Below are 71,585 nucleotides of genomic sequence, written 5' to 3'. Positions count from 1 at the left end.
CCTAAAAATATCATCGCTAAAAAGCATAGCTTGCTATTTAAAACATTTATCTGGACTTGACCTGGTTTTATATTTCTTTCTCAATTCCCAAATTTTATCTAGATCAGCCTCTCCCGGATTATAAAATGATTGCACTTAAAATTTAGGTTATTACATTCTAACTATTGCTGCAGAGTGAGTCAGCACAACAGACACATTTCCACAAACACATAGTTGTCATGTAAGAGCATCTCTAGCAGAGCCCGTATAAAATGAAAATGAAAAAACGGAGTTCGGTCTCCCGAATTTATTTGTTTCGACGTTTTGAGTCGCGGCGCAGAATAGAAACCGAAAACACGAACTCAAAAACGGGAAATCAAAAGTCGCGGGAAATTTAGGTGCTATGATCCTTGTGAAACGAAAGGAATTCTTGCTCCCATCATGGTACATTGGAACAGAATTTACAATATCAATCAAAATACTTAACTAAACATAATCCGCCGCGCTAATTTGACCCTAAAAACTAAGAAATTAGCCCCGGGATTGTCACCGGGGCTTTGCTAGCGACGGAGGAGGTTTTTTTTTGGCTCGCTGGACGAGCGTGGCCACCTCGACCGACGCCGCTTCCGACGAGCTCCCGCAGGTGAGCGGCGGCCCGTCTTCCTCGTCGGTGCCGTTGCCGTCGCCGCTCGGCGGCAGAGCCGGCAGCGGCGGGCTGCACGCATCGGCTGGCGGCGCCTCGGCTTCCCCCTCGCCCGTCGCCGAGCGTGCAAGCCAGCGCGCGAACCTACGCGGCCACTTGCGGGCCGCCCGCCTGCAAGCTCCGTCGGAGCGCGACCGCCTAGCGGGGGCCGCGTCCGACCGGACACCCGGCGGACGCGGTGGCGACTTCCCGCCACCGATAGGCCCCCGCCCCTACCGACGCGTCTTAAGCGCCCCATTTGTGGTGGGAGGGGTGGTGGCGGCGGAGTGGAGAAGCCAACGACGGCAAACTAATTCGTCGCCGGAGGTGGAGCGGCGACGCGGCGGAGCGGCGGCAGGGGCAGGGGGAGTAGGGTTTTGAAACCCAACTCCCCTCTGCGGCCTGTATTTATACGGGTCGCCGCTCCAATTTCTAGGGCCCCCGAACTATTTATATGGGCCGGCCCACCGATTCGGGCTCTGTTCTACGCCACTTTTGGCCTGAACCCGTAATCCGCCGGAAAAATTCAGTTCCGGCGGGATTTACGGGCTCTGTTAGAGATGCTCTAACACCCAAAAAATAAACCCTTTATTTTAGTGGTGTTTTTGGCCACCGAAAAACTTTTTTCCCTCTCATCTTGAAATTTTACCAAATCTTGTATGCTTGGTTTTGCCTTTGATTCTCTCCTCTCTGATGATTCCCATATTTCCTTGAACCAACCACATCCTTCTTGCAGCCAAATTCCATGTGATCCATCTCCGAAACCCGATGCTCTTTTTATAGATCGGTAACCAGACACTTGCATTTGAAAAATGCATCAGGGAAGGTAACAAGAAGCATGCCATGGTGCGAGGGAGTGGAATCGGATCCTTCACTAAATGCGTCGTCAACACGGTGTGGTCGCACACGAATAAAAAACAGTTACTTGACTAGGCTCGGCAATTTGGCATATCACGAGTCCACGACGACTCATGACTCAAACATATGTGGGCGGGACAGAGTCGTCGCAAAATGAAAATCTGTGTAATCATGTGCTGGATTGCCGACTTGGTCAGTCAGCTCAAAGGACCCATTTGCACACACAACACAACTATAAAGGAGTGCATCAGCATTCGAGTGAATATCCCAAAGTATTCTTCCATTTCTCATCCCCTTCTCCAACATGATGGACATGCTCTTTTCCCTCGCTGGCTACCTCGTCCATATCCTGTGCATGCCGGCACTGTCATATCTGGTATTCCGAGGCGCCATGTCCGCCTTTTCGGTGCCAAAGAATCTCGATGGCTTTGTGGCCACTATCGCCATTTTCCTCACTTTGGCACTGAAGAATTTTCCGTTCATTGCTCTCATCTCTGAATTCCCCTCCACATTGCCTTCCAGCGTCTTTGAAATGATAGCCACGCTTGTTGGCCTCGCAAGCTACATAGTCTGCATGACGGGGCTGTCGTTTCTGGTGCTCATCGTAGCCATATGTGCTTGCGAGATAGCACTGTTGCCGCAATCCGAGGAGGAGTCACCCGATTGGATAGACATGATCGAAATTGGCGTCACCGTCGTTATGATGGATATTTTTATGAAACATTCCATCCACTCTATCATGATGTCCATGCTATTTTCCTTCTCCGGCTACCTCGTCTATTTCCTGTGCTTAACTGGGCTGCTGTTTCTGGTTTTCCGTGGTGCCAAGTCTGCCTTCCAGCTGGAGAAGGACAGCTGGACCGAGTTGTTTGTGGCCTTGATCACCATTTCTGTCCTCTTGCCGCTAAAGAATGTCCAGTGGCTTGCTCTCATCCCTGAATTCCCCTCCACCTTGCCCTCTAGCGTCCCTGAAATGATAGCAACAGTTGCTGGCCTCGCTAGCTACTTAGTCTGCATGACGGGACTGTCGTTTCTTGTGATCTTGATAGCCAGCTTGATTTTTGAGGTAGCACTATGGCCGCACCCAGAGAAGAAGACACCCGATTGGATGGACATGATCACCTTTGGTATCACCGTCGTGGTGATGGATATGTTCATGAAGCATTCCAGCCACTCCAACATGATGGCCATCCTTCTCTTTGCTGGCTACCTCGTCTATATCTTGTGCATTATGGGGTTGTCGTATCTCGTTTTTGGTATTCTGGTATTTGACGACACTATTGTCCCTGTTCTACCATCTCTGCTGCCAGTCCCGTTATACTACCAGAGGTCGGTACCCATGATAGTAGCCGGGGTCATTTTAGTGCTTAATGGCATGCACGATCTCGCGCCGGTCAAGAAACCTGCATTTATCTCTGAATCTCTCTCCATCTTGCCTTCCATTGTCTCGAGCAAGCTTCCTGGTTACCTCGTCTATATTTTGTGCATGGCGGCTCTGTCATTTTCTGTGCTCACCATAGCCGCTAGCACGATCTGCAAAATAAGGATTCGGTGGCCCATGGAGCGACCCGAGTTGGTGCTCACCACCATCATCGGCATAACCTTCATGCTGTTGAATATGATGTGGGGCACGCCGTTCGAGAAGCCTTCATGTGACTCTAGCATGAAAACTGCACTTGTTGGCCTTGCTGGGTACCTCATCTATATTATGTGCTCGATGGCGCTGTCAGATATGTTGTCCAAATCCATGATGGACGCGTTCGTCATCAGCCTCACCTTCGTGCTGTTGGATATGTTCAGTATCTCCCACATTTTCTACACACTTGTTGGCCTCGTTACAATGATCGGGACATCAGTTCTATCACTATTCTTTCTGGTGGCGGTGTCGTTTGTGGTGTCCATGGGCCTGCACACGTGGGTTGCAATGCTGCTTCCATCTGCCCTGAAAAATTACCGTGAGTTGATGTTCGTGAGCACCGTCGGTGTCAGCTACAAGGTGATGAAAATTATGTTGGACATACCGGCGATCGAGAAGATTTCTATTCTATCCAACATGAAAACTGCGCTCCTTGGCATCGCTGAATTGCGAAAGGATTACCACGTCGCCTACCTGGTGATTAGGTATCTCACGGCTCTAGCCCTCCCCTGCTTATTCATGGAGTCAAGATGCAAGACGTCAACGAGCAGGTTGCACGCCACGACGGCCATCATCATCGCCCTAGGCCTCGTATTGACAATGCCTCTGAGCCCGCCCAAGCCAATCAAGGATCTTGCCCTGCACGCCATGGTTTTGGATGACATCATTCAGCGAACGATTACGAGCTTCATCACCCACACAGTTCTGATCCTGGTCACTCTCGTAGGCGGCATGGTGTTCTATGTGCAGGATCAGTATCCTCTCTGGAAATTGGCTATGACTGCAAGATACCAAGAATTTAAGAAAGATGCTGGTCAAGAGGCCAAGAGTTTTGTCAATCACCTAGTGTACAAGTCTACATTGGGATGTTTCGGGAAAAAGAAAGTAAGTGCTTCTAAACGGGCGCATAGACGATGATGTGTGCGTGACATCGTGTACCTTTAGATGTGTGGGCATGCGTATATTTATTGTAACAAGACCCGGTGATGTATAAACCGTGGCCAATAGATCTTGCAATCTTGGGTTGTTGAGTATCTCAGCTTGTTATCAAGTTAACAAATATTTTCACGGTCATACTCGATGTAATTTCCTTGACCGGTGGCTGGTTAACCGGACAGGCGAGCACGAGAGAAATGGCATCTCTTCTACAACGCGTCTATGGTTTTTTACATGCTCCTTCAGAGAAGACGAGCTGTGTCATGGACTAATTAATTTGTAGGCCGCTAGTCAGTGCCAGGTGCAGTGCTCCCTCCTTGAGATCTCCTAACGAGGTGCGCAGGCACCAACTAAAATTGTCTATCCGGAACCAACTGCAGGCCAGGATCTGGTCAATGGTTCAGCTTCCGTGCAGGCGGTGTCTGCAATAGTCTAAACCTCTCCCCTTTGCGTTGATACTCTATCAAGAAGACAAAAAAAATGCAGGTACGGTAAGGCAAGGAATGGATGGCTCTGAGTAGAGAGTCCAACAATTTGTTCACTCTAGTTCGGAATCAGGCATAGAAAAAGATAAACATAGGAAAGGATTTTTGGCAGAAAAAGAAAGCTAAGAAAAGATATCATATGGTAAAGTGGTCCAAAGTTTGTAGATCAAAGGAAGAAAAAAAAAAGGAGGGTTGGGTATTAAAGATTTAAGAAAACAGAATATAAGTCTCCTGGTATAGTGATGGTGGAAACTTGAAACACAGAGAGGTTTATGGCAAAAAATTATAAAATCCAGATACCTTAGAAATTAAACTATAACTTCGGCCCTTCCTTGGTTTTCGGATTCTCCTTGTTGGAAATCGTTGCTTCTTGTCAGACACCCATATCTTGCTGGTAGGAAAGTTATTCTTAATCTTGGTGACATTGTGAGGTTTTGGAAGGACAGCCGTCAACACTGCTCCTAGGCCGCCACCCTCAAATTTTTTCGATAAGGGGCGCTTTATTACTCAAAAAAGTTTTAAGCATTACACTCAGCCTCTGCATAACTAAGATGCACACAGCCGTTCAGAAGTCTAGGATCCATCGATATGCAATAAAAAGGATAAAAACTAACCTCAAATAAAACCTACAAAAACACTGCCGCCACCACTGCTCCTTCACCGGCCGCAGCCCACGACAAAAACATGTTGCTGAACTAGTCTCGGCCGCCTACGTTCTACATGAGTAGTTTGCTTGCTATTTGTTTGCCGTCTCTGCCCTTTTGTCATGTCAACACATATATTTGGCTTTCGTAGCCATTTATTTGTTGTGCCATTGATGTCTTCTTTTTTTTTTTTGCTTGCCACCTGTGAGGGTGTGCTTACCAGATCTAAATACAACGTGCTATTGTTAGCTAATCAAATCATGGGCACATATTGAAAAGAATCCGGTGAAGCAAAATGCCCACACATCACGCAAGAAAGAAAAACAAGAAGAACCGGAAGCAGCGCAACAACGCGCAAGGTTCTTCTAGTCTATACATAATAATAAAGGAGCTAAGATTTCTGCCAAAAAATTTCATCAACGCTTTTTTGGGACCGTTTTGCCCTCCCACCAAATCGCATAATACGGAGAGATGCCACTTTCCGGTACAGGTATGTTTCGTTTTCTTCTCCGCACATGAAACAACCTATGTCGCCATCCTCACCGGACGTGTGGGGCTGCTACCTTTTCCCGGATGGATCACGACGCGTGGGCCGGCCCAATTGATTCCGCGCTGCCGGACGACCGAGTACACCTGGTATTTTCCTACGAGAGGACAACTTCTCCCATAAACAGCACGATTCAGTTGAATAGTACCACCTCGGTACCTCGCACCAAGTCTCACCGATTTATATACGCTCACAAAGTTGGGTTATCAGCAAGCTGCCTCCGGAATAAAGCAGCAGCAATGTTGATGCTTGGAAATCTAATAATGAAGGAGCGAATAAAAATGCCGACGTGTGCTGATGATGGGCAAGGATTGATCGAACGGGACCGTGTATCTGTTGGGATGTGCCTGCGTGCATGAATGAATGAAAGGAAAGAATTGATCAGTTGCCTGCCCGGCTGAGTCGGAAATTGCTCTGTATATGTTGGGTGGCGGCCACGACGGAAGCGTATAGTGGATTACTGAGTCTGACCCTCCGGCCATTCTCGAAAAAGGGGGACGATAACAATGGACCGGTGGCAGACAAGAAAAGTGCGTGATGGAAAAAAGGTCGCTCGTCTCACACTACAGGAATGGACGCATACGCCGACGGCCAGCTGCCCTCGGCGTAGCCACGTCTGGCCCTCGGCGTAGGCTACACCGACGGCAGCCCTCGGCGTATGGCGTCGGTGTATAGGTCCCTCGGCATAGACAATATTGCCGTCGGCGTAGCCCGGCCCTCGGCGTAGCACGCTACGCCGACGGCAAAACCGTCGGCATACAAATTTTAAAAATTTAAATTTTCTTTTTTCCAAAAAAAATTTGAAAAAAAAATTTGAAAAAAAAAATATTTTTTTTTATATGCCGAGGGCTTTGCCGTCGGCATAGAGTTTTAAATTTTTTCAAATTTTAATTTTTTTTCACCATTTTTTTTCTTTTTTTACTTGTTTATCTTTCACCCACTTTTAACTCTAAGTACACTTAATTCTAGGTCAAATTACAATCATGGTTAAACTTCCCGAGGGCTTTGCCGTCGGCATAGAGTTTTAAATTTTTTCAAATTTTAATTTTTTTTCACCATTTTTTTTCTTTTTTTACTTGTTTATCTTTCACCCACTTTTAACTCTAAGTACACTTAATTCTAGGTCAAATTACAATCATGGTTAAACTTCCCGGCCGGTCACCCATCCTCACACTACTCCAACCTCAGCACGCTTAACTTCTTGGTTCCATTCGGATGAGCTTCCCTTAAAGAATTGACACCTTACTGATAATAATAGCCTATCAACCCTATTAACCCTTGGACCGTGATGTCACAACTCTTTATTTTTGAATTCCAAACAATTACTTAAGTAAACAACAATGAATATATAAGTAACAATGAATAATAATATTGAATTCAAATAACAATAAAATGATTTTATTTTTTGGTTTTTCTATTTAATATGGAATAATTAATATCTTTAAATTGAAAAATCGAAATTCCACAAATAATATGTCTAAATCGATCAGAAAAATGAGAGGAATCTAAATATAACATCCATATCATCATTTGAACCTAAAAATTAGAGTAATCCAAATATGACGTCCAGCTTGCCATCTGGCCAAAACGCCCCCCTCGGGAGATGCGAAATGGCCGTACCGGACGCGCTGGTGCACCATTCGCCAACATGCTAAATAGAAAAAAAATGAGCACATCAAGTGATGTGTTATAGACCTAAAAACATTTTTCGCGGAATTTATTGAGCGACGGAAAGTGTACCCCTAGTTCAAATCCGGTCAGTTTCCAGCGGATTCGGCGGGACACCGCAGGAAGCCGCAGTGATTTCCAGATAGCTAGCACGCACATATGGCATGTGATATGTGGTGCGGATGCGGTGTCCTACTACTACGCGGAGGTCTCGCGCAATACAAAAATACGCCCCATGTAGATGCTTCACAAAAAAAACTCGTTTTGGCACCCCGAAAATGAAAAAACCATCGCCCATGGGTCGGATTGGAAATCCGCTCCCGGGGCCATGCCTTCCTTCCCAGGGACCACGCACGTGCCAAATATGGCCTCGTTCCGACAAACTATGCGGTGTCACAGGCCGTTTCCTACTCATTTGCCCTAAAAACCATAGAACTCCGGACGTGATAGCTCTGTTTGTGAAGGGTTTTCCAAAATAATAGCCGTATCCTAATTCTAATTTTTGGAGTGGTTACTAGGACACATAAAATGACGCCATGCGGCTCCAAGGGATTTTCTAACTTAGTTTAAATTGCCATCCGGCCAAAACGGGCCCTCACGGAGATGTGGTATGGCCGTACCGGGCGCGCTGGTGCACCCGTTCACCATCGCGCTAAACGGAAAAAATTTAGCACATAAAGTGATGTGTTGTAGACATAAAAACATTTTTCCCGGAATTTATTGAGCGAAGAAAAGTGTACCCCTAGTTAAAATCCGGTCAGTTTCCAGCGCATTTGGCGGGACACCGCAGGAAGCCGCTTGGATTCCCAGATAGCTGGCACGCACATATGGCATGTGATATGTGGTGTGAAGGCGGTGTCCTACCACTACACGGAGGTCTCGTGAAATACTAAAATGCGCCCATGTAGCTGCTTCAGAAAAAAAAAACCCGTTTTGGCACCTCGAAAATGAAAAAACCATCTCCCATGGGTCGGATTGGAAATCCGCTCCCGGGGCCTTGCTTCCCATCCTAGGTACCACACATGTGCCAAATATGGCCTCGGTCCGACAAACTATGCGGTGTCACAGGCCGTTTCCTACTCATGTGCCCTAAAAGACATAGAACTCCGGACGTGATAGCTCTGTTTGTGAAGGGTTTTCCAAAATAATTGTTGTATCCTAATTCTTATTTTTGGAGTGGTTACTAGGACACATAAAATGATGCCATGTGGCTCCAAGGGATTTTCTAACTTAGTTTAAATTACCATCCGGCCAAAACGGCTCCACGGAGATGCGGTATGGCCATACCTGGTGCGCTGGTGCACCCGTCCACCATCGCGCTAAATGGAAAAAATTTAGCACATAAATGGATGTGTCGTTGACCTAGAAACATTTTTCCTGGAATTTATTGTGCGACGGAAAGTGTACCCCTAGTTCAAATCCGGTCAGTTTCCAGCGGATTCGGCGGGACACCGCAGGAAGCCACAGGGATTCCCAGATAGCTAGCGCGCACATATGGCATGTCATATGTGGTGCGGAGTCGGTGTCCTACTACTACGCGAAGGTCTCGCAAAATACAAAAATACGCCCCATGTAGCCGCTTCACAAAAAAACCCGTTTTGGCACCCCAAAAATAAAAAAAACCATCGGCCATGGGTCGGATTGGAAATCCGCTTCCGGGGCCTTGCTTCCCATCCCAGGTACCACGCACGTGCCAAATATGGCCTCGTTCCGACAAACTATGCGGTGTCACGGACCGTTTCCTACTCATTTCCCCTAAAAGTCATAGAACTCCGGACTTGATAGCCCTGTTTGTGAAGGGTTTTCCAAAATAACTGCCGTATTCTAATTCCGTCTTTTGGAGTGGTTACTAGGACACATAAAATGATGTCATGCGGCTCCGCGGGATTTTCTGACTTTGTTTAAATTGCCATCTGGTCAAAACGGGAACCCGAGGACATATAAGAAAGTGTTTGAATTTTTACTATATTAACATGATATACATGATTCAAATATGCATGATTTTGACATAAACACATAGAGGATGTTTTTCTGAACATTTTGATACCTTATACGCATTTTTCTGACATCATATGAATTAGTTATGATTTTTACAAAATTAGACAAATTTGAAAAAAGTCTACGCCGAGGGTGGCCGTCGGCGTAGCCCTGTCTATGCCTAGGGCCAAACATATGCCGAGGGCGGCCCTCGGCGTAGACTTTGCTACACCGACGGCAATGATACGCCGAGGGTGAGACTCGCTGGCTGGCCGTGCCGGGCCATACGCCGACGGCCCCGACATTTGGCCGTCGGCGTATGCCACGGCCCTCGGCGTATGTCGCCATTCCTGTAGTGTCAATTCTCATTCTGAAGTGCAAATTGCAAAAATATGAGTCCCTTGAGAGGTCAAATGCATGGCCTGAAATATCGTTGGCATGTTTTTTTGTGATGAGATAAAAAAAATTCTTTACCGCTACAATGCACATGCATTTTACATAGTTGATAGTAATCTATACCTAACAATGAAGGAGTTAAGATTTCTGTCAAAAAAATTCATCAACAACTTTCTGTTTCTCCCCTCCCCGAGTGATTTCCAGGCTCCTTTTCTAGGCTCGAGCTGCGGTGCCTACCGCCCTTCGGCCGCGGGAGGAAATAGCGAGCAGCCACCCGCTGCCCTCCAGGCTCGAGCCCCGATTTGGTTATTCCGTGTGAGCTTGGTTCCGGCCAAATTCTCAAACACCGGCACGAAAGAAATCGTTGGGTGTGAGCTTGGTTCCGGCCACATTCACCAACACCGGCACTAAACAAAATTGTAGTTGAAATTGTCACTCCCAGTGCAACGCACGAGCACTTGTCCTAGTACAAGCTAATAGGTACTTCTACCGCAGTACGTGTATCGTGCCTAGCGAGAACAAATCCCCACAAAAAAAAACAAATAATCAAGATATGCTTGCAAGTTTAGCGGCCACCCCCATGCATCTTCTGTGTTGTACCACACCACGATTGTCATTGTCATCAGTAGCACAAAATCCATGTCTTTGACCTTAGATCAGCCGAACAGAAGAAGAAGACAAACTGCGTGACGTAGCATAGCAGGGAGCTGTGAAATCAACACGGTGACTTCGCTAGGCCTGACGGCGTGGATGTATAGGGATGCCAAGCTAACATCAAATTATGTAGTACTGTACTAGGATCTATAATGATTGCAGTGATCATACGAGGCCTGACGACCTCATCATGTCATTGTATCGATCCGACCACAGCTCCGTGCTGAACCCCTCCGCCATGGCGACGTTCTCGACGTAGCCCCTGGCGCACAGCTCGGCGCGGATCCGGGCCTGCCGGTACATCCACTCTATTTTTTTTTTTGAAAAGGGAAAAAACTCGGCTTCTGCATCGTGATGATGCACACAGCCTTTTATTAAGAAACCAGTAATCGTTGTTCAGTACTTATTACATCTCAAGAATCGCCTAAAGTCGATACAAAAATCAACCAGCGAAAAAAGGAAAACAGCAGGAGCCGACTATGCATCCTCTAGTCGACTAATATGCTGCTAGCCAATTCCGGCACAAGATATCCTAAGCGACCGTCCGGAGCCGTGTGCATCCGAAGCCATGACATCCCGTTGCTCCGGTGGTGAGAGGAGAGCCCAGAGTTGGATCCAATGCACCATGGAGAAGATAACCTGTAAAAAATTGAAATTTTTCTTGTTGTTAAAGATTATATCATTGCGGCATCTCCATATTGACCAACATAAGGCTGATACACCAATGCGTATTAAAACCTTGGATTGTTTGTCAACTCCTTTTAACCAATTTCCAAACATATTTGTAATATTGGTTGGTGGAGGGAGATTATGAGTAAAATTAACAGTTCGCCATATTAGTTTAGCAAATGGGCATGTTAGGAATAAGTGTTCTACCGTCTCTTGTTCTCCGCAAAAAACACATTTAGTACACCCAGTCCATTGTCTCTTTGCTAAATTATCTTTTGTCAATAGCACCTTATTACTCAGGAACCACATAAAAATTTTAATTTTTAGGGGGACTTTCATTTTCCAAAGATATTTCCGCAAGTATGTTGTATGATCATTCATAAGATCCTCATACATAAATTTAACTGTAAACAACCCATTAGTTGTTAGTTTCCACATAACAGTCCGGTTCATTATTTAAATTGACCATCATTAATCTTTGACATAAGTGTAGCCACGCCGTCCATTTATTACCAGATAGCACACGTCTGAAACCAATGTTTAGCGGTCCATTTAATCTTTGGTACATCCACTCCATGTAGAAGGCTTCATGTTTCATGCGGATGCAGGCCGCTAGCCGTTCCCGGTACGGCCGCAGCAACTCCGCCAAAGGGGACTTCTCCTCCTCTTCCTCCTCGTCCTCCTCATCCTCGTCATCTTCCTCCTCGTCGTCTTCAGCAATGTCAGCGACCACGACGGCGGAAGGCAGATCAAAGTTCACCGGCGTCTTCATGAGGTAGCACTTGACATCCTCGTCGGGCATACGGCCCCTCGCCGTCTCCTCCGTCCTCTCCATCTCCAACATTGCGATCTCGACGACGTATATATGTGGGGCAGGCAGGGGCGCATGGCTGCGGTGGACTCGATCTTCTCGCCCTATATACCCTGCCTGCCGCTAGCTTCAGGGTCGACCCAGGGTCGGGCCGAAATCCAACACAGGCCGAGTCACCTCTGCCTGTTCGAGCCCACTACTTAGCCCTCCTTCCGAGTTCAGATACATATCAGTGACACAATGATGACAGTAAATTGGATCAGTTTGCAGACATGCTTGGTTCAGACAAATAAATTGGACAGTATATTAATTAGAGCCCATAGCAAATTCATAACAAACAAAACAAAAGGTCCTCTGAATGGTACATCTAATATTCCAACAATTTAGAAGAAACCTTGGTAAAATGGTGCAAAACACACTCTAAAAAATTAAGAGTTTGAGTGTATATGAACATGATGAACAAAATAGTCCTACGCTAGGCTAGCACAACATAAATTAAGCAGTGCCTTACAGATAAAAATAGCCCCCCACTACTTCTATAGTTATACCTCAGGCTACCGAACTACGCTTCACACCCATCCTCCTAAACAGCCAAAAAAAATTAACTCCAGCTCCAAGCTACACCAAAGTAAGTAGAAAAGCCAATCTAATAATCAGCTATTGCAAAAAAAAGGAATGAATAGGCAGCCGCGTATCTTGAAGTTGAAAAGAAACTGCAAGCTCAATTCATTTGAATGCATAAATCACAAAGTATTGGCGGCGTTCTGATGTGCTGTAATTCATTACTCAAGTTCACGCCATGGTGTTCCAGCTCCATCAAAACCCCAGAACAATTTAGAACAATCAATGCCATGCATCCAGTCAATAGCCTGCAACAATCCTACTCCTATTATGTTTCACAAATCGATCTGTCATCTCTTGCTGTAACAGTCAGCTGCCTTCCGTGTCGCCCGCGACCAGTTAGTGAAGCAGAACTCGATTAGCTTAAATTCCATGGAACAATGTACAGAATCTACCGCTCCGTCTATATCAGTCTACGTTGGCGGAATCCTTTAGTGAAGTGAGGCTGCATCAGCTTGATATACAGACCATTCATCTGCACCAGTGAGTCGTGCGTCCCTTGCTCGACGATCTTGCCGCCGTTCAACACCACAATGTTGTCCACGTGCTTCATCATGGCTGCCCTATGCGCGATGAGGATCGTCGTCTTGTTCCCCATGATCAGCGTGTCAAGGGCCTCCTGCACCACCCTGCTCGACTCGGACTCGATGGCGGAGCTGGCCTCGTCGAGCAGCACGATGGGCGCGTTCTTCAGCACCACACGCGCGATGGCGATCCGCTGTTTCTGCCCGGGGGTCAGGTCCACGCCACGCATCCCCACATGCGTGTCGTAGCCATGAGGCAGGCTGCTTATGAAATGGTGAGCGTTTGCAATCCTGGCAGCCTCTTTCATCTCCGACTCTGTTGCATTGTGCCGTGCATATATAATGTTCTCTCTTATGGTTGTGGAGAATATAACAGGGTCCTGAGGAACCAGCCCCATATGGCTCCGCAGCCATCTCACATTGAACAACTTCAGATCACGCCCATCCAGCAGAACTTGACCAGCAGTGGGATCGTAGAATCTCTCGATCAGAGAAATTATCGTGCTCTTTCCTGACCCAGATACACCTACCACGGCAATAGTTTGTCCTCCGTTGACTTTAAGGCTGAAATTACTCAAAACCATCATCTCAGGGCGAGTAGGGTAGCAGAAATCAACACTCCTGAACTCAATGCTACCGTACACATTGGGGGGTTTGAGGCCACTGGCATCATCTGGATCAATCTTGGGGACACGATCAATGATTTCAAACACTGAAGTCAGGGATTTCCGACGCTTGAGAATATACGGCGCAAGGCCGAATGGCTCCACCAGTGCAAACGTCGCGAAAGAGAAGACTATGTACTCTTTGAGTGCTGTTACCAGGGTAAGATGTCCGTCCTGAACAGCAACGGCTGTATACCACAACAGAAGCGCGTTGCAGGCAAAGAGAAGGAACTGAGAGAAGCCAAAGGCAAAACCGATGCCCATCCCATGAACGAAGCTTTTTGTAAGGATACTTCCAAGCTGCAATCTGTAAAGCTCCATTATTTTGTTACCAGCGCAGAATGCCACCACGGTATAGATATTCCTGACTGCATCTTCAAGAACTAAAGAAGCTTTCCTGTGCATCTCCTGAATCCCTCTAGAAAAACCAGAAAGCCACATTTTCTGAAAAAAATGAAGAATCCAAGCATCAGCTCGGCAGCTGCATTGTACAGTTCAATAAGAGCACAGTGAAAACTTTCTCAAGGCCCGATCTCGAACGACAGCTAAATGAAGTAACACACTGTGGATTAAACCCTTGATGGCAATGGAACTAGAAGGTATACTGATGGGAAGTAACTTTAGTAAATGGTTATATGGATGGAAACATAGGAGTATAGGTGGACTAGTATAGCACCTTCAGGTTCACCTATGTGAAAGATTTTACATTGTTCCAGAAAATGTGGTTCATAGAATACCAAACTCCATAATGATATATTGTGCAAATCTGAGTCTGATTTTGATTATATCGTGTAAAAAACTATTTGCATTCCATCAAAACTTTGTTTTGATACTATAGCAATTGCCAAATGAAAGATGAGGGGGACATCTGCTAGTAACTAGATGATTCGACAGAGCTGAAGTTGTACAGGTAGCACAAAAACATGAAGCCTATAACACCAAAAAGTGCACTCACCATTCAACAGAGTTGCGTCTTGTTCGAAAATTTTACAGGTAGCACAAAACCATGAAGCCTATAACACCAAGAAATGCACTCATGATTCAACAGAGTTGCATCTTGTTCTAAAATTTTGGTTATGTTTTGCATGTTGTTGTTTTACCAAGCCAGGTATGATTGGAGATATAATAGAAGGTTGCTTTACTCGGAACACTGCTAGAGACACAGAGAGACCATCAGGCCACTATCACATATTGATAGGCGGTTGCCAGTTGGACACTGTTTGAACCTTACCAAGAAATACCTAAGTGAATCATTGTTAACAATGTAACATAACAACATGGCATTTAGTATAAAAGAGTATAAGTCATATCCATACATCCAGGATGGAGCTTCAAACAAATAATCTCACAATCTTAAGGAATCAGAACGATGAAATGTGGTGAGAGCTAACCTGTGCAACTGCAGAAATCACAAGAATAGGCAAAGTTGCCAGTGCAACTAGAGCAACACGCCATTCTAGCAGCATACCAAGAAGAAGTGCCACAAAAATAGCTGATGTATCTTGGATGAATATAGAAAGCCTGTTACTGAAAGCAGCACGGACAAATGTTGCATCATTTGCAAGTCGCATTGATAAAATGTCCGCACTATTTTCCTCATCATCAAACCATCCGACTTCATTGCGGAGAATTGCTGGAATGCAGTAAAGGGGTGGACACTAATCAATCGTTGGCAGTACAATGGCAGATTTTTATATTAACACTAAGCTATTATGTTAGAAAATTGTAGCATTATGTAATGCATTTGAGATGTGCTTCATGTAACTGTATGATCTTAGATCAAGAATATGCTACAAAAATGGAGGTTTTGCACACATGATGGACACCAAACCATCCGACTTCATTGCGCAGAATTGCTGGAATGCAGTAAAGGGGTGGACACTAATCAATCGTTGGCAGTACAATGGAAGATTTTTATTCTAACACTAAGCTATCATGTTAGAAAACTGTAGCATTATTTAATGAATTTGAGATGTGCTTCATGTAACTGTATGATATTAGATCAAGAATATGCTACAAAAATGGAGGTTTTGCACACATAATGGACACAAGAATGGAGCTCTCCATAGTATAGAATGTACCTGAGAACATCATCCTTCTTACACGCTCAGTCATTTTCTCTCCCATTATACCAAAGTAGAAGTGTTGCAAAAAGTTGGCCAGCACAGTAATTATACCCATGCCAACAATGAATAAGCAGTACTTGTTCACTTCATCATGCACATCGCGGACACCTATTCTGTAGTACGCCACCACTATTAAAGATATCGTATAAGCAAGAAGAGGATTAAACGAACCAAAGCAAGCAGCACCAGCACTCCCCAACAGAGCATAAAAATACTCTGTAAGGCTAAGTTCTGCAAGCTTCCAAAATGATGGAGTTTTTGTTTGATGCTTCTTTGATACATCAGCATGAAAATTATCGAACATATCAAGAGTTCGGCTAAATGTTTTCGAGTGGGAACGCTCATTTTTTGGATCAGAAATCAATAATGGTGATATTGGCGATTCTGGATCTGAAGTATTTGAAGACTGTCTGTGTAGGGGGACATCGATTTTGGGAAGGTCAGGTAATTTTAGTTCAAAACTATCCTGCCTTTTGATTGATGGAGCTCTCTCAGAAGCAACCATAGGTAGTCTGATTTCAGCCATTTGCTCTGAAGGTGGACTTTGAATGTTTGGCGACTCACGCGAACGGTTAGCATCAGAATTTCTGAATGCAAGAAAACCATGTGTTTTCTGAAGTGACGGTGATTTTGACATGATAGGAGAAGATGACTCCTGGAAACTATGACTTGCTGATGAATCCCTTTCAATTTGGAACGTGCTGGGCTCTTTGTAGTTTCTCATGGGTGTCCTGAAACAGTTTCGGAGAAAACAAGTGCTTTAGTACAAGTGCTTTAGTCAACCGACAAAACAAATAAACACATCGAACAAGCAAACAAAATTCGTGGATCTACAAATAAATCTATAAAAGTGATATTATGCCAGTTGCTGCAGACATGAAGAACAAACATTTTATGCTAGTTGAGTAAAATAAACAGAACAGCTTAGAGTAGATATATATAAGAAACAGAATTACATCTTTTCAGCTAAACAGTAAATAAATAATTCAGAACTTGGTAAGGTATATACAAGAACTGTAATTACGTCACAACAATAACTTAAGAAGCCCAAACATCTGTGATTTATGAAATAAGCATTCAAAACTAAGTAACTAACATTTCTCCGCAATCTAAGAGGCCAGTTGCACATAATGCTTAACACAAACAGCTTAATCAAAATATATATGTACATAACTAACAACTTAGATGTTTCACCATGCAGGTGTGCATGGAAAAAATATTTGTACAAAATCAAGTGTACAGATGAGTAAGACCAAGAATGAAAAAATTACACCTCAAGGTCATCCATCCAGATTACCTTGTCATATGAAAACAAAATAGCACTTGTAGCAATGAATTACTATATTTGTTCTTACTAGGAAAACAGGGACTCAAAGATAGATGTTACAAGCAAATAAAGCGGCTCAAGTGATGAAATATCATTCTAGCATGATATGAAACAAAATACTGACAAGTGACAAGAATAAAGCATGGATTCCACAATTAAAACAGTAAAGATATGCACATAATCAGATTTATTTTCAAACATATTTCTGCATCATCATAGGAACTCTAATCAAAACAAAACAACAATTGTTCACCAAAAAGAATCAGGAAAGTTCAGCAGCAACATACAAGTTCTATTTCCAGGGAACTAAGAGAATTGCTAGTTATGTAAAAGATGACGCACTGACCTCTTCGGAAGTTTTGCTGCTTCTTCACACTTAAGAAGTTCAGCATAAAGACCATCAAGATTTAACAGTTCTTCATGTGTCCCCATCTCAACAAGTTGTCCTTCCTCCATCACCGCTATATAATCAGCATTCCTGATAAGGCTGAGACGTCTAGCTATGATGATAGTAGACCTCCCAAGCATCAAAACGTCAAGTGCTTCCTGAACAGCTTTCTCTGCCTCAAAATCAAGAGCTCCAGTAACCTCATCCAGCAAAAGAATTGATGGATTTGAGAGCACAGCACGAGCAATGGAGAGCTTTATCTTCTGTTCCTCCGTCAGAGAAAGCCCAGCACGGCCAACCTATTATATATTTAATTTGAATTGAACAGGAATGACAGAAGTGTAAAAATATTAAACAAAATGCAGTTACAGTAACTTCTAAGATAAAGCATGTATGGTACCTGTGTTTCATATCCTTTTTCTAGTGAACTGATGAAAGTATGTGCATGAGCTGTTTTGGCTGCCTCTTCAATCTGGTCGGTTGTAGCAGATCTTCCATATGCAATATTTTCCCGAATGCTCAAGCTCAACAGTGCTGGTTCCTGAGTCACAAGTCCTATTTGGCTTCTTAACCACTCTAGCTTCAAGTTCTTTATATTCTCCCCATCCAAAAGTACTTCACCTGCAACATATAACCGCGAATAAACCAAAAGTGTACTTGAGGTGACAAGATAATAGAAAGAAAAAAATAGCTTGCAACTATAATACCTAAGGTTGGGTCATAGAATCGCTCCATGAGAGGTATTATGCTGCTTTTTCCTGAACCATTTCTACCAACTAGAGCAACAGTCTTTCTGGCAGGTACAGTAAGGTAGAACCCACTTAAGATGGGGATTTCTGGGCGGGAGAGATAACTGAAGTAGACATTACGGAACTCAATGTTGCCTTGTACTGAAGATAAGGTACGCCCATCCTGGTTTACAGTAGAAGTTGAACGACTTATCATTTCATAGAGTCTGTATGCAGCTATACGTCCTTGCTCAAAGGAATAGAAGTTTGTTGCAGCTTGATTAAGTCCACTGCAAATATTTAAGAGCATTGTGTAAGATGATTGTCAATGTACAAGTAGAGATGTAAGGAAGTCTCCTAAAATTAGCATGCTTACAGTCCACTCAGAATAATAGCAAATAGGGCAACCACAATTTCACCACCATTGGCTCTTCCATGAGATATAAGGAATCTCCCAACCCAAAGTTGCAAGGCACAAGAACAGATGGCAAGCCCATATGTAAATCCGAGACCAAGACCTTGCACCAGGCTTATCAGAATCCCATAGCGCAGAGTTGCTTGAAGCGAAGTAGCATAAGAATATTTTGCCAGCGTCTCGTTTGTAAAGGAGTACAAAGTTCTAATGTATAATATTGCCTGCACAATAAGCACTGCTCAGGTGTATATACGACTTCATGTACAAGCATGCTTTATTTTGCAACTAAAGTGCCCCATGCCAACATAACATGTTCTATTTTTCTTATTGGTTCACAAGCAAGTTCAATATACCTGTTCTGCAATGCTTGCTGCCTCACCATACGCATCCTGAATATTTTCTGCCAGCCTATGGAGAAATATATTTGATATTCCTCCTGCAGCAACAATGAAGGGTCCAGTAGCTAATGTCAAAAGAGCTATTTGCCAACAGTTCACCAAACCAATAACAAGACCACCAAAAAAGGTAGCCATGTTGTGGATGTAGTTTCCAACCTAAAAAAACACAATACAAAACAATTCAATGGACCACACAACAGCAAGATAAAATACAAAATGATCCATAGACCACATAACATAATACATAATGATTCAGTGGACCATATGGACGAAAGATATTAAGCATGTGATTCATTATCCAAAGTTTAAAAAGGTTCATCACAACATTCAAGAGACCATATAACAGCAAGATAAACAATAGGATGGTTCAATAGACTACATAGCAGATATATAATTAAGCACGCAATTCATTATCAATAATTGAGAAGGTTGAGCAATAAAAACTCACCTTCTCACTTAGAGCAGACTGAATGAGTAAGACATCACTCAGCACTTGACTGACAATATCACCATTGTTTCCATAGGTATCAAAGAAACTCATGTCTTGGTTTAGCAAAACTTGGACATACTTTGATCTTATCACTGCTGTCTGCCTTTCCCCAGTCAAAATCCAGCATGAAACCTCTGTAATTATAGCAGAGTTGGTCAAATATGTAACACAAGGGTACTGTTTAGTTATTTCTATAAGCTGCTACAGCCTCATCTTACCTATCCATCCAGCAAAGAAAACACCAATAGCTATATAGAGGAAGTATAAAGCATGCTGCAGAGCCAACAAAAAAAAAAGGGAATTTGTCAAACACAGACAAATAATCCGGTAGAGATAAAAGCTAGTATATGTAAACAGCAAGACATGTGAATGCTATGCAGACATCCTTCAGGAAAAATAACACCGAATATGTAATAGTATTTCCTTTAACGTGATAAATTACAAAATCAATATCTGAGCGCTAACATCTGCAGAAAAGCGCAAGAAAGTTATAAAGTGTGATATTTCAGTAGGCCAATATCCGAAAGCTCGTGCAAATGACTTTCATGGATGAACTTGTGAAGACTCACCATGTGCAAGCAGTTTTCTTCACCCATGTGGATGAGTGAAAGAACAGTTCGCATTCAACTTCGCATAGAAACGGAAGTGAAAAACTAAATTTTACCCAGTAAACGTAAGTAGACAATCGTGACAGCAAGTTGGGATTCCAAATGTGAGATGGCATGAGCTCAGCATGATAATGCAATAAGATCGATTACACTGCATAGTCAGATTGACAATCATAAAAATGTATTACCAGAAAAAACAAGGGTATGCCTGACACGACAATCATCCCGAACTTGGGGTGCCAACCATGGAATTGTAAGCGAAAGCAACAAGTATCTAATTTTGGGTGCCCCTTTTACGCTGCACATGTGCACTTGGCCGCTACTGAGCAGCTAGCACCCAGGCTTCAAATAGTAAACCCTACTTAAACTGTCATCCTAAACTAAATTCTGTTGTCGGTATCCCCTCTGCGCAAAATGCCATAATTCCCTTCCTAAGGAGCAACCCACCCAATGGAATAACCGAATAAGCATGATGGCAATAAACTCATAAAGCTAAGTAGCATGCAGGAGTACAAAACTAAGACTTGCCTAAAATATCATGGCAGCTATTATTACTAACTATATTAGCACAAAAACACCAGGACTCGAACAGCACAGCCTCGAATGAGATCTGCTGCGTGAGAAACGACGGAGGAGGGCCGAACCTGCTTGATGCTGTCGAAGAGCTGGTGGCTGTGGCGCCCGTGGAGCGTGTTGATGGCCTTGCCGAAGAGGTGGAGGTAGACGACGAGCGCGACCCCGTGGGCCGCGGCCGCCACGGCGCCCGCGGCCATGAGCGCCCAGTCGAGGCGGTCGGCGCAGGCGAAGAGGCGCTTGAAGGGCACGGCGGCGGGCGGCGGCTCGGGGCCGTCGTCGTCCGCGTCGTCGAGGCCGGGGTCGTCGTCGGGGCCCGGCGGCGCGGCGCCGTCGCCGGAGCCGAAGTCGGCGGCGTAGGGGGACGGCGACTCGGGCGGCTCGGAGGTCTCGGAGACGGGCGTGAGCGGCTGCACGTGCGGCGGCGACCAGCCGAAGAGCCCCCGCGACACCATGGCGCGGGACGGCGGAGGCTAGGGTTAGGGTGCCTGCTCGCCGTGAAGCTGCTGCTTTTGTGCGTGGCTGCCGGCCGAGCTACTGGTCGGCTGCGGCGGCGGCGGCCGCCGCGGCGGCTGGAGATTTGAATGGCATGGGGGTGGTTGGTCGGCAGTGGTCAAACAAGGCGCGCGACAGGAAGAAAGGAGCTGCGAGCGGAATGAATGGGTGAAAACGAGTGGCCCAGCCGAGCTTTTTGGTGCCGCCGGAGGAATGCGGCGGCGGCGGGGCCTGATTTGCGGCGGCGAGGTGGCCGGATCGGGGGGTGAACAGTACCAGCCGCTGCCGGGGTGGAGAAGAGAGGACGGACTAGTGTGAATACTCTACACTACAGTGGTGAACTGAACTAGCTTGCAGTCCAGTTCACTCCAGTCGAGTCCAGGTTGGATCTAGTTTTTCCAACTACAACCCCCAGCTTTTGCGTTTTTGTTTGATGGCCACCTTCTTAGAGCATCTCTAGCAGATCTCGTAAATTATACCCAAACCATGAAAATCCGATAGGTTTACAGTTTCAGCACGGTTCCGACCGCTGATCAGATCCCGCAAGTTGAAGCTTGTAATCGGGCCAGGACGATAAGTTCGAGATGGAGATTAAATCACGCATAAGCTCCCTTTTTCCCGCTCTCAACATTCTCTCATTTTTTTCTTTGTAAATTCGAGCTAAATCATTCCTAGTGTGATTTTACGCCGATTTGTGCCATTTATCCATCAAATTAACCTGCTAGACCAGGTAAACACCAATCTATTTATGGGATAGCTCATGCGGGCGTTTTTGCGGTGCCCTTTTGAAAAAATGGTGGTGTTGTGGTGGTACTTAGTGTTGGGTAGTAGATTGAGTTGCATGGTGGTAGTGGTCAGGTGAAGCACGCCCTTTGGACGAAGGGGTTTCGCATGTTTTAAGTGGAAACCTTAATCCCTCGCTAGTTACAGTTTATTGTACATTGCTTACGCGGGGTTAGCGGGCTATATTACACAAGAACTGAAAATAAGTACATCTCTACACTACAACTAAAATTAAAATTACGATACATTGCTATACAACAACTGCAATTAAAATACATTGCTACTAGAACAGAAATCTAGTGGTCATGACTCCAGCATAGCCATATTCCAGTCTTGTCATCATGTTCTTCATCTCCCTTCGCCTCGTAAGCCCTTTCTCTCGTTTCTGCATTTCGCCTCACGGAGCTCCTTGCGCACTCGTTCCTCTTGATACAAGCGGAGTCTATCTTCCTCGATTTGCTTTCCCCGCTCATCAAGCCAACGTCGTTGCTTCTTTGGTGCTTTTAAGCTCTCACTGTAACGCCGCTTTCGCACGTGTAACATCATCTTTTCCACGCTCCTCCATGTACTGGTTTTTCCATGCACAACAAATGGTGGCAGGAAAGAGTTAGCGGGAGAAATGTGCGGGAAGAAATAGCATGACCAAATTTTAAGGGGAAATGACAAATCCCCTAGCCTAGGACGATGAGCCTAATCGTCCTCCTAATAGCGTAAGTAGAGTTGTGATCATGCAGTCTCTGCTTTTGTTACCCTCCAAAACCCCCCGACGGGCTTTGGCTAAGTAACACGAAGAGCCGGGAGGCTCCTAGGGCCGCTTAGTGGATCCCTGGCACCTCGCTTCGTCCCGCAAATATTCTGGCGCGCGTCCTGGCGGTTGCCTGGGCGTGCCACCTGACCTAGACCTGGTCAGGAAGGTGTTAGTGCTTCGATTGTTCCTGCATGGTAGACACGTGCACATTAAATACGAGCCTTATCGGCTCTCAGGTTTCCTCGTGGATCGGCTCAAAGAGCCGATCGCCACATGGTCCTTGATGGATTAGCAATGGCATGGGGATCCCGCTTGATCGGGACAAAGCTAAAACGATCCACGACGGTTTAGGGTTTTCACCGCATAATCGGAACGTCCTACGTGCGATCGGGCCTAGCAGCCTACGAGAGACGGTGCAAACTACCCCTACGAGAGGCCTAAAAACCAACATAACGTTGATCCCCGAACATCCCTCGCGAGGACGGTAAACAACATCTAACGCACCACCGGATCCTCCGACCCCAGCATAAGGCCTAACTATGCAGATATTAAACTAATCCCTGCAGATGCAGGGAGCAACCGTAACGGATCGGATCTACTAAGCATGACCAAGCAAGATGCTGCCCTTACGTCTGGATAGACGTAAGGGCAGCTAGATATGCAAGGGTTGCACTACGATAGCATATTACGTGAAGAACAATGCTAACCCTAACACATCTAAAGATAACTACGTTGCTCGCCATCAAAAAGGCTTCAGTACGAGCAACGCATGAACAATACTAAGCTTACGCTGCCTAGATCGCGAGATGCGATCTAGGCAGCATGATGCTTACCGGTAGGAACCCTCGTAGGAAAGGGGTGGCGATGCGCCGAGATTGGTTTGTTTTGGTTGAACGATGATTGTCCTCCTTTTCCGATAACCCTAGATACATATTTATAGTCTAAGGGACTTTCTAATTGAGGCGTGCACCTAACCGTGCACGGGCCGGACTCTATCTTCTTAATCTAGATTACAACACGATCTAATATGTTACAGATACACGGGAAATCAAGCCCAAACTCTTAGCGCGAGGCCGCTTCGAAGATGTTCTACGTGTACGTCCTTCAAGTCCATCTTCACTTACGGCCCACCTCCTGATTTGGCCAGAATCGGGTGGTAACACATGCCCCCCTGGTTTTGATAATGATAATATCAAAACCATCTGTTTTTTCCTCGAGGGGTCATGTTGTGGCAGAACCGTCGCAGTTCTTCTTCATGACGACGTCTTGCCTCCTCGCCTTCTCTGCACGACTTGACGGCTCTGGCACCACGTCCTTGGGAACTGCTGAGGCATTAAATCGTCGTTCCCTCCCCTTATTTGGCCACTTCCTGTAGTTCCCTCCTTCATCTTCCTCGTACTAGCACTCCCAAAAGCCCTCCTCGGCCAACATGTCTTCTCCCTCGTCTTCCCAATCTTCTCCCGCAAGCGAGGGAGAGTCGGAGGTCAATCAGACGGAAGCATCCAACCGGCGCGCTCCCGAGCACTGGGATGAGCAAGAATTCGATTTCGACTTCGTGCCCGAAGGCCGCTCCGAAGATCTCGTCTGGTCGGATGGTAACATGCCCCTCACTGACGGGGAAGAGGATCTTCGGTTCCTGATCGATGGAGAACTAGAAGCGGAGAGCGACAGCGACGACCCCCTCTTCCGGGGTAAATTTACTCCCTCCACCAAAGAGGTAGACGAAGAAAATGAGGACGGTGAAGACGAAGATGTCTCCCCCGATGCGAAGAAGGAACCAGAGGAAGACACCTCCTCCGAGGAACCGCCGCCAAAGCGCATCCGTGGCTGGGCCTGGTCCGATGAGGACGATGATGATGACGAGGAGGAGGCCTCCACTGAAGGTCACAGTAGCAGCGACGAGGAACTCGTCAATAGTAGCGACGAGGGCGGCTACCCCGGCGACGATGAAGATGGGAACAGCCCTTAGAGTAGGGATTCACTAGCATGAGATTAGTAGTAGCAATCTGTTCCCCCTTTTGTTTGAGTAATCAGCTCTTCTTTGTAAGAAATCCCTTTTATCAATGAAGAAACTCCTCTTAATTTAACTTTGTCGATTTTCCCTCAAACCAATTAGCCGATTCTTCTTAACTAATGCCTCATAAGCCGATGTTAACGCATCGGCCCTACGTATTTTATCCTCCCACTCTTCAACTGTCGACTTTGAGACCTGGTAATCTTCTTCTGCGTAGTCCTCCACCCTTCAGCGTAGTTACGATGCAGGGACAGCCGACTTCAAAACCATCGGCTTTCAGAGCGAAGAGTTTTCAGGGCTAGCTGCCCCCCGAGCCTTAGTCAAGGCGAGAATGAGAGTGCACCAACCACATTAGGTCACTACCAGCTTCTCAACTATGGTGCAGCACCAGCCGATTCTAACCAAATCGGCTTTCAAGGGTAGAGACCCTCCCAAGTAAGCTGCCCTCCGAGCCGCCCCATCTCTTCATCAGAACAGGGCAAGAAAGCTTGCGCCCAAGGGTACAGCGCACTAAGACGGTTTTGGAAGGACCAACAGCTTCATTCTCACGCCCCACTGCCCGGACTGGTCCATCTCCTCGAGCAAACTAATGCAGTTCCTGGTGACGATGTCTGATGAAGTTGTCACCTTGGTCAAGCCCCAGGAGGAAATGTCACAGCCGATTGAATGTTCATTGGCTGCCCTCATGATCTTAGCCTGATCTGCATATTCATGCTGTCCTTGCCCCTGGCCAGGGCTGGTCTGCCCGCCGCTTCTGCAGAGCCTCGCCACTCAATGACTGCTAGACTGCTCCATCAGGCTCCTGCTTGTAGCAGTCGAATCCCTTGAGTCGATGTCTACGCATCGGCTGTGCTCAAAAATTCTCGATTTCTCAAAAATTCTCGATTTTTTACGGCCGACTTGTTTACGTATCGGCCCCCATACTTGAGCTGCTCTGCTGGAAATTTGACATTCGTTCCCAGCTCCGTATCCTCGTATATCATCCATCTATGTGCCCCCCGAGCCGATTCTGTCAAGTAATTGATGGTATCGGCTCTTCAGGCATCCATTGGATCGACGCTGATCACAGACGAAGGTATGTTGAGGATGATTTTGGCCGATTGCGGGAATCGGCCTCCCTTTTCGTTGCAATACTTTGACGATGATTTGCAACCTCTTGGATTTCCACTGTAGCTACGTGGCATGTTGGAGATAAGATCCTTTAATTTTCATTTTTGAGGGCCGATCGCCAGGATCGGCCTTGCCACGTATGTCCAATGTATTGGACGTGCTACTCTGTCCAGCCCACGGATACCATGTTTATGTCCGCCGATGTGTCTGCACCGGCATCAGCCGATGCCTGTGCATCGGCTTTAGCCTGTTTGGGGCGCCATACTTTCCTTGGCGGGCGCGCCTTCGTCTCCACTATTTGCTGGATTTTCGCGGCCAGATCGGGCCGCGCTCTTCTCAACGTGTACGAGTGTCGTGCCTCGGCTTCTTCCGGGTTTCGCGCGCCGCTGCACCCGACGCTTCTGAGAATGGCTGAGTCCATCAGGGCACCACCTTGGTCGGTGATACCTATCTTCTTCTCCATCTGACTCCTCGAAGTCTTCTTCTTGAGATGACTCAGCTCGTTTGTTCTGATGTGGGAGAGGTCCTAGACGCTCGAACACTGAAACTTCGTTCGTCCTTCTCCTTTGCTGTGTGCATTCTGGGCAGTTCTCGATTGTTGGCAATCGGCTCATTCCTGAGTCCCAGCAATATTTGAAGAAAGGACAGCTCCAGTGCTTATCCACGTTGTCTTGCTCCTTTGACCTCCCTCTGGCGCGACGTTCGTACCCGTCGTTGATGCCGCTGTTCTGACGATACCTCCTGTCCTCCGCATCAGACCGACGATGTTTCTCATCGTCTTCGTCGTAGCGTCGACGTCGGTCGTATCGCTGCTCATATTTGTTGAGGAGATGCACGGATAATGGGCGCTGATACCGTATGCTTCTCACCTCCTCCTCGGTCAGTACGCGTCTATCGTCGTCTTGGGGCCGGTCGCGTGGAACGGCCTCCTCTTTATCCTTGCCACGAGAGTGGCTGCTCTCTGCTTTGTCCGCGCCATGGCGAATCACGAACCCTGCCATATTGACACCGAAAGAGAACCCTGGTTCTCTTATAGAGTGGCTTAGGTCCACCATGTTGACGTCTGGAAACGGACGCCTGTCTACCTTCATGGCAAACTGTCCGAACGTTAATCGGCCTGCTTCTATCGCCATCTGAATTTGTGCGCGCAGTACTTTGCAGTCGCTGGTGGTGTGCGTGAACGTATGATGCCACTTGCAGTATGGCCTCTTGTTTATCTCCTGTGCCGTAGGGATCTTGTGGCCTTCGGGTAGCTTCAACTGTTTCTCTTTCAGTAACAGATCGAAGATCTGTTCGGTTTTGGTCACGTCAAAGTCCAACCCTCTTGGGGGCCCTGGTGGATTCACCCATTGGCAGGACACAGGCACTGGCGTCCGAGTCCACTCGGCTACTGTAATATCCTGATCTTCCGTAGAATCTTCATCTTCATCGGCATTGACCAGGCTGATCGCGCGCTTGAACTTGTCTTGGTACAGTTCTGGATGGCGCTGCTCATATAAGGTCGATCTGTTGACCGAGTGCGTCGGCGAGTTGTACTCAACTTGGAACGTCGAGATCCTTGAACGACGCTGCCGGGCCTGCCACGGCCAGCTCGATCGCCTCTTTCTCGGCTTATATGAACCGAATAGCATCGGTTCTTGACGGTTCTGAAACGCCGAATGTACTCAGCCACTGTCTCTCCTCGCTTTTGCCGAACTTGTGCTAGTTCGGCAATACCAGCTTTCGAGTAGTCTCGAATGGTATTGGGTGTGGAGCAGTTCCTCCAGTCTGCTTCCATGATTGCACCGAATTTAGGCTGCAAAGAAGTGTACCACCCGAAAGCTGGACCGGTGAGGGATTGCGAGAAGCACCTCACCCGTAACCGATCCGATGCCGAAGCCATGCCCAGCTGGGCCAGGTATCGGCTCACGTGCTCGATGGAGCTCGACCCTTCCACCCCACTGAATTTGTTGAAGTCCGGAAGCCGGTACTTAGGCGGTAGTGGGATCAGGTCGAACTCATTGGGATACGGCTTGGAATAGCCGATTATCTTCTTCTTCGGCAAGATGCCGAATTGATCTCTCAGGACTGCGCTGATCTGATCTGCGGTGGAGGTAGTAGCAGCTGAGTTTTCTCGGATTGGTGCAGTGGCGTACTTGGCTAGCCACGCTTGTTTCTCAGCTTCTGCTCCTAGACTCCCCGCTGTTGCAGTTATCCTTCCTGCCGGAACAATTGCTCCTGCTCCGGCAAATCCTCCTGGTGGAGCCTGGATCGCTCGCGTCCCGGTTGTTGCGATCCGGCACATACGCACACACGTATCCGTGTGGGATTTCCTTGGGCGGGTCAGGTAAGAACTGGTAGTCGCCCGGATCACCCCCATCCTTGTAGACGATGTATGCCGGCGAGCTTTGTTGTGGTGGAGCCGCCGTTGCGTACGGCAGAGGCGGCCTGGTGTGGAGCTGTATCTCTCCCTGGTGAGTCCCTAGAACAGGTCCTGAAGGGGAGTGACGGCGCTCCATGATCTCTTGCACCACCCGGAGCGCAACACGCTCCAGAGTGTTCACCAGGCTCTCGGAGTGCCGATGCAGTGAATGGGCCACCATGTAGTTGACCTCCTGTCGCAGGGCTGCGGTACGTTCATCCGAAGGAGAGCCGGATCTACCCCGTCGAGGACGCCTTGTGGCGTGAATCCTTTGAACCTGATACCGTGTGAACGGGTCTTCTCAAAGGAGCCGATGAGTTCGGCTTGAATGATGGCCTTCAGCTCATCGAACTTTTTCTTGTGATCCGGAGGGAGTTCCTCGTACGTGATCTGTTCCTCTGCCATCTCGTATGTCGGTGTTGACGTGGATGTTGCAGAAGATGTCCCACCGGGCGTGCCAGAATGTGTTACCCTCCAAAACCCCCCGACGGGCTTTGGCTAAGTAACACGAAGAGCCGGGAGGCTCCTAGGGCCGCTTAGTGGATCCCTGGCACCTCGCGTCGTCCCGCAAATCTTCTGGCGCGCGTCCTGGCGGTTGCCTGGGCGTGCCACCTGACCTAGACCTGGTCAGGAAGGTGTTAGTGCTTCGATTGTTCTGCATGGTAGACACGTGCTCATTAAATACGAGCCTTATCGGCTCTCGAGTTTCCTCGTGGATCGGCTCAAAGAGCCGATCGCCCCATGGTCCTTGATGGATTAGCAATGGCATGGGATCCCGCTTTGATCAGGACAAAGCTAAAACGATCCACGACGGTTTAGGGTTTTCACCGCATAATCGGAACGTCCTACGTGCGATCGGGCCTAGCAGCCTACGAGAGACGGTGCAAACTACCCCTACGAGAGGCCTAAAAACCAACATAACGTTGATCCCCGGAACATCCCTCGCAGTGGACGGTAAACAACATCTAACGCACCACCGGATCCTCCGACCCCAAGCATAAGGCCTAACTATGCGAGATATTAAACTAATCCCCGCAGATGCGAGGAGCAACCGTAACGGATCGGATCTACTAAGCATGACCAAGCAAGATGCTGCCCTTACGTCTGGATAGACGTAAGGGCAGCTAGATATGCAAGGGTTGCACTACGATAGCATATTACGTGAAGAACAATGCTAACCCTAACACATCTAAAGATAACTACGTTGCTCGCCATCAAAAAGGCTTCAGTACGAGCAACGCATGAACAATACTAAGCTTACGCTGCCTAGATCGCGAGATGCGATCTAGGCAGCATGATGCTTACCGGTAGGAACCCTCGTAGGAAAGGGGTGGCGATGCACCGAGATTGGTTTGTTTTGGTTGAACGGTGATTGTCCTCCTTTTCCGATAACCCTAGATACATATTTATAGTCCAAGGGACTTTCTAATTGAGGCGTGCACCTAACCGTGCACGGGCCGGACTCTATCTTCTTAATCTAGATTACAACACGATCTAATATGTTACAGATACACGGGCAATCAAGCCCAAACTCTTAGCGCGAGGCCGCTTCGAAGATGTTCTACGGTGTACGTCCTTCAAGTCCATCTTCACTTACGGCCCACCTCCTGATTTGGCCAGAATCGGGTGGTAACAGCTTTGTTCATGATGACTAGACTTGTCAGCTAGCCCATGGTGACCATATGTCGGCTTCGCCAAAGCCAACAAGTCCGTTGACAGGAGGACGCCTGCTTGCGATGCTTTTGTCGGCTTCGGCAAAGACGAGGCCGTATTATTTCTAATAAAATTCAAAATTGCACATTATATATGGAATTAAAGAAAAAGTTGTTTTAAAAACCAGCAAATAATTTGCTAAAGCTGATGGGAAGAGCGGACTTCCATGTAAGTATGCCGCTGCCTTGAAGAATGTAGGGGTATGGATGTGAAGCTACCATACATGGAAAGGGCCATAATATTAGGAAAACGTCCGGGTGATTAAACTGAAGTCACCTGGAGCTATGATTAGTGTGTGTTGGATTGCCTACAATATAATGACGAGAGGGGGAGGGGCCACCATCGCTTTTGGGCTGAGATTCTCTAGCGAAAAAAGAGAGATAAATGGGCTCAAACAGTTGGACGATGGAGCCTGGCCCGGTCCGGTCCGCGGTGGTGGCCTGGCCTGTGACAGAGTTCGGCCTTCGGCCCAGCCCCGGCTCGTACTGAAGCCTGATTCCCGGACTAGCGGCAGTACCGCGATGTCCAATGCCATATAGAGCGAGATCGAGGCCGGCCACCGCAGCCGTGCCCTAAGGGCATCTCCAACAGGGGCACCCAAATCCAAAAATGGACGTCGAATATGTTTATTTGGGTAAAACCTGTTCCCAACGGGTGGACCTAAATTAAAAACGGACAGCTGTGGTGTCCGACACGACCCAAAGCCGGCTCAAATTTGGGAGTAATTTGGGGCGAGCCGGACGCCTGCGGATGTCTGTGCGCGTGTCCTCCCAAACCCCACATGGCAGCCACACTAGTCAACAAACCCAGACCCGCACAGCATTCTCTCTCCTCTATCCTTCTTTTTCTCTTCTGCCATGGATATTGCCATCGCTCCCCACCGGAATAGGCTCGTCGGCCAACCGCCGTCGTCGAGCTCGCGTGGAGGATCCCGTCGCTAAGCATGGCCCCTTTTTTTTCGTCCCTGCCGGAGGTCACCGCGGCCGAAACGGTGATGAGCGTTGCCGCCGCGGCGAGGAGCTCCGCCGCCGCGCGCCGCGCGAGGAAGCTCCGCCCGCTGCAGCTGCTGTCGACGAAGGAGAGGTGCGGCGGAGCTGTGGTGTGCGAGCTGGAGCCTGGCGGGCGGGGGCCGTGGGAGCGGCCGTCACCAGGGAGGGCGGTGGCGATGAACAGAGCCGCGCCCGCGGCGAGGAGGGGCCGCCGCCCGCGCCGCTACAGGGGCCGCGCACGCTCGCTTCCTTCCCACGCGCGCAGCAGCTGGACCCTCCTCGGTGTCGGCGTCCCCGCGCCACGGGCTCTACTCCTTCCACGTATCAAGACCGCTACGATTGGAAGGTTAGAAGGTAATGACGGAGATGGATCCTGGATGCGATGAAGACGTTGTCCCACGGGCTACGTGTTGTGCTGGCTTCGCTGCAAAACATTTCATGTCCAAACCACCCACACAGTGCATGTTAGCCTGATGATAGGTGATTTTGCAAAAGTGGCCTTGACAAGTGGGCGCGGCAACAGTACGGATCTTCAGCTTTGGTGTTGCTCCTCAAGTAACGAGTCGTGATTTTTAGGGTGAAAATCATGACATGGCCCTTATTGGTTGTATTTGGCAATAGCCTTCTCGAAGGTATTGTTTTGGAAACTTGGACTTTCTTCAGACTAAAAATCTGAGATCTTTGATCAGCCAGATTCTACGAGTGATTGATCATCGTGGCATGGTCTTTATTTTTATTTTTTTTATTTTAACTTTGTGCATCCTTGATGTTTTTGCGTGGTGCATAGGTTGGATTTAATAGGTATCTCCACGATATTAAATATATTTCCTTTGTTAAATATCTCCACGATATTGATGCACTTTTTTTTGCAAGTAAAATTAAGTCGTCCCCATTTGGAGATCGGAAGAACCCTGGCCCAGTCGGAGCCCGTTATGGAGAGGTGGGCTGCTAGGTGCGGGGCTCTCTGGTTCCTAGTTCCTGACGATATAAAATTTTAAAAAGTACCACGCTAGGCTAGGGTTTTCTTTGCAGACGAAGATCGAGTCTGCGTGGCCCGCGCCGGCAACGGCATCCACCAGGCCGGATCTCGATGGCCGCCGATACGAAGACTGACGGCGGCGAGGAGGCGAAGCTGGACGAGAGCCGGAGCTTGTATCGGCTGTCAGACGACCAGTTACGGCTGTTGCTGTCTCTCCAGGTGGACGGCGACGTCGACAGCCTACAGTTCCAATCCTCGCTCCGCCGCCAACTGTGCGAGAGAGGGTACGTCGAGATGGTCAGAAAGTTCCACACAACCATCGTCGCTAGCTTCGGGGGTCAAATTCGAATTCAACTACGATGACGAATATTTATATGGTGGCTAGCCTTTATAATCCATGATTCCAGGTATAGCTAGCCTTCCATTCAGTGAACATATATCATATATGGAGCATCCAGCATGATTGTTTGAGAAAATTAAGTCCTGTACTTGCGTGCGTCCAGCATGGCGTGTATTTTCTGTTCACGTTTGCTGAATTGCTGATATAGATTATCTGGTATATTTTGTACATTGTTCCATGGATTTTTAGCTTACCAAGTTTTGCTTCGCTGATTGGTCACGGGCAGCATGGAAGGCAGCTTCCCTGTCGGAAAAGAATCCAGTATCACAGTATGGTATGGACGTGGTTTGGTGGCTTCATTTTCTGTGAGTGATATTGCTTATGGGTTCTTGATGGATCCAACTGTGGTGTACATAAATCCTAGTTGATGTCAGCAGTAACTTCCAATTTATTATGTCTGAACATGAACACTGAAACTGTTATTCATTCCTGGCCTTGATGAAGTCTTCAGTTTCAAACCTGATCTCACCGTGGCACTTAAAACTTAAGGGTAACCAATGCATTTAAGCTGAAGAATAAACACGCAGATTAATAGGTGCTGCTCAAATTAATCAGCAGGTACTAATTAAGATCTATGTGCAGCACAGTTGGATCCAACTAATCAGCCAATCCCTCGCCTTGGACCCGATATAGTCTACATCTTCCTTGCCACCAGTTGCAATTTTTCCACCAGGCGTCTCCATCTCTTCTCACGCTTCCCTGGCAACATCAAGTCCACTGAGACAACAAAGAAATGGTCTTGAACAGAATATTAATTGGAGAGCTTATATTACTGTATTATTTTTGTTGAAAACTGCATCATTGCGAGTTAGCCAAATAGACTAAGAGAGGCTCCAAAAGTTGCCCAACAAATATAATTGGAACCTCCCCAGGTTTGCACATTGAGATTGATAGGAAATCATCAAATGATTCAGAACCCCTACTCCAACCTAACGCCTCAGTAACGTATGTTTCTAGTTTGGTTGGACCGCCGGGATGCAAAGTGGCTCCTATATTTTTTTCTCTACTGTTGGGATCCATGTAATGATGTACTATGATCCTGAATTTTTACATATCTAGTTTTTTCCCACAAAAAGAAAATGGCAATCGTGCAGGACAAACCCAATAAAACAAGATAATCATACTATTATTCTTAAAAGAAAATGAATTGCAGTACTGATAATAACATTTTTTAAAACTCATAGAAAAACATAGGATGACTTATGAAACACGCAAACATAATAAGTCACCATACAATACAAATTTTATTGGAATCACTCAAGACCAGCCCATCTACTGTTTTAAGGATTTCGTTCCAACAAGTAACATGCAAGTTACTGCTGACGTGATCGACCCATCAAGAAGAGGCGCTCCGCTACCTCTGTCATTGTTGGTCTTTCATCCACTTGAAGGTTAAGGCATTCCATGGCCAACTCTACTAGACTCTTGAGAATCCCCAAATCTTCCGTTACTGCGATTTCTTCGTCAAACAACTCAATTCCTTCCATATCTTTCTCATGAGCTTCACGAAAATTGTTCAATAAGTTATTAGTGTCAGAATGTACCGCCTTTCTTCGACTAATAAGTTCCAAGAGCACAACTCCAAAACTATAGACATCACTTTTTTCTGTTAATAGGCCTTCCTTCTGATATGTTGGATCCATATAGTTGATGTCACCGATGACTAATTCAGTGTGCTTTGTATCTCTCGCGAGCAACCTTGATAAGCCAAAGTCAGCGATCTTTGGTGAAAAGTTATCATCCAAGAGGATATTGGCAGGCTTGACATCACCATGAAGAATTTCAGTATTGGTTTTTGAATGCATATAAGCTAGACCATCTGCGGATTGCGCAGCAATACTTATTCGTAAATCCAAGCTGAGAGCAATCTTGTTGTTGTTGTTGTGGTCATGAAGAATGTCATGTAGGCTGCCCTTGGGAATGAACTCATAGACTAGCATCGGAGTATCAACTTCTAGACAACAGCCTATGAGCCTGACAATGTTCTTGTGGGTGACTTGAGATTGGATGATGACTTCATTCGCAAATTGTTCATTCTCTAGCACACCTGAATTTTTTATCATGTAAATATCCCCCAATTCTTATAAAATATAAAATGACCCTGTAGGTGTTTTCTGTGTCACAAAAAAAGCACACCTGAAATTTTGGGCTTCTTTATTGCAACTTGTTCATTGCCAAGAAATCCCTTGTAAACTTTTCCAAAGAAACCTTGCCCAATTATATTGCTATCCAATAATACTTGCTTGAGGTCCTTCTTTCTGTAAAGTTTTATTAATTTTGCCTTCTCTAATATGGGCCCACCATTCTTTTTGTAAAAGCCTCTAGTTTTCCTTCTCTCTTTCAAAAGAATAATTAGGAATATCACAACCACGAAACCAATAGCACAAACTGCACCTGAATCGGCCAGAAATGAACTTATGTCATATGAAAAACTTTACTGTAACTATTTTAGTATTCTAACATAGTAAAAAATGAAAATAAAATTTTCGAATTGGAATATATACTGAAGTTAAACCACAAGTATTATCAAATATCAACATCAAGATTGCTGATGGACTAAACCTCCCAAAATAAGTGTGCGGAAGACAATGAAATTACGTCTAATATAGATGATGAAATAAAATAAATTATATATACATTGAAACAGTTTCTTTGATTTCTTGAAGAACTAAATCAAGATGAATGATTCGGGTAAAAGACTAAATATTATTTTGGGGTTCAGCAGATTGGCAATGTTCGCCTGGTTGCATATTTATGAACCAATAATGCTAGATCTATGTATATTTCTACCCATTGACTCGTGGTGAATGCAAAATCTCCTCCAGCCACATGATAACACGATATGCCCATAACGTAGTTTTCTACTTCACACTTCTATGTAAAGTTCCTGTCAAAATTTCTAGCTCACACAATTTTTATTATATCGTTGCTGAGATGAAGACGGGCCTGGGTGTCGAAACTCGGCTACAACGAACAGCTAGAGAGGTATGTATAGCAAGTTCCTTCTATTTTCCTTCTTAAATCTATATATTGTCAAACAGATGTTCATATAATTTAATATGGTCTTGACAAATATAATCACCTATGGATTGTTTAAATCAATAATGAACCAAATGTAAATATTAATAAGATAATTATGAACATAATTATGATGAAGTAAACACTTGACAATGAAAGATGATTTCACGGGGTTAGTGAGAAACATGGATTTAATAATTAGGTAATCACATGATGCTTACCCACAATGACCTGAGCAACTAAGGGGAATATTTTTTTGCAAGTTCCTGCCTTGCCGTCGCCCTTCATTCCGCGCTTGCATGGGCAGTCGTAGCCTCCAAGCCTGTTCTTGCAGTTCCCATGACAGGGATACAGATCAGGGCTCTTGCATTCATCGATGTCTGAGAAGAAAGTAAAGCTAGCTAAGTTAAATATATATACAGGTGAAGAATAATAGTTTCTAAAACCGATTTAAGTTTTGTGTATATACATACCTTGGCATCCATTAGTGACGTAGGGATTTCCCTCGTAATACTCCTTGCAGTAGCAGAGATAGCGTTCTGAGTCGTAGGTGTTGTTGGCACAAAAGCTGTTGCTGCTGGCGCACGCATAGCCCGGTGGTGCCTTCTGGCCTTTCGCCGGACACGACCCGTTGCCAGTGTACCCATCGTCCGCTATGATGGCGAAATCGATAACGAACGGGACGCCCCTTGGGAACTTCTTGGATAGCACCTCGTATCCGGATAGGTCCAGAGATGAGAAGTTGTAGAACCCATTCTCCACCACCATCCCGTACAAGCACGGGAGTTTATCGGAATCCCACCTGGTTTGGTTCTCGGGCTTGAACGACACTGCAAATAAGGGTACTTGAAATATCGAGTTTCCCGCAAAGGGGACCTGGCAGCAGCCATTCCCCGTGCACGACCCGTTTATGGGTTTCCGAAAATTGTCAGATGCGTCTGAAGTGCAGGTTGTGTAGAGCCATGAATCACTGCTTGGCCAGTCCATGTACATGCGAGTTGCTAGCCTCGCTTCGACGCTAACGCCGACCCCGACGAGAGCGTTGCGCTCCATCGACGTCGTGAACGGCCAATTGCCGGTCTTGGAGGGCGACACAACTGTAAGTTGGAGCTTGATTACCTGGCTGGTGGAAGATTTTGTGCAGTAGGAGGAGACCGCGCCGTATGCCCGTACCTCACCGCGGGCGAGTGATATGTCCATGAGCTCGATCGGCTCTCGAGGATTCGCCGACCAATCGATCACGAAAGGGTACTTGGTGACACCGCCGGGTACGAGGCTGGACTCGGAATTCTGCTGGTATGTTCCAGAGGTATTCACAAGGAAGGCGCGAGGGGGGCTGGCGGAGTCGTTGCAGAAAACCTGGAACTGGTCTGCCATGAAGCATCCTGGCCCGATGCCGAACGGGTAGGGGATGCTGATGTTGCCACACTTGTCGCGGCAGCCCGGACGTGCCATCGGCAGCGGCGGCGGCTGTTGAGCAGCGGCAGGCACACCAGTCGCCGCGGCAAGGAGCAGCAGCAGTGCAAGAGGCGGGGCCATGGAGTATAGAATATGTGAACGATTGTAGTAGTTCCTAGTATGGATGGATGGTGGCCATCTATCTATATATGGAGAATGGATCAGAGTAAGGTGATGGATGCTTCTTATGTACTACTATGCAAATTATTTCTTGCACCTACGTCACGTAATACTCCATGAAGTGAACGAGAAGTGATTAACTGCACCTACGTCAGGTAATATGAAGTTAATTGCACCTACGTCACGTAATATGGAGTACAGCCGGGTCCCATATATCGGCTGGTTGTATTTGTATGTACTATAACAGTGTTAGTCTTGCAAAGCTTAGATGTGATGGAGAATATTTCCTAGGATTCCACTTGGACTATAGTGATCGACATTGTTAAATAACACGTCTACCGTGAGGATGCCTCTCGAGATGGAGTGTCGCAGCGACGTCGACGTTTGGCTTACTTACCTTCTCCCCATTAGACACTAACTTAAGAAGATTGTCCCATCCGATAAGTTTAATTGAGAAGTCTTTCGTTTCAAAGAGAATATTTACAGGGTAAAATTACCTAGTAAGCTGGAAGTCCAAAGACTGAAATTTTTTTGGTACTTATATTTGCACTGACAAGGAAACACTAGTAGAAAAAGGAGCTTCCGTCCAGATCTTTAGTACCGGTTTCCTTACGAACCGGTACTAAAGGGTGCATTAGTATCGGTTGCACTGCCCAGGCCGTCGGCAACCTTTAGTACCGGTTCGTGTCACGAACCGGTGTTAAAGGGTTGGCGTCAGCAGGAAAACCTTTAATACTGGTTCGTGATAGAAAATTCAAAAAATAAAATGTTTTGAGATTCCTACATGTTATGCAACCTACTATTCGGTGAAATTAAAAAATTCGAATTTTCACTTTTTTTTTGCAAAAAAGTTTGAAAAATGGTAAAACCGCATTAACTTTTACATACGACGTCGGAAAAAAGCGTATAATATATCAAAATGATCGTGGAAAAAATTTACATCCAAATTCACCATTGATTACCCGGTTATCCAATTTTTAGATTCTTAAAATTCCAAATGAAAATATGAGAGCAGGAAGATTTTAGTTTTTTCTAGAAATTTAGGATTTTATATATTTTTATTTTTTTCAAAATTAACATTAATAATTTCATCTGCATAAAGATTACTATTACTTTTAGCAAATTATAAGATTTTCAAATTTTCAGGTTTTAGGTTTGGCAAAAAAATATTTAAAAATTAAAAAATAATTTAAAATAATACAAATATTACAATATTTATTTATTCAATATTACTATTACATCATTAATTTTGTTTATTATAAGAATTATCTGGAATTTAAACAATAAAGAAGTGTGATATCGACCAACATGTTAATAGGATTGATATGATACTACTATCAACAACATGCGCGCGAAGTACTTGGAAGTGAGAGGGGAAGGAACTCGGAAGTTAAGCGTGCTAGTGTTGTAGTAGTGTTAGAATGGGTGACCGATCGGAAAGTTTGATCACAAGTAAGTAATTTGACTAGAGATTAAGTGTAGTTAGAGACTAACGAAAATACTAGAAATTCTGGAAAAAAAAGGGAGTGAAAAATAATTAAAAAAATGATTTTTTTTAATGAAATAGCCTTTAGTACCGGTTCGTGTTACGAACTGGTACCAAAGGTCTCCAGCCCCGCGGGCTCCTCCGTGCCCACGTGGAGGCACCTTTAATACCGGTTCGTAAGGAACCGGTACTAAAGGGGGAGGCTTTAGTACCGAATCTTTAGTACCGGTTCCAAAACCGGTAGTAAAGGCCCTCTGGAACCGGTACTAAAGGGGGATTTCTCTACTAGTGGAAGCTTGCTTATCTTTTGATCTTTGGTCTTCAGTGGAGGAGCCAATGTATACATTGCAGAAGTTTGGGTTCGTGTGTCTGGACTGCCAAGTGACATTAGAACGGACTATCTATCCTTATGGGGTGTGGGAACACTTTTTGGAAAGACTCTTTATCTGGACATGGCATACACTCGGAGCAATAAGGTTCTTAGGATTAAGATTGGGTGTTTGAACCGTAAGCTTATCCCTGCGGACTGTGATATGTTCATCAGGAGGGATTTCTTTAAGTTATTTTTTTGAGGTAGAGGAATCTAATGGGTCTCAAGAGGTTGATATGGCCGAGGTAAACAATGGTAATGTTGGAAATGATGATGCACACAATGAAGAGAATAACAAAGAGGGGGGTAATTCCATGGATATGGATCCCAAAGGGCCAGATGAAGGAGCTACCTCAAATAATGATGGACAAGGTGGATCTATCAACAATGCTATTCAAGGGATGCAATTGCATGCTCATCATTTGGATGAGATTAAAATTGGGTCTATCAATGATCGCCGGGGGCTTCTAGAGAACCGTAATGATCCATGTGTATTCTACGAAGATGTGATCGTCGTTTGAACCATTACGTCGAGTCTAATTCCATTTGTTACTTTGATACCGGCACTCGTCCGAGACTTGATCATTGGTATCATTATACCTATTTCGATCTTGTTACCAACAAGGCTATTCAAGTCGTTATTGTGTGATCCCATCCTCATGATCTAGTCATGTGTTGCAACTTGAATGTAATCTTACCGAGTAGGCCACGCAGATGAACAAATCCTGCTATTGACACATACGCCTCAACCCCATCCCATGGAATACCTAAGCAACACCTTTATGACCACCCTATTACGCTGTGGCGTTTGATAATGTCTAAGAAGCCGTCAAAGATAGTAATTAGATATGGTCTCACGGTCTAAGGATTAGGTTACTACACTTTCATAAATGTCGCAACGTTGAGTTTGTGACTTGATCGTTTTACAGTACTTATATTTGAGAATGTGCATCATATCATTTACCCAATGATATGACTCCATTGTCCATGATCGGAAAACCTCGATCATCGATTGACCTCGATAAACTAGTTTTTGAATGCTTACTAGGGACCCTTGGTTTGTTTATAACCGCGTCCCAAGCAAGCGAGCAAGTCAAAATAACCGCGTCTACCTAATAGCTACCCCACCCAAACAAATCATCTCGCAAGTCTGGGTTTACATGCATCGATTGGTAGAAAATGCATACATACCTCGACTAGACGGCTACATATGCATTCGTGCTTTGATGCCAAACAAGACAAGGAGTCAATTACCTGCTGGATCGCGCTCGCATCTGGCCAACGATTGAATTGATGCCACATCACGCCAAAGTCCCAAGTCCCAAGTCACCAGTCATGCGCTATCGCATGCGACTTGTAAAGATGGGGTCGTATTTATAGAGAGGGCTGGAGGGAAGAGAAGTTTATTTTTTGACATTAAAGGTTTGAAATTTGGGGGTAGGAAGAGAGCTAGGTACGTAGCGCGGCAGGAACAAACCAGATTAATTTTTGATCGGTGCTTTCTCTATGTTTCTAGTTGGGTCTGCTGTGGACCGCCAGGATGCAAAGTGGTTCCTATCTTTTTTCTCTACTGTTGGGATCCATGTAATGATGTACCATGATCCTGAATTTTAATATATATACTCTGTTCACAAAAAAAGAAAACGGCAATTCTGCAGCACCAACCCAATGAAACAAGATAGTCATACTATTATTATAGTTGAATGCCCGTGCGTTGCTACGGCATAAAAATACATGAATAATTATGCGAAAACATTAAAATTATAATTAAAAATGCATGTTGATAAAGTTGAAAATATGCATATCGTCGATACCTGAACTAAATAATAGCCACGTGAATACAGAAGATCAAAGATGATTCAGTGCCATGATGATGGTGGTGGATATTTTACCCGCTACCAGAGATGCCATGTTTAGCCCTTAATGGATCCCTAATATTGGCTTTCTGTTTCAAAAGAGATTTGCAGAGGAGAGTTTATTTCTTTTTTGATTCCATGAAATATGAATAAGTTGCATGACGAGGAGAGACCGGATCTCCTTGTTGTCGAAAGAAGCTTCTTTCTGCACAAGGTCAGTGCCGGTTTTGGTTGGTGTAGCCTCTAGCGGGCAGTGATTTATCCAGCTGGTGATGCGAGAGGTTTTCCCAGAGGCTGGCTCCCATGCATTTTAAGTATTTGAGTTGTTCTGCTAGGGTGAAGCCGTGGCACTCGACCCCTTCAACGTGGCCGCGGTGCGATGCGCAGCGGAGTTCCTCGACGTGGACGGGCGGCGCGCGCTGCTGCATGTAATTCAACCAGGGTGATACAGCTGAGACGAGGCATGCATGGATGCCGGGCGGCCCTTTCATTCTGCACTGAGACGCACACATTGGTCTTGAAGCCATGCAGAACTTCACATTTGACCTCACGTGATTGCATAGTTGCATTTGTAGGCTAGATTTTTCCAAGGAGAGCAGTGTTTGCGTCCACGCGAGACGTGATTCGTGGTTCATCTGCCGTTGAGACTGCTTCCCGGCCCGTCGGCCGTCTTGCCGTGGAGCTCCTCATCGACGCCCGTCTCTGTGTCAATTCGCTAGCGTTCACGGTGTGCATGCATGGGGATCCTCGACCCCGAGTAGAGAGTCGGGACCAGCCTAGCGTCGACGACACCACCACGTGGTCTGCTCGGCCGCCGATCGAGCTCGTCAAGGAGTGCGCAGCTCGCAACCTTAGGATCAAGTCCCGCTCGATCGAATGTTTGGGTGTGGCCGGCCAGGCGTCATTTATTTTGTCACGGCGAGGCGGACTCCGTCAGTTAGGTAGATTGATTTTTTCCACTGAATAGATGAGTCGTGCCTGTCCATCTAATTTTCTGGTCGTCCGCACCTGAGCCGATCGATTTTCATGGGAATCGGCACACCGGCGGAAGCCGGTTTTTTAGCGGTCGAAATCAACCAAGGACGGATGGATGGAGTTCGAGTCCAATACATCTTGATCCGGTTATGGGAATCAGCTTTGGCGCACAAACCTAGCATGCCTTGAAGCACATCACGGGACTTTTCTTTTCGGAGAGCAACCTGGGCCTCGATGCGATTCCATGGAGACTTGGGCCTTACAGAAAAACTCTTTGGCCCATTTGTGACACCAGGCAATCACCTATTGCAATTTAATAGTAAAGATTTTAAATAAATGAATTACAGTACCGATAATAACATTTTTTGAAACTCATATACAAACATAGGGTGACTTAGGAAACACGCAAACGTATATAATAAATTTCCATACAGTACAAATTTTCTTGGAACCACTCAAGACCAGCCCTTCTCCTGCTTTAAGGATTTTGTTCCAACAAGTAACATGCAAGTTATTGCTGACGTGATCGACCGATCAAGAAGAGGCGCTCTGCTACCTCTGTCATTGTTGGTCTTTCATCCACTTGAAGGCTGAGGCATTCCATGGCCAACTCTAATAGACTATTAAGAACCCCCATATCTTGTGGTACCGCGATTTCTTCGTCAAACAACTCAATTACTTTCATCTCTTTCTCATGAGCTTCACGAAAACTGTTTAATAAGTTATTGGTGTCAGAATGTACGGCCTTTCTCCGACTAATAAGTTCCAAGATCACAACTCCAAAACTGTAGACATCACTTTTTCCTGTTAGTAGGCCTTCCTTTTGATATGTTGGATCCATATAGTTGATGTCACCGATGACTAATTCAGTGTGCTTTGTATCTCTTGCGAGCAACCTTGATAAGCCAAAGTCTGCTATCTTCGGCAAAAAGTTATCATCCAAGAGGATATTGGCTGGCTTGACATCACCATGCAGAATTTCTGTATTGGTTTTTGAATGCATATAAGCTAGACCATCTGCTGATTGTGCAGCAATACTTATTCGTAAATCCAAGCTGAGAGCAACCTTGTTGTTGTTGTTGTGGTCGTGAAGAATGTCATGAAGGCTGCCCTTGGGGATAAACTCATATACTAGCATCGGAGTATCAACTTCTAGACAACAACCTATGAGCCTGACAATGTTCTTGTGGCTGACTTGAGATTGGATGATGACTTCATTCGCAAACTGTTCATCCTCTAGCTCACCTGTAATTTTGGGCTTCTTTATTGCGACTTGTTCGTTGTCAAGGAGCCCCTTGTAAACTTCACCAAAGAAACCTTGACCGATTATGTTACTATCCAATAAGATTTGCTTGAGATCCTTCATCCTAAAAAGTTTAATCAGTTTTGCCTTCTCTAATATCGGCCCACCATTCTTTTTGTAAAAGTCTCTCGTTTTCCTTCTCTCTTTCAGAAGAATAAACAGGAATGCCACAACTATTAAAGCAATAGCACAACCTGCACCTGAATCAGCAAGAAATAAAATTGTGTCATATGAGAAACTTTACAGTAACTATTTTCGTATCTTACGATAGTAAGAAAAATATGAAAATAATATTTTTGAAAATCTAATTGGAACATGTACTAAAGTTAAACTACAAGTAGCAGCAAAAAACAACATCAAGATTGATGTTAGACTAAACCTCCAAAACAATAGTGTCTGGAAGACAAACTAGGTCAAATATATATCATAAAAATTTAAAAGGCTTATATTGCATTGAAAAAGTTAGATCCTATATGGCGCCGGCTCAGAAAATTATTTTGTATAAAGTGAACAGTTATGGTTCCAGAGATCTATCTATAAGTTTCTACATCATATGTTTCTATGCAAATGATTTTGGATTGGCAGAACTGAGGAAATAATGTTGTGAAGAAAGTTCCTTTAATATCTTGAAAAACTAAATAAGATGAATGATTCAGGTGAGAGACCAAATTTATTTTGGGGGTTCAGAAAAGATCGGCAATGCTTGCCTGGTTGCAAATTTTTGAATCAACAATGCTATATTTACATGAGGATTTCTAAGGAAATCTGTTTATGGACTGATTCGTGGTGAATGATGAAAGGAGCCAAACAAGGAGAAGTTAATCGGAGAAAGCTAAAAATCTCCTCTCACCACATGATGCCACGGTATCCGTAAATGTAGATTTGTGCTTCACATGAACTTCCATGTAAAGTGTCTATAAAAATTCAGATTTCTCACTGATATCATTGGAGTGGTCAAGATAGGCCCGGGTGTCAAGGTTGGCTACAGCAAACGCAAGCTCCCTATATTTTCCTTTCTAAATCTAAATACTGTCAAACAGATGTTCATTTAAATTGAATATGGTCTTGACAAATATAATCACCTATGAAATTGGTAAACCAATAATGAACCAAATGTAACGTACACCTATGAAAATGTGTTTTCGGCCTGGGATCAGGAGACTATTCAACACCTCTTTATTGAATGTCCATTAGCTAGCTTTTTTGGTGAACAGTTAATTTCACTTATGATCTTCAACTCCAACTAATATTACCAATATGTTTGGTAATTGGTTGAATGGAGTAGATAGACAATCTAAAGCTTTTATCTGGATTGGGGTTTCTGCTTTATGTTGGTCTATATAGAGGGTCAGAAATGATATCATATTTAACAGAAAAAACTCTTTTCACTTTTTGCAGGTTATCCATATGGCGGGACATTGGGTTCAGCTTTGGGCACTCCTTTCACCGGAGGGACAGTGGGATGCCATGGCTTCTGGAGGCACACGGCTCGAGATGGTCGCTGAGCATATCTTGTGCCAGGCTGGCTGACGACATACTAGGACGATATGTTGATGTGTAGTCGTAGTATGCTTTGCTTTTTTCGCTGGTTGATTTTTGTATCAATTCTTGGCGATGCTTGAGTTGTAAACTATATTGAACGTAAATCCTTTTAATAAATGGCCGTGTGCATCATCACGGTGCAGAAGCCGGGGTACATCCCCATTTCGAAAAAAAAAACATAATTTTGATGAGGTAAACACTTTGACAATGAAAGAGAATTTCAGGCATATGTAGGTGACTAAAAAACATGGATTTAATAATTAGGTAATCACATGATACTTACCCACAATCACCTGAGCAACTAAGGGGAATATTTCTTTGCAAGTTCCTGCTTTGCCGTCGCCCTTCATTCCGCGCTTGCAGGGACAGTCGTAGCCTCCAAGCCTGTTCTTGCAGTTCCCATGACAGGGATACAAATCAGGGTTCTTGCATTCATCGATATCTGAAAAGAAAGTAAAGCTAGTTATGTTAAATATACACAGAGGTGAAGAATACTAGCTAGTGCAAAGTTTTGTGTATGTACCTTGGCATCCGTCACTGACGTAGGGATTGCCTTCGTAATACTCCTTGCAGTGGCAGAGATAGCCATCGAAGGAGGTTTCGTTCGCACAAAAGCTGTTGCTGCTGGCGCACGCATAGCCCGAAGGTGCCTGCTGGCTTTCCGCCGGACACGACCCGTTGCCATAGTACCCATCCTCGGCCTTGATGGCGAAATCAATGATGAAGGGGACGCCCCTTTGGAACTTTCTGGATAACACCTCGTATCCGTACATGTCCACCGATGAGAAGTTGTAGAATCCATTCTCCACCACCATCCCATACACACACGGGAGTTCATCGGAATCCCACCTGCTATTATTCTCGGGCATGAACGAAACGGCAAATGAGGGGACGGTAGAGGCAGAATTTCCGGCAAAGGGGACCTCGCAGCAGCCATTCCCCGAGCATGACCCATTTATGGGTTTACGGAAACCACTAGATGTGTACGACGTGCATGTTGTGTAGAGCCATGAGTCACTGCTTGGCCAGTCTATATACAAAGTATTTACCAGCCTCGCTTCGAGATTAACGCCGACCCCCACGAGACCATTGCGCTCCATCGACATCCTGAGTGGCCAATGGCTGGTCTTGGCTGGCATCACAGATGTACGTTGGAGCTTGATTTCATGGCTGGTAGGGGATTTGGTGCAGTAGGAGGAGACTGCGCCATATGCCCGCACCTCACCCCTGGCCAATGATATGTCCATGAGCTCAATCGGCGACAGAGGAATCGCCGAGCGATTGAACACGAATGGGTACTCCGTGACACCGGATACCAGGGTGGCCTCGGCATTCTGCTGGTATGTTGTATCACTGGCGACGATGAAGGCGCGTGGGGGATTGCCGGTGTCGTTGCACAAGATCTCGAATTGGCTTGCGATGAAGCAGCCGGGACCGATGCCGAACGGGTAGGGAATGCTGATGTCACCGCACTTGTCACGGCAGCCCGGACGTGCGATCGGCGGCTGCTGCTGTTGAGCAGCGGCAGGCAGGCCAGTCGCCACGGCAAGGAGTAGCAGCAGCAAGAGAGGCGTGGCCATGATGGCCTTCTGTAGAGTATATAGATGAGACTAAAGATTGCTGTTATGTTAGTAGTAGGGATGGTGGTGCTCTATATATGGAGAATGTATCTGCCTCTGGTGATGGATGCTGCTTCCTGTATATGCCTATGTACTATGCAAGTTTCAGTTGAACGCACGTCCCCTTGCTGGCGTAAAATGCACCTCTACGTCACGTAATACGAACTGTATGAGCTTTAATTAACAAATCAGGGACTTTCACTCTGGAATATTGATTGGATAGCTGGAAACCTTCCAGCGTTGGAGTTAATGGCCTATCTATTAACAAACGCCTATGATGGAGTGACTGAATAGACTGGTTGCCCTGTGGGCCTCTGCACAGCCAGGTCCCATGTATCGGCTGGTTGTATTAGTTGCTAAGACTAGTTATAATGAGGAGTATCATATAGTAGTATCATGGGTCCCCATCACGTCGCTTCATCTCAAGCGTGACTGGACTTTCCAGAGACCATGCAAGAGGGCCCCCGTTGAGAGTCGTCGGTGTCCTCCAGATCCCGGCCCGATCCTAGATCTTCTTCAACGGCACGTTCGGCCGGAGAGGAGAGGGGAGAGGTCCACGGCGACCTGTACATATTAGGTGTAGTTCTAGGCTGAGTTTTGCCCATGTGGTGAATGTCGATATGCCGTTTCAAAGCTCGTCACCGGCGCTTGCGAGCCGCGCCCGGCGGTCGTCGTTCGCTCCTTTTGTTCGCTGTCCATGGAGAACAGCATCAATAGGTACCAGATCTGGCAATAGCTCTCAATAAGCTCGTGTGGCTGTTCATTTCGGAAAGGCTGGTGGTGATCTCCCATAGCTTCCTCGGCTGCCATGGAGGTGGAGGAGAAGCTATCGAGGTGCTCGTCCCCAACCTCTTCAAATCAGCTGTCGCATCGGAGACGGGTCTCCGGCTTTGGATCAGGAGAAAGTGCAGCTGCCCCAAGATGTGCATATCCTCATCGACGCGCTTCGGAGAAGCGTCTGGCTTCCTCCGTCCCGTCGTTGACCCTTCTGGCCGAAGGGCGGCTTATTCGAGCTCCGCCGTGTGGTGCCGGCTCCTGATATTCCTCCTGGCCATGATGTCAAATGGGAGGCAGTTTGACAACGGCTTGGTGTTCGCCTTTTCCTTCTCTGATGATGAGTGTAGGGGATGGAACATCGACCAGATTAACATCCCAAGTGGTAGCGTCCCCGGTGGTGCTGATTTTGGATCGAGTTCGTTGTCAGGAAGAAGGAGGACCCGATTGCATTCCTCAATTTGTGTTCAAGGTCTTTTTTCGCAAAGTTCTTGGACCAAGTTGTAATCTTGTTTTCCCTTGGGGTCTCTTTGTAAGCTGTACTGAATTGCAATATTAATAGATCTGCTTCGGGGTCCTTCAGGACCCGTCTCTGGTTCAAAAAAAAAATATAGTAGTATCATGCATATGATACTAGTATACGGTACTATCTTCACAATGTATAGTATCATGTGGTGGTATCATATATTACATGTATTTAATGATTTGTAGAATTTTAATATAAAAGTGTCTACAATATTTGTTTGGCATTAATTTTTCTAGTTCTACGTGCTATGATACGGTATCTACCTATGATATCACTATCATCTCTTTCATCATTAATTGATATGACACATCAGCTTTTTCATGCATGTAGTGCATTATACTAGTTATGATACTTCTATTGTGAGTAGTCTAACAGTGTTAGATGCGACCCTGCAACATGAAAAAATATTTCCTAAGAATCCACTTGAACTGTAGTGGCCGTGTTAAATAACACCTCTCCACCAATCAAGAAGGAAAGTGCTGGGCGTCCCCCGGGGGATCTGATTCCCCAGCCCCCGGGTCCCCAGCCGTCAGATCAACATTATCTACGGTTAGATTTGCATGTAGCAAAAGAACATCTCCGACAGCAAAATAAACACCCTGGCAGCAACTGCATGTAGCAAAAAACGGTTCGCCCATAAAATAAGAAAATGTCTGAGCTCGCCGGGGACTCGCCGGAGACATCGTCGGAGACCCCATAGCAAACATATGGTACAATTGTAGCAAAAACACAGAAAAATTGTATCAAAAAATTTATGAGAATGTAGCAAAATCGCATAATATGTATAGAAAAAAATGATATTGTATCAAAAATGCGTAACGCTGGTAGCAAACTAGCTAGTAGCTTCGCTCTGCAGAGACAATGAAGGAGACCCCTTCTGCAGCAGCGCCGCCAAGAAAGTTGCAGCAACTCCTTGTACCTAAGGTAGCAACGCCCAAAACCGTCGGTAGCAACGTCGAAGACCTAAGGTAGCAAATCCACCCTCCGATGGTAGCACTGCCAGACGCCAAAGGTAGCAACGCCGGCCTCCGCTGGCAGCAACAACAGGCGCCCAAGGTAGCACTCTCGACTGCGGTTGGTAGCATCGCCAGATGCTGCCCCAGATAGCACCCCTTTGCCAGCAGCAGCTTCCTGGCGGAGCCCCGCCTTGGTGCCCCTGCGCTCCTCAACGGCCAGCGCTGCTCGCGGCCACGGTGCAACATGAACAGGTGATTCTGACGGCGCAGGACGGACGAGGGCGCCGCAGGGAGGTCGGGGCCGGAGCAGGAGTGGCTGCTGGCCTCCCTTGGCCGCAGAGGATAACAAGGATAAGGTAGTCTGGGCGGCATCGCTGGTAGACGCCGGGGATGGGGGCCAGAAGGGATTCGGCACCCGCGGAGGCAACATCTCTGACCGCGGCGATGACAGATGAAGGCGCGTCAACGTGGCCCTGGTCAGGGGGACGCGGCAGACGATGGCCGTGGCTCCATCATGCGGCGGTGACCGGCTGCGCGGCGGCTTGGCGCGAACGGCGGCGCAGCAGAGAGCTTGCCGGTGCGGTGATGTCCTTTGCTCCTCTCCGTGCATGTGTGAAAAGGAAGGGATAGGGATAGGTGAACGTGGGTGGACCCTACCCACGTGGTGCGCAGGAAGTGGCTTTGACCCGGAGGATTGGTTTGATCGTGCGGCCAGGCAACCGGGGGTTGCAAGCGCGTTATCCCCGAGGAAATAGTATCATTTTCCAATCAACAAAGCGCAGACCTTGTTTGGGTACACGCTACGCGTCGTTATATAAGGCTATCTTCTTAAAATTAGGTAACACCCGTCTGGCCATGTTTAAGCACCAGGACAGCTCGGTTTGCATAGACTTCAAAACAATCAAGTTGGCGAAAGGAAATAATAATTAAGATAGAGATGTATATAGACATATTTTAATTATAAATACATTCCAATCTAAAAAATTAAGCGGTTTGTTTGTTTAGAAAGGGTGGAGTATATGAAGTTCACTACGGGAAAACACTACGTTGCCGTGCGACCAATCGCACGGCAAAGGGGCCTATTTGCACGGCAAAGGATTTGCCGTGCGTCGGCGCACGGCAGCGTCTGCACGGCAACGCCCTCGACGGCAAAGAAGACATTGCCGTGCGCCTGTCCAAACCGCACGGCAAAGGCTCGTTGCCGTGCGCGCGCTCGTTGCCGTGCGTTCGAGCGTTTGCCGTGCGCGCGCTCGTTGCCGTGCGCCCACTCCTTTGCCGTGCGCGCCGTCTCTGCCGTGCGTCCTGGAGGCTGCCGTGCGTTCAGACGTTGCCGTGCGCCCCGACGCTGCCGTGCGACCAAACGCTGCCGTGCGCTCCGACGCTGCCGTGCGCCCCGACGTTGCCGTGCGCCCGCTCGTTGCCGTGCTTCTCCTCTTTGCCGTGCGTCCACTCCCCAGCACGCACGGCAAAGGATTCTCCAGGGACACACACTGGCTTCCCAGGAGCACGGGCTTGCGCCACGTGGCGCCTTTGCCGTGTGTATGCACACGGCAAAGTGACCAAATGTCCTTTGCCGTGTGCATACACACGGCAAAGGCCCCTGGTTTTTTCATTTTTTTTCTGTTTTTCTTTAATCCCTGCATTTCAAAATTGCATTTCACATATATATAACATATACAACATATATATTCACCATAGCATCACCAAACACATGAACAACACCACAAATACATCGAGCACACATAGTTTATGCATAACAAGTGCAATGTCCACAAATACATCAAGTACAAGTGCAATGTCCACAAATACATCAACACACATCAAGTACAAGTACAATCCATAACAAGTGTAATGTCCACAAATCCATCAAGACCATGCCATCAACCTTATTGTCCTCCTCCGCTTCCGCCGGCCTCATTGTCATTGCCTTGTGAATAATTATCTATAAGGTTGATGGAATGAACATTTGCATTTGCATTTGCATATTGAACACTTGAACAAGTACAAGTAGCGGGTTGGGCACAAGAGGACTCACCGAGGTTCATGCTCCGGATGATGTTCATGTTGTTGACGGTGATAGGTGTCCCCGGGGTCTGAGTGGGCGGTGGCGGCATCCACATGGAGTAAGGTGGAGGAGGAAGACTCCCGGTGGAGTAGACAGAGCCGTCCGGCTCATCAGCCAGCTCATCCGTGCTCGCTGCTGCTGCATCATCTCGCTGCTGCTGTTGCATCCGCCGCATCATCTCGTGTCTGCTGCCGCCTGGTACTCCGAATCTGCCGCTCCATGTTCCGTGCGTGCTCCTGGGCCGCCTGCTCCTTCGCTGCCATCTCCTCCTACGTTGTGTTGCCGCGATGTCATTAACATTTCAATGGAAAGCATGTAAAGGAAATGTAGAGACCCGAGGAAGAACATACCCGTAACCGCTCGACGGCTAGATCCGAAGCCCGTGGCCGGGGCTCTACCTCGGGCTGGCCGCTCTTACGACCACGACGGATCCGGCGGAGAGAGGGAACCCTCGCCGGGTCGACGCACCCGTCACCAAACCATAGGCGGCCATGCTTCAAGCCTTCTCCCGCAAGCACCGCGACCTCGTGGTCAAAGTCCTCGGCCTCTGGATTGGCCTCCTCGCCGTACTTCTGCTTGAACTTGGAGACATACGACGTGCACTCGGGTCTCGGATTGCGGGTTAACCCACAAGGACCCCGTCTCGAGGATCGGGCGTCTTCCTTTGCTTCATCTTCTTTAGCACGGCAAAGACGTTAGGCTTCGCTCCGTCCCGACTTCCCGCAAAAGAGAACATGTAATTGAGTGAAGTGACACACCCTTGCGGAGTTAACAAATATATAACATGAATTCAAAGAATGAAGGAACCATTAATTTGCTCACCTCCTTCACGAGGTGAAGAGAGATGGGGATGCTGCCTTGGATATGCGATCCACCTCGCATCTCTCGCCCGCTTCGCCTTGCCCTCCTCGTGCTTCTTGAGGTACGGGGGCATGTCCACCACATGACCATCGCACGAAAGCACCTATCGTCGTTGCCGACGTACCGAGGAGGGTTCTACATGCACAAGATAAACCCATTATGGTAAAATAAACTACATGGCGATAAAGAAATCAATAACACATAAATGCAAATACTCGCAAGTATCGCCACGGCTGCATGAGCGTGTCGCGAGCGTCCTCCTTACTCATGTGGACGAAGCGGTCGGCGTGCCGGTCGCGGACGCATTGAACACGTGCCTCGTAGTGCATGCCGGTCACCCTCTTCCTTGCAAGCTGGTGTAGGACATCATCGCACGCATTCTCCTTGCCCTCGGCCCTCTTGAAGTATTTCCGCAACATAGGTAAAACAAGGGGCATTAGTGCAATTATTGTGAACCAAGGAGAGTGTATGAATGGTAAGAAGTCAAAAGTCACGTACCCGAATTTGGCAACAACCAAATCCGCCGCGGTGCCGCGGCCAAGAGGATCTTCCGCGAGGCTGTAGTGCGCCCACCTCCAAGCTACGTCGCAGCCACCGGTAGGGAGATTGACTATCCCAGGGAAATACCATCTAAGTAGGCCCCCAAGGATGTTCGAGTACCCACGTGGCGGTCTCGCGTCGGGTCTTCAAACTGGAACGAGCTGCACCATGAAACGACAACATCAATATGTATGTGATAATAATTTTGATAATGACAAAATTGCGATAACGAAATGCCAAAAAATAACATGTACCTCCTTCCATAGGGCACAAGAACAACGTGCCTGTAGCGCCAGCTCTTCGGCGAGGGGAGCTGTGTTATCCCACGCCGATATGGCTTCCTATCACGTGGCCTCAGCCTCTCCAAAGCTGGAACGTACTGGTAATCCTCCGGCTCACACCACTCTAGGCTTGGATCAGGATCGAACACTAAGTTCCCCAACCCCTCATCCTCCGAGAGGTCCTCCTCGTCCCCCTCCTCCTCCTGGTCCTCCCCACCCCCCTCCTCCTCCTCGGGTCCTCCCCACCCACCTCCTCCTCCTGGTCCTCCCCACCCCCGTGGTGCTCCTGGTCCTCCTCCTCGTCATCATCATCGGCTGCGGGAGGGGGCTAGGACTAGGAGTGAGTACCCGCGTCGCATTCTTCCTACGCGGCCGCCCTGTGGGAGCGACAGGAGGGGGGCTAGGAGGGGGGTAGTAGCTCGGCCCCGCCTCGAAGTCCCTACACCTACCAAGTCCTTGAGCTTCTTTTTAAGACCGCCACCCTTTTTTTTGGCGGCATGCTTCAATCACCTGCAAACACAAATGAAGAGAGTGGTTTATTAGTACGCAATATTGCAAAGAGATAAATATTAGTGAAAGCAACAGAAATATAAGTAGATGAACATTAATGAAAGCAACAAATAATGCAAAAGGATGAACATTAATTAGTGGAAGCAACAAATAGCTACCATAGAGTTCTCTCAAACATAGCACGGAGTTCTTACAAATAACCTAGCTAGACAATCTCTATTACACGGAGTTATTACAAATAGGCTAGCCTCACAATTACTACTACATAGATCAGTAGCCCGTGCCGCCATCCGTGATTGGACCGCGTGTCTCCTCATCGTCATCAGGCTCGGCGAACCAATAATCATCAATGAAACCTGGAGGTGGTCCATCTGCATCGAGGTCAATCCCTGCTTTGAACGCCTCGAGCAAACTCAGGTCTTCCGGGGCACGAGACATCCTCAGCTTCATCTTCTCGCATTGTCTCCATCCATGCCCGCGTCTTCTTGTTCATCGTCTACGACCATGTCATCGATAGTCGGCAAGCCGATTGTGAAATGGCCGGGGAGCCCTTCTTCCCGATAAAACTCGACACTCGTTGCTGCGGGGTCTACGCGGCGGTAATCGTCCTTGTTTGGCGGGGGCGGCCTATTGCGTGAAGGCACCGTCATCACAGCATCCCATCCATGTAGACGTTTTGTCGGGTTCTCGCACGCGTACGGGAGATAGAATACTTGAAAGGCCTGGGTTGCCAAGATGTACACATCCTCTCCCTTATAAACGGAGTTCCTTTCAACTTCGACCAACCCAATTTCAGGATCCCGTCTCACCCGACGTGGGTCAAACCAATGGCATTTGAAGACGACGGGATTTAGCCCTTTGTGAAACCCGTAATTCAGCTCGTATATACCCTCGACTCTTCCATAGTAATGGAGCCCATCATCACCTTGACATACCACCCCGCTATTTATTGTCTTCGCGTTGGGCCGGCTTGTTGTGTATTGATGGGTCCGGAAGCGATACCCGTTCACGTCATAGGAGTTGAACGCTTCTACGGAATGGTCAAAGCCCCTAGCAATTTTTCTTAGCTCTGACTTCATCTCTTTGTCAGTTCTTGCCTACAAGTTTAGCACAAGAAGTTTAGAACGAGAAATGACCGATAAATGTCGGAAGTGCTAGCTAATTTGGATAGAATAGTACCAAATTACAAAACCAGCTACTGAAACCGAAACCGCCTCCCTTATCGAAAATTTGCTTGGATTCTTCCGGGTAGGCTCCCTGTGGGTATTCTTCCAATGTATAGCCTTGAATTTCCTATACCGATGAAAAGAGGAAGAGTTAGCCACGAACATACGAGTGAATGTTTGCGAATAATTAAATGGTTCGCACTTACTCGATGTACGGCTTCACTTCGACCATGGTGTTTAAGACATACGAGTGGATCAAGGTCCGTTCTGTACGGCTTCGAGCCACTTGACTTGCCACCAAGCCCCACGAAGATGCTAAGCTTGGGTACTTCTTCATTGTTGGCGGCATTGTAACGGAGGACCGGGTTGTGCTTTGTGGGAATGTTGGGATCATAGTGCTTAGTGGTGAAGTTTGCCACCTCCACGTTCAGGACTGCCTCGGCTATGGATGCTTCGATCTTGCATTTATTGCCGGTCATTTGACGAAGCTTTTGTGTTTCTCTCTCGGGACCAAACTGCCAACGGCCCCAATTCGGGCCCCCTTTAAGCACTCCTCCGCGAGGTGCAGGATCATGTGTTGCATCGGATTAAAAAACCCTGGAGGAAAGATCTTCTCCAGATCGCAAAGCAACACGGGTGCCTCTTCATCCAGCTTCTCAATCACTTTAGTGTCTAACTCCCTAGCACAAATCTGGCGGAAGAAAAATCCGCCGGCTGTCCCGATAAATGCCGTAAGAGTTACGGTTCATAATATGCGAGACCACTAATGCATATTTATCCGCGTAACCCTTACGGTCGGGAAGAGACGCCTAGGTATCGCGACAGACTTGGTGATCTAGACATAAAGAAAAAACCTAGGTACAAGAGAGGCGAACGGATTCTCACCCTCGAAGCGTGACCGACAGCCGGCGAAGAAGACCAACGACCCTCTGAGAGAATCGTCGAAGAAGATCCGAAACGCCCCGTCAAACACCCCCGCGACGCCGCCCCTCGTGTCCACCTCGAAGCATCGCCTGCATAACAAAAAAAAACCAATTAGGGGCTATTAATAATTACCATGTATGCGCGTATATAGAGTATATGGAGCAGTAGAAAGCCAATGTTACTTTTGCTGCTTTGTGAATGAGGTAATGCAATGTTACATCTAAGAAGAGGACAGCGAGGGCTCGGAGCATTTGTCTTAACACTGCTATGCACCAACTGCTTATATTTTACAAGACTTTGAACCATTTTTGATCCGTGGCAGAACTTTCAGTCACTTGCTCGCCGTATGTGCATACCGGGATGCCAGTAAAGCTAGCTAGGCCGTCATCTCTACATAAAGACACGCACGGTGGCACGGAACCGTAAACAAACACTGCCCTAGCTAAACCCACTACTACAATGGAGCTCCTTGTGCTCCTTGCCGTTGGGTCCTGGCCTTTGTGCCGCTCCCAATGCCGACGACCATGTCGCCGTCCTGCGCCTGACCCTGACCTGACACGCCTCGCGCGCGCGCAGACAAAGAACCCTCCCGCCGCCGCCATGGGCGCCTTCCTCCCCCTCCTGCTGCTCGCCGTCGCGGCCAATGCCGGCCTGCTGCTGCTGTGTGAAACTTTCAGAACTTCTGCCCTCTGCTCGTCACCAAGGGTAATTCGGCAGCGACATACGTATTGCTTGTGTAAGCATAGGTAACGAGGGTAGTGAAGGCATAGAATCCAGCATAAGACGCCAAGCGCCTAAGCTTCTGAATCCTTAAGATTTCCTTGCACTGGTACAATATATCCATCGCCTCAAGGCAGCAGCTTGACACTGGTGCCAGGAAAAAAGATAAATCAGTTGGGGACAGAGACAGTTCCATACAGTCAACACTGATGAAGCTATCAGCAAGAAAATTCAGTATCTCAGATTGCTCTTGCATATTACAAATTCCTTATGGATTGCTAATGCCACAAACATAACTAGTAGCTGTCTGTCATAGACGCTAACTAGGGAAAGCAAAAGCATTTGCATCTATGAATCTACATATTGCTTCAAATATTCAACAATTAAAGAATAACGCAAGTATGGATTCTAGAGTATCCACATGTAAAAACAATACTACCAGCTAAATAATAATAGAACTAAGGGAGAATGCCTAAGTTTGTCATTACAGGAACACCAGTCGCTACAACCAGAACCAGCAAACAATGGGAGCGATAACAAATTCGAAATCCGAAGCCGCGCGGGCGAGGACCAATCAGATCGCCGCCGTTTATGCGCATATCAGGGGGGTGGGGTTTGCGGCGGGGTAGGTGGGGGGCGCACCTTGTAACCTCGGACGAGCAAAGTGGCGGCGATGAAGACAGTCGCTTGGGTCGAGCTCTCAAGGTTGAATGGGGAGGCTGCTGCTGGCCCCGCGCCAGGCGCCCGCGGCCGCTAGGTCGCCGCGAGCCCCGCCTTGCGCAGTCACGCCGGTGCTCGGGGAAGGTTAGGGCATTGGGAGCGTCAGCGCTTTGCGAGCAGAGGGCAGAAGTTCTGAAAGTTTCACACAGCAACAGCGTCGAGGTGGCGGCGCGGCGCCTGGGAGGAGCAGCAGGAGGCAGCGGCGGCGGCGTGGTCGAGGTGGCGGCGGCGGCGTGTGGGGAGGTCGATGCGGATGCGTGGAGGTGGCGGGATAAATTTGTCTGGCTCAGGACGTCCCGACCGCGCCTTATCCGCATTCTTTGCCGTGCGGCCTTCTTTGCCGTGCGGCAAAGAACCTTTGCCGTGCGGGGAAGCTTTGCCGTGCGCAGCAGTGCCTTTGCCGTGCGGCAGGCTTCTTTGCCGTGCGCCTGCGCACGGCAAAGCATTTTTTTTTTATTTTTACCACTTCTATAACACTAAGAATTTTAATTGTAAATTATCAATAACATTAAGTTTTATTTGTAAATTATATTAAACTTGTTTTTCAAAATGTGTATTATTTAATACTATATGTTTCATGTCTTTCAAGAAATGTGTGATTAACCATAACCCTAACCCTAACCCTAAATCCTAACCCATTGATCTAGCCACATTAATCATAACCCTAACCCTAAATCATATAACCCTAAATCATATAACCCTAAATCATAACCCTAACCCTAAACCCTAACCCTAAATCCTAACACATTAATACTTAACCATAAATCCTAACACATTAATACTTAACCATGCATCATAAACCCTAACTCTAACCCCGCTAAACCCTAAACCTATACCTAACCATAAATACTTACCCTTTAACCTAAATCTTTGGTTCTCCATGTGTATATGTACTAAACAAACCTAAAAGAATGAAAAGTTACATTGGTGCACCCTGCGCGGAGAAATCTAGGGGGTAGACCCGCCGGGGCACACGTTCCGCTGTTTTGGGGGAGGAGGGGGATAACGACCGCCGGAGCACCGGAACCCCACCAAACCTTGCATGTGGACCTATGATATGTGTCAAAGTGTGATGCAAGGTGTGATTCACAAAATGGTGCATGGCATGGATCCCCGGTCCGACATTCCTCACCTTCGGGCGATAACACTTAATGCATTCCCCGGACGTGTACGCCGAAGTGTCCCGCCGCGGGTATATCGGGGGCTAGACTGTGCCAAAGGGTGCCACACATGGTTTTCCATATGTCCATGGACTAAACAAACCTAAACCTATGAAAAGTTACATTGGTGCACCCTGCGCGAAGAAATCTAGGGGGTAGACCCGCCGGGGCACACGTTCCGCTGTTTTGGGGGAGGAGGGGATAACGACCGCCGGAGCACCGGAACCCCACCAAGCCTTGCATGTGGACCTATGATATGTGTCAAAGTGTGGTGCAAGGTCTAATGGTGCAAAAGTAGCTCCCCTAAACCCTAAACCCTAAACTCGGGAGGCTTCGAGCCCTAAACCCCTCTAAATCCCTAAACCACGACGCCGGAGCTGCAGAACCATGCATCATAAACCCTAACCCTAACCCTAAACCCTAAACCTATACCTAACCATAAATACTTACCCTTTAACCTAAACCCTAGCCCTAGCCCCTAAACCCTAGCCCTAACCCTACACCTAACCCTAACCAAGAGACCGAGCACACCGTCGATCGTGTGATAATGGCTCTAGTCTGCTGGTATATGTGCCAAAGGGTCCCAATCTTTGGTTCTCCATGTGTATATGTACTAAACAAACCTAAAAGAATGAAAAGTTACATTGGTGCACCCTCGCGCGGAGAAATCTAGGGGTGTAGACCCGCCGGGGCACACGTTCCGCTGTTTTGGGGGGAGGAGGGGGATAACGACCGCCGGAGCACCGGAACCCCACCAAACCTTGCATGTGGGCCTATGCTATGTGTCAAAGTGTGATGCAAGGTGTGATTCACAAAATGGTGCATGGCATGGATCCCCGGTCTGACATTCCTCACCTTCGGGCGATAACACTTACCGCATTCCCGGACGTGTACGCCGAAGTGTCCCGCCGCGGGTATATCGGGGCTAGACTGTGCCAAAGGGTGCCACACATGGTTTTCCATATGTCCATGGACTAAACAAACCTAAACCTATGAAAAGTTACATTGGTGCACCCTCGCGCGGAGAAATCTAGGGGGTAGACCCGCCGGGGCACACGTTCCGTTGTTTTGGGGGAGGAGGGGATAACGACCGCCGGAGCACCGGAACCCCACCAAACCTTGCATGTGGACCTATGATATGTGTCAAAGTGTGGTGCAAGGTCTAATGGTGCAAAAGTAGCTCCCCTAAACCCTAAACCCTAAACTGGGAGGCTTCGAGCCCTAAACCCCTCTAAATCCCTAAACCACGACGCCGGAGCCGCAGAACCATGCATCATAAACCCTAACCCTAACCCTAAACCCTAAACCTATACCTAACCATAAATACTTACCCTTTAACCTAAACCCTAGCCCTAGCCCCTAAACCCTAGCCCTAACCCTACACCTAACCCTAACCAAGAGACCGAGCACACCGTCGATCGTGTGATAATGGCTCTAGCTGCTGGTATATGTGCCAAAGGGTCCCAATCTTTGGTTCTCCATGTGTATATGTACTAAACAAACATAAAGGAATGAAAAGTTACATTGGTGCACCCTCGCGCGGAGAAATCTAGGGGGTAGACCCGCCGGGGCACACGTTCCGCTGTTTTGGGGGAGGAGGGGGATAACGACCGCCGGAGCACCGGAACCCCACCAAACCTTGCATGTGGACCTATGATATGTGTCAAAGTGTGATGCAAGGTGTGATTCACAAAATGGTGCATGGCATGGATCCCCGGTCCGACATTCCTCACCTTCGGGCGATAACACTTAACGGATTCCCGGACGTGTACGCTGAAGTGTCCCGCCGCGGGTATATCGGGGGCTAGACTGTGCCAAAGGGTGCCACACATGGTTTTCCATATGTCCATGGACTAAACAAACCTAAACCTATGAAAAGTTACATTGGTGCACCCTCGCGCGGAGAAATCTAGGGGGTAGACCCGCCGGGCACACGTTCCGCTGTTTTGGGGGGAGGAGGGGGATAACGACCGCCGGAGCACCGGAACCCCACCAAACCTTGCATGTGGACCTATGATATGTGTCAAAGTGTGGTGCAAGGTCTAATGGTGCAAAAGTAGCTCCCCTAAACCCTAAACCCTAAACCGGGGAGGCTTCGAGCCCTAAACCCCTCTAAATCCCTAAACCACGACGCCGGAGCTGCAGAACCATGCATCATAAACCCTAACCCTAACTCTAAACCCTAAACCTATACCTAACCATAAATACTTACCCTTTAACCTAAACCCTAGCCCTAGCCCCTAAACCCTAGCCCTAACCCTACACCTAACCCTAACCGAGTAGACCAGTGCACACCGTCGATCGTGTGATAATGGCTCTAGCTGCTGGTATATGTGCCAAAGGGTCCCAATCTTTGGTTCTCCATGTGTATATGTACTAAACAAACCTAAAAGAATGAAAAGTTACATTGGTGCACCCTGCGCGGAGAAATCTAGGGGGTAGACCCGCCGGGGCACACGTTCCGCTGTTTTGGGGAGGAGGGGGATAACGACCGCCGGAGCACCGGAACCCCACCAAACCTTGCATGTGGACCTATTCTATGTGTCAAAGTGTGATGCAAGGTGTGATTCACAAAATGGTGCATGGCATGGATCCCCGGTCCGACATTCCTCACCTTCGGGCGATAACACTTAATGCATTCCCGGACGTGTACGCCGAAGTGTCCCGCCGCGGGTATATCGGGGGCTAGACTGTGCCAAAGGGTGCCACACATGGTTTTCCATATGTCCATGGACTAAACAAACCTAAACCTATGAAAAGTTACATTGGTGCACCCTCGCGCGGAGAAATCTAGGGGGTAGACCCGCCGGGGCACACGTTCCGCTGTTTTGGGGGAGGAGGGGGATAACGACCGCCGGAGCACCGGAACCCCACCAAACCTTGCATGTGGACCTATGATATGTGTCAAAGTGGTGCAAGGTCTAATGGTGCAAAAGTAGCTCCCCTAAACCCTAAACCCTAAACCGGGAGGCTTCGAGCCCTAAACCCCTCTAAATCCCTAAACCACGACGCCGGAGCTGCAGAACCATGCATCATAAACCCTAACCCTAACCCTAAACCCTAAACCTATACCTAACCATAAATACTTACCCTTTAACCTAAACCCTAGCCCTAGCCCCTAAACCCTAGCCCTAACCCTACACCTAACCCTAACCAGTGAGACCGAGCACACCGTCGATCGTGTGATAATGGCTCTAGCTGCTGGTATATGTGCCAAAGGGTCCCAATCTTTGGTTCTCCATGTGTATATGTACTAAACAAACCTAAAAGAATGAAAAGTTACATTGGTGCACCCTCGCGGAGAAATCTAGGGGGGTAGACCCGCCGGGGCACACGTTCCGCTGTTTTGGGGGGAGGAGGGGGATAACGACCGCCGGAGCACCGGAACCCCACCAAACCTTGCATGTGGACCTATTCTATGTTTCAAAGTGTGATGCTAGGTGTAATTCACCAAATGGTGCATGGCATGGATCCCCGGTCTGACATTCCTCACCTTCGGGCGATAACACTTAGCAGATTCCCGGACGTGTACGGTGAAGTGTCCCGCCGCGGGTATATCGGGGGCTAGACTGTGCCAAAGGGTACCACACATGGTTTTCCATATGTCCATGGACTAAACAAACCTAAACCTATGAAAAGGTATATTGGTGGAACGTCGCGCGGAGAAATCTAGGGGGTAGACCCGCCGTCCCGCTGTTTTGGGGGGAAGGAGGGGGACGGCCGCCGAGCACCGGAACCCTGATATATGTGGGGGATGAGCATGGAGACTAATTTTGTATTTCACATAGTGTAATAAATAGTCATCAAAAAGAAAAACTAATTAACAAAATAAATATAAGTAGTAGATGAAATAAAATAGTTAGAAAAACAAAAAAAATGTATATTGGCGCACGGCAAAGGGAGAAGCGCACGGCAAAGAACCCTTTGCCGTGCAACTTGTCTGTCTGCACGGCAAAGTTTGGCCGCACGGCAGTGCCCAGGCCTTTGCCGTGCGCTGTTTCTTTGCCGTGCGGCTTGCAGCTACTTTGCCGTCCCAAAATCTTTGCCGTGCGCTGCTCCAATTCTTTGCCGTGAGGAAATTCTTTGCCGTGCGCCAAATCTTTCTTTGCCGTGATTTGTTTCTTTGCCGTGCGCTGCGCTAATACTTTGCCGTGCATATTTTCTTTGCCGTGCGCTCTTCCTGCTACGCACGGCAAAGAAATCTTTGCCGTGCAGCAGCTCACGGCAAAGTTTGGCTGCACGGCAGCGCCTGATTTTCCGGTAGTGGTTGCTCCATGTTATGTGATAAATATAAAACGACAACATGATGAGAACACAAGCTGTCATCTGATTGTCAAATTTAGCTGTACAGGTAGTTAATAGGGCCATAACATGGATGACAAACCATAGTCTACAAAATTAATCTCCGGGGGCATGAATACTTGCATCAAGCGCCCTTACACTTTGTGAAGAGCCACATGCACATATTCCGTCATCCCATATAAGGTGTATAAATTTAGTTAAAAGTTAAAAAAAACGACAACATGATGAGAACACAAGCTGTCATCTGATTGTCAAATTTATAAAAAAATCAATATATATATATATATATATATATATATATATATATAACATTGAATAGAACTATTGAGAAAATATACTTTATAATGAATCTATGAAAACTGATATATTATTCTAGATGTTCAGATATGTTTGTATAAGCTTAGTCAAACTTGGAAGATGTTAACTTTTTACTAATCATATATGCCTTATATTTTAGGATGGAGGGAGTACAAATAAAAGAACTATTAATTCCCTTCTTTGGCCCCAACCAAACATTTTACATCCCATTTTTTGTTGACGGACGCATAGACACCAAGGTGTCTTAATTTGTTGTCAATCATAAAGCCCTGTGGCTCCAATCAGTGGTATGCCTATGTATATGCACCTCTAATAAATGAAATAGCAGAAACTTGTCTCTATATATATATGCTTAAATCGATACATGTTGGAGGCAGCAGAAACTAATAGTTGACGTTGGACGCGCCTTGCATTAGTATATTGTGTGATATTCTATTACATGTTGTGTCTCATGAGTCATGCAATCTCTTTTAAATATTTTGGCACCTCAGGATCTCAATTCAGGCCACCACTTGAATCTGGGCCATCCGTTTCTGTCGACGTGACGCGTTATGAGCCGTCCAACCTTCCGATCAAACCATCCTAGCCGTCGGACCGGACTCTGGGTACTGCTCATGTGGTCCGAGCCGTCCAAACCTCGCGAACCCTTTTCACCGGCCGTGCCCTACCCGCCCACGCGCTGACATGGGGGCTGCTTTTCCTAGGGCCCGGCTGCCAGTTGCTGGGTGTACGTTCGCGCGCATCGACATCGGTCCGCACCACTTCGCGGTGGCTCCGGCTGTACTTACTGTCATGGGCATACCTTTCGGATATCCATTATTACCATACCCGGCTCGGTCCAATATGGAGAAGGTCCAAGAAGGCAACCCGAAGAAATAGTCGACTAGGACTCTTGTAAAACCCTAGGCTGGTTGCATATATAAAGCCAACCAGGACACCCATATAGAAGGATGACAATATATAGACAACATAGTTCCGTCTACGGCGGCCCCCTGTAAACATACTTATGATCATATACTGGATCGCTAGCAGCACGTAGGAATCATCCACCGAGGGGACCCGAAGCTGGGTATATTGGGTGCCCAATCTCGCTTCCGGAATCTCCATCATCGCTTTTTCCCGAAACCCAAGTCTACAATCTGTAGGCACTGACGAGGTGATCCCTCGTCATTTGGCGCTGTCTGTGGGAAACTGCGACGACTGGATTTTGTTATCCGGACGGGATTCTCCAACTTCATCATCAACGATTCCATCATGGTCGATTGCGTTTCCGTCAAGACAGAGCCGACAAACTCTGCTTTACCATCTCCGATATTGGTATCCGCATACCAATGCAGTCGAGTTCCTGTTGTGCTCGGCCGTGCACGCATCACGGAAAAACAAAAAAAAGAAGAAATCACGTCGGCGACAAAATCAAACTAGATGAATAGGCGCGCTTTGCCGCGCCGTCTTCACTTGGTTCCACATAGCGTGATCAACGCAATAATAATGCACGCATTTTGGTCGCCAGAATTTGCATAGCATTAATGAAAATCTTGATTTTTTAATGACATTTAATCATGCAAAATTCTATTGTTTACCGTCAAATATGCATGTTTAACACCTAAAATGCACAAAATTTCAGAATTTGATCTTTCTAGAGCTCTTTGTTCCAGAAATGTCTGAACAGATTGTACTTTGCAAGATGGTAAAAATCCTCTCATGAATTTCACTACCATTCCGGGGATCAACATATACTCAGAAGCATCACCAAATAAAAAATTGAACATTAATATACTTACTATAACCGACAAAGATTGGAGATATCCTCGATGTAGTATTGAAATGAAAAAACAAATTTATATCTTAGAAGCAGTGACTTTGTACCAGACCAAATACATTGTAGGCATGAATATTGTTATAGAATGAGAAATATACATCACAAGTAGTATGCTAGGAAGAGGTATAAAAGTGCATAGGACCATTGTAGCTTATTCTAATAGAGTACATCTATTGATGCAGAGGCTGGGGCTATGCTCTTTTATCGAAAAAAAAGGAGACACGTAAACCTGGTCGAATAAACAAAAAACTGCAACAAAAGAGGTCATTAGCCAACTTGAGCAAGGCATGTGGGCTGTAACAGTTTAGAAAATAAAAGTGTAAATAGTCCAAAATGGATAGGGAGTGGCAAATTAGGTGGAAAGTAAATAAAGTATAACCGCTGATCCTAAGACTACTGAAATGTTGCTTCCTTCAAAATAACCTGTGATATATATTCAGCTGGAGCATAGTTTAACAGCTACAGATCTCACATGCCAACAGATAAGCTTAACAATTCTTCACTATGCTGAGAAAAAAAGGTATGGGGATTCCTTAACTTCTGTGCTGTAGCAAAGAACCAGGAAACTAAGAAGACACCTCCAATGACATGTAATTCTTTCAAAGGAAAAAATGTGCTTCATTCTAATTTTAGCTTAAACGTAAAACTAAAAATGTTGGAACCTGCTCATATCTTATTGAGCTCAGGTAACTATTTCTCTACAATATTTTATATTTGGTAAACTCATCATATTAATAAAGTGGAGGCACATCCACACGGGCACAACTGAGACCCTTGAATACACAACAATAGAAACTTGAATCTATTGACACTTGTGCATAAAAAAATTGCATATAACTTATGATGTGTCGTATTGAACATAAGGGTGGATATAAATGTGTGAATAATTAAATCATTTTTTTCTATAGCAGAATGAAATCATGTTTGAAATGTGTGATTAAAAATGTCCATACTGCTGGTTCATGAAAGATGCTTAATGATATCAACATTTCATCTCGAAATAAATCTTTATCTCTTTTCCATCATAGTTTTTTTACATGCAAGAAAATGTAGTTATGCCCTATCTGTGTATCTATTTACATGCATAAATTCGTTCATATATAGAACTGCAGAAAGTTTGTAATACATAACAAAAACTTCATAACAAGCATTAAGGAGTAGGCCTTAATATGATCTAGAATGGGATTAGCAACCATATTGATTCAATTCCAGTGCTACTACGTGAGAGTTTAAATATCTGATGCTACAAAACCACAATAAATACGGACATACTTCCTTCGTGGAAGTGTCAGCAAGCCAAGATGAATTAGACTCAACTTTTTTTTATGTTCTCCTATTCAAACATTATAAATTTTCATAACTAATTTGCTCTTATCAAATAGACTAAGGTCTCAGAAATCATATTGACTTAAGCAAAAAAAATCATGTATACTCATTCGCAATTGCAGCTTGCTTGGACTACTGCCATCAAACAGCTTGTCGACAAATATTTAAAAACTGCAGATAGGGAAACACAGTGCCACTCAACCCAAATCTGAGATGATCAAGTATTCAAGATCAAGGGAAAAACCTTGCAATAAATACCATTAATGTCAGAATCAATAAAATCAAAGTAATTAGGAATTAGGGAACTAAGTTAAATCATGATTAGGAAATTTAGCTTGTGGACAAAAAGTTATAGGCAAAGAATAAGGAATAGAAGAGCTCTCTTATATTCTTACACATCTTTTTGGTGTTTTGGCGGAAGATGGAGACAAAGGATTAAGGAATCTAAATATGCATGAGATAAGATGCTTTTTAATTAAGCTACATACTCCTGCTCTTGGATTTTCTCGACGATATGATGAGCAGCGGTGGCGATCTCGTCTACAGAGGTAAGCTGGTAATCGTCTTCGACCTGCATTGGAGATGAGATGGCAATGCACATCATACGATACCATCGGTAAAGTTACAGGCTCTAGTATTTGTAGGCAATGTACATCATACAACGTTTTAGCTAAGCTTTGTAGAGGTCGATTAAAGTAAGCAGTTGTGGGAATTCGGAGGCATTCTTGTGCAAGACAATGAAAGATACAATAAGCACGGAAAACCAACGCACAACTTATTTTAGACAGGAACAATATGATATTGCTAATCAGATATAGACACCGTAAAACCTTGGACTAAGAGCTGTATGCATTCATATCTAATAAGCTTGAATTGTTTAGCTTGTATGAGGAGAATATTGAGGTTAAGAGAGTTATGTGGCCAGCTCTGGTCATGTTGAGGTGCAGCACCTTGAGGTCAACTAAGGGATAAACTATTAACTTAACTGAATAAAAGGGAACGGAGGGAGCAGCATTTAGTTATTAAGCACAAGAATATATTGTGTCACTGCAAAAAACAAACTGAATGTTCAAAGTATTTCTTGTGCAGTACAATTTCTTTTAATGGTTAAAGCTGGATGTCAATATGAAGTGTTGCGCTGAAGGTACATAGGTCCAGAGAAGACCATAAATCATCATCTTTCCTCCAAATCCATGAATCCTTTTAAAACCATTTTTTTCTTGTACATGAAAAGTTACACTGTAATGTTTAACCATTTGCATGAAGAAAAAAAACTATAGAGTAGTAGAGGGCATAAGAATAGCTGCCACTGCAGCTGTTCTTACAGGAGAATGCACTCTCTCTTTGGGCTGATTGATATGAACTGTAGGCTTGATGTAGGCTCACATCTCAGGATTGACCCCGAGTAATTGCAGGTTGCAGCTACTACTGACTATTCATGCCTATTATTTGCTAACTATCAGCTGCTGGACTTCGCCATAGTCCTAAAGAAATAATGCATTGAGTACTCAATTTTGTGTAACTACCAAAAAAACAATTTCTTACTACATATTGATGAAACCAGTCTTACAGAATTTAGGTCCCAAATAGACTGTTGAACAGACATGATGCAGAGTGTTATTTGTATACCGGATAAAAACTATTCTATTGCATATATTTGCATCAAAGGTCTCCTCCAGTACTTCTTGAATACCAATCATACATATATGTCAGCTACAACAAACGTACTTGGGTCAGGGATTTGGATTTCGTCCAGAAAATTCGAATTTCGTCCGAATTTCGCCCATTTCGGTCAGGACCGGTAAGATAATTTCCCAGACGAAACCTACTGAATTTTGAGGATTTTTTCTAAATTTTTCTAAAGAGTCACCCATTTTGTCGAAAAATTCCTAGAAATTCAAAATTTGGACAAAATTTGGTCAAATTCCGTTAGCAAATTCAAATTTTGTTTCTCTATTTTCGTCCGAGATTTGTCCGAGAAATACCGAAATGGGCGAAATTCGTCCATCTCGGTCAGGACCGGTAAATTTCTGAAAACGAAATCCAAATCGCTGACTTGGGTACATTATCAAAGTGGTTTGAGAATCAGGCAGATTCTACTTGGGTACATTATCAAAGTGGTTTGAGAATCAGGCAGACTCTACTTGGGTACATTATCAAAGTAGTTTGAATCAGACAGATTCCTTGCCCATGCTTATTCTTTAACACAAAGGTCCGCATGCTCATAACACAAAGATTTGTTCTTCTTTGCAGGTTTATTTGTTCTATCGGCTACCGGATAAATCAAATGCAAGTTCTGTAGAGGACAAAGGGTTTCGACAAACAACTCTGCAAACACCATTGGGCAGTTTGTCAACACCAAAACCTGTATGCTTTCTTTTTCGTTAAACATGCACCAAATTACAAAATAGAATGAAGCGACGGAACTGTATATAATACTCATTCGCTCCATTGTGCTGATGTATAGTTAGTTAATTTACTTCGTTGTGGAGTGCCAGTGGTGGCAGCGAGGATTTCTGAAGATTTAAGTTTGCTTCCCAAACAGAATGAACAAAACAAACTGTAAACTAAAATGAATGTTCATTCTAAACTGGAATGTGTGTGGCTTTTATTTAAGCTAGGCTCCATAGTCCCTTTTGCTGAAATTAGAACAGACAGCTTCATTCATGTACCTAACTGCAGAGAACATGCATAGCTTGATGTTCCATTGTTGTGATTTGTGAAGGAACGCAATAAGTTTCTTTGCGAAGCAATATCACAAATCTGAGCTGATTGCAGGTTGTAGTTAGTATAGGAAAACAAAATTTGTATACTATAGTTGTAACTGGTAATTTGACATGGCATTCATCAACAAGGCAACTAAGATTTATTCAGGAAAAGCCGTAGTGCAAGAAAATTCGCATACCTGCGTGGCTGCCAGGGTGCAGTAGCACACGTCCATCATCCACGGTCTAATGTGGTAGATCGTCTGAACCCCTCCACCCATCTATCAGGAGTGTGGCACATGCTGCAGAGGCGTCGATGTGTAGAGCTGGCACAACGTAGCCAGCAGGATGTGCATCCGCTCCGGCGGCATGCCAGACAGCATGGGTCTGGGGGATCGGACGGCTGCATCTGCGGCATCATGACGATGGCGTTGAGGTGATGAGGGACTGAGGCAGGAGAAGGAGCTGCACAAGCGTTGTGACTTTGTCCGCGTCCGCGCCCTCTGCTCGGCGCCCGTCCTTTCTAGCTCCTCGCAGCCCTAAATCACCACATCGACCTCCACCGTCGTCGCCGCCGCCGGGCCACTCAGAAGTATAGCGGGCAAGTTCGGTGTGGCTCCTATATCGGGAGGAGATATATGGGACGGAAGAAGGATTTTGTCCGGGCAGACCGCCGCCTGTGCGGGGTGGTTGCCAAGCGCGGCGACGTCGGCGAGCGGTGGCGGCCGGAAACCTAGAGACCTGGAGAGGAAGATGATGTGCTTGGCGAGAGAAGAAAGAGAAAGAGGCCAGGGGAAGCAAGACTGGGTTCCGCTCGCGTCGCACCGTAGTTATGCATGGGCCCAGTTCCCAAATCTGCCCCGCCACGAGCTGACAGTGGAGAACCGGCCAAGTCCGGAACAGGCGCCACCTATCTATAGGCAGGCCCACCATGCACCGGCAAAACACTGTGAGAGCTGGGATTGCAACAGCATTAAGCTATTTAGATAATGCAGCAGCTTTGCGCAACAGGACCGAACCAAGTCCCGAAAAAAAAAAGTAAAAGATTCACGAAGCAGCAGTCGTCAAATCGGGACCTTACGTATAAATTCTGTCGTGATCAGCCACAGCACAAGCCGCAATCGGAAGGATAGCTGACGTGAATAGAGGTAAACCTTGATCGTACGCTTCCAAGAAGTAAAGGAATCAGGTCATATTTTTTCGTTCTCTAAACCGGAAGTACTCATCGGGACAATGATATATTCTATCACCCGATTCTTTGGATCTTATCTCCATACGTATATTTTATATTTATATTTTTTGACTAATCTGGAACAATCAAATCCAACACAAGATAGGATTGGAGGCTTCAATTTTCCATAGGTTCATGGTGAAAAAGATTCTGAAGCATATATGGAAATTAATCGGAGGGCATCCAAAAATATCAGTTTTTGTTATCGATGCTTCAAGCCAACAAAAATAATCAGGTGCTATATTTCCAGTTAATTACTATTTACAAAATATTATTTGGCCAAATATTTTTTCGGACCGTATTGTTATTTGCGCGCAGAATATTTTCGCTTCATTACAACTACATATCGGAACAAGTTTCGATTACTTCGGCATCGCGCACGCGCGCCTCGTTCGGGGGCTCGTCATTTCTGGCCAGTCGCGGACTCGACATCGCGGAAACAACACACTCGGATGCTCACCCGTCGCGGATCCGCCACATTGACTGCGTCCTCTTCATCGACTACTTCCGGCAAGACGTCGTGTGACTATATCGACTGTGTCTGCCGGACGACCTACTTCCACGTTGACTCCGTCGCATCCAATAGTAAAGCTAAGTGTTCATCTTCTAAGATTTAATTATTTATTTACTTTCGCCACACCTGAATACTCAGGGCGCGTCATTACATCGTTACCGCAAATACACTCGATTACTCGGGTATTGCAAAATAAACTCATCGGCATGATTATTTAATTTGACTTCAATTATGATATTGGAAAAGTTGTGCACTTATGCCATAAGGCCAAGCCCTACTATGCGTGAAGGCAAGAAACATTACCATTGTTTGCATGGATTTAGTGGCAAGTTATATAATACCGACCTGATATACTTCCGAGTTAGTGAATTGATCTTCTTCGACTCAGTGAATTTATTTTCTTCGGCTTAGTGTATTTATTTTGTTTGGCTCTAGATATATCTTCTCCGGCTCAGTGGATTTTTTTTCCGGCTTAGTGGATTTATCTTCTGCGGCTCAGTGGATTTATCTTCTTCGTCTTACTCGATTTGTCTTCTTCGGGTTATCATTGGTTTCTTCTAATATAATACTACCCGACGCATTTCCAGATTAGTGGATTTATCATCTATGATTATTACTGGATATATTTTCTTTGGGTCAATGGATTCATCCTCTATGATATCAGCGGATTCATCTTCAATATCCTTTAGTGGCGTAATCTTCAATGTGGATTGATGGCGGTTGACGGGCTTGATGGAGTGTCTTGATCAGTCCCCGGCAACGGCGCCAGAAAATAATCTTGATGACCCACAAGTATAGGGGATCGCAACATTCTTCGAGGAAAGTAAAACCCAAATTTATTGATTCGACACAAGGGGAGGTAAAGAATACTTATACGCTGCAGTAATATGACAGCGGAGTTTATTGATTCAACACAAGGGGAGGTAAAGAATACTTATAACAGCGGAGTTTTCAATTCAGCTGCACCTGAAAAAGCACTAGTAATATGGGTGATGTGAAAGCAGCAGTAATATGATAGCAATGGGAATAGTAACACAACAGCAGTAGCACATAGAAGATGGCACCAGAAAGTATTCCAGTGCTGAGTTGAATGTAGAGCAATGATGATGACAGAAGGACCGAGGTTCCCAGCTATCTACACTAATGGTAACTCTCTAAATAACATGTGTTGAGTGAACAAATTACAATTGGGAAATTGATAATGTGGGGGCATGACAATACTGATGGGTTCGTTGCATGGAAAACAAAAAATTTCTACCGTGAACATGAACAAAAACCAAGATCCAATCTAGGAAGAAGCAAGATCTAATCTACCATGATCGAAGCAACGAGATGTATGTGAGACTAACCCTCGAAGATTCCAAAGCCTACGAGATTAGATCTCGTTGTTGATGTAGTCGATCATCCAGTGATGCAATCCGGCATCACTTCCGTACTCGGTCGTGCGTACGGTGTCGATGAAGCCCGTCCTCTCTCCGTTCCAGCGGGCAGCGGAGGTGTGGTAGATCCCCTCGGAATCCCAGCAGCACGACGGCGTGGTGGTGGTGCTGGAGGAGAAAAGCTGCAGGGCTTCGCCAAGCCGGTACAACACTATGGAGGAGAGAGAAGGGGGTGGCCAGAGCTAGGTCTGATGGGGTGTGCGCCCCCGGCCCCTCCCCTCTTTATATAGGGGGAGGTCGGTTTGGGTGGCCCCCCAATGCCCCAAACCCATCTAGGGCCGCGGCCAAAGGGGGGAGGGGGAATTCTTCCCTCCCAAGTTGATCCCCCCAGGGTTTTGGGGAAAACCCTAAGGGTGGCCGGCCTAGGCCTTGAGGGGCATGTGCCCCTGGCCCATTAGGCTAGGGTGCATCCCCTCGGCCCATGCTAGGCCTCCTAGGGTCGTGGGCCCACTGGTGGGACCCCCGGAACCTTCTAGAACCTTCCCGGTCTTTCACCGAAAAAATCCCGAACTTTTCCGAAACCTAGAAATCAACTTCCCTTATA

The 71,585-nt window shown here is 46.3% G+C and overlaps 4 protein-coding genes across 4 annotated transcripts; all 4 read right to left on the bottom strand.

The window, feature by feature from the left end:
* Positions 1–12,463: 12,463 nt before the first annotated feature.
* On the bottom strand, positions 12,464–19,897 carry LOC124661524 (ABC transporter B family member 20-like). The gene is made up of 10 exons (XM_047199387.1): positions 19,843–19,897; positions 19,583–19,758; positions 19,090–19,290; positions 18,698–18,957; positions 18,301–18,611; positions 17,994–18,214; positions 17,552–17,892; positions 15,834–16,609; positions 15,144–15,385; positions 12,464–14,196 (listed from the first exon to the last, which is right to left on the bottom strand). The coding sequence occupies exons 2-10, from the start codon at positions 19,673–19,675 to the stop codon at positions 12,967–12,969; spliced, it is 3,675 nt and encodes a 1,224-aa protein (XP_047055343.1). The 5' UTR covers positions 19,676–19,758; positions 19,843–19,897; the 3' UTR covers positions 12,464–12,966.
* Positions 19,898–20,070: 173 nt separating this feature from the next.
* On the bottom strand, positions 20,071–21,260 carry LOC124662202 (ABC transporter B family member 20-like). Its single transcript, XM_047200072.1, has 2 exons — positions 20,877–21,260; positions 20,071–20,091 (listed from the first exon to the last, which is right to left on the bottom strand). Exons 1-2 carry the CDS (start codon positions 21,258–21,260, stop codon positions 20,071–20,073), a joined length of 405 nt encoding a protein of 134 aa, XP_047056028.1.
* Positions 21,261–33,750: 12,490 nt separating this feature from the next.
* Positions 33,751–36,994, bottom strand: LOC124662201 (wall-associated receptor kinase-like 8). The gene is made up of 4 exons (XM_047200071.1): positions 35,929–36,994; positions 35,677–35,835; positions 34,574–34,831; positions 33,751–34,484 (listed from the first exon to the last, which is right to left on the bottom strand). Exons 1-4 carry the CDS (start codon positions 36,992–36,994, stop codon positions 33,751–33,753), a joined length of 2,217 nt encoding a protein of 738 aa, XP_047056027.1.
* A 5,237-nt stretch (positions 36,995–42,231) lies between these two features.
* Positions 42,232–46,145, bottom strand: LOC124662200 (wall-associated receptor kinase 1-like). The gene is made up of 3 exons (XM_047200070.1): positions 45,089–46,145; positions 44,849–45,007; positions 42,232–43,223 (listed from the first exon to the last, which is right to left on the bottom strand). The coding sequence occupies exons 1-3, from the start codon at positions 46,143–46,145 to the stop codon at positions 42,232–42,234; spliced, it is 2,208 nt and encodes a 735-aa protein (XP_047056026.1).
* Between the last annotated feature and the right edge of the window lie 25,440 nt (positions 46,146–71,585).

Source organism: Lolium rigidum, chromosome 6 (genome assembly GCF_022539505.1).
Source record: "Lolium rigidum isolate FL_2022 chromosome 6, APGP_CSIRO_Lrig_0.1, whole genome shotgun sequence".
NCBI lineage: Eukaryota > Viridiplantae > Streptophyta > Magnoliopsida > Poales > Poaceae > Lolium > Lolium rigidum.
Note: the sequence above shows the minus strand (reverse complement) of the source record. Positions and strands in the feature narration are given on the sequence as shown.

Excerpts from the sequence above, each read along its gene's own strand:
- LOC124662202 (XM_047200072.1), bottom strand. The coding sequence starts at position 21,260 with ATGGTGTCGCGGGGGCTCTTCGGCTGGTCGCCGCCGCACGTGCAGCCG. Across the intron at positions 20,092-20,876 it reads TCTTCGACAGCATCAAGCAG|ATGTTAGCGCTCAGATATTG; the intron begins GTTCGGCCCTCC and ends GCTTTTCTGCAG.
- LOC124662200 (XM_047200070.1), bottom strand. The coding sequence starts at position 46,145 with ATGGCCACGCCTCTCTTGCTGCTGCTACTCCTTGCCGTGGCGACTGGC. Across the intron at positions 45,008-45,088 it reads CGTCAGTGACGGATGCCAAG|ATATCGATGAATGCAAGAAC; the intron begins GTACATACACAA and ends CTTTCTTTTCAG. Across the intron at positions 43,224-44,848 it reads AGTTGCTCAGGTGATTGTGG|GTGCAGGTTGTGCTATTGCT; the intron begins GTAAGTATCATG and ends TTGCTGATTCAG.
- LOC124661524 (XM_047199387.1), bottom strand. The coding sequence starts at position 19,675 with ATGAGTTTCTTTGATACCTATGGAAACAATGGTGATATTGTCAGTCAA. Across the intron at positions 19,291-19,582 it reads AGTCTGCTCTAAGTGAGAAG|GTTGGAAACTACATCCACAA; the intron begins GTGAGTTTTTAT and ends GTGTTTTTTTAG. Across the intron at positions 18,215-18,300 it reads ATTCTATGACCCAACCTTAG|GTGAAGTACTTTTGGATGGG; the intron begins GTATTATAGTTG and ends TATATGTTGCAG.
- LOC124662201 (XM_047200071.1), bottom strand. The coding sequence starts at position 36,994 with ATGGCCCCGCCTCTTGCACTGCTGCTGCTCCTTGCCGCGGCGACTGGT. Across the intron at positions 35,836-35,928 it reads CGTCACTAATGGATGCCAAG|ACATCGATGAATGCAAGAGC; the intron begins GTATGTATATAC and ends CTTTCTTCTCAG. Across the intron at positions 34,832-35,676 it reads AGTTGCTCAGGTCATTGTGG|GTGCAGTTTGTGCTATTGGT; the intron begins GTAAGCATCATG and ends TGGCCGATTCAG.